Raw genomic sequence first — 51727 nt, forward strand, 5'->3', positions numbered from 1 at the left:
TTGGTTCTGCAGGTCCATTGCCTTGTGTAACTAGCACGTAGGATTTTTACATTCTCAATTGCTATGAAGTTCTGCTATCAACACCACCTCGTGACACCCGAAACGTCCTTTCTGGAACTCGAGGTTCCGTGCGTCTCGCCCGTGTCGGGGAACGGATCCTCTGGCGGAGATGCGAACTACGTCCGAGATCAATTCGAAACGACAGGGGGCGCCATGCACTCTAACAGCCGCACGCGTGGGGGGAAGGGGGCAGGAGTTGCCTTTGTCCCCCTGGTGGCCAAATATACGAGTTGGGGGGGGGTTGGCAACCACCATGAGATATTTTCCACAACAGTGTAAAAGAACAAACACGCATGTCGTGATAATGTGGTTAGGCAAGAGGAGCAGCGTGATACTGCCTCGGTGGGACCGTGCCAGACGAAGCAAATATTGGGACCCCACTTGACCGGTTGCCCCGCGCGTAGCCAACCGCGCTAATCGGCGGTGGGTGACTTATCACGAAAAAAAAAATCAGCTTTAAGGAAATGAGTTTTCAATCTAAAATCAGTTTCCCAATCGAACAAATGTGGATACTTTATTTTGAAGGTGCATATTATCTTCGAATCCACGTGTACCTCTCTGGCAATGCAATTCTAAGCAACTATCACTCCATGTCGCTTTGCACACTTTTCAGCGTTCCCGTTGTTTTAGTTAATGCTATATTTAAAATGACAAAAAAGAAGTGATTGAACGCGTGTCCACGTTCTTCTGCAAGAGTTCTCTGCGGAGGCGTAAGGTGCCAAACAGAGGGGCGGTTGAGCTCGAGACAACAATAACGTTCATGTTTCACGATCTGGATGCGTAGGCCTGTACACGGTTTCTTCCCAGAGACTAAAAATACCAAATGATAATCTAATTCTTTCAGAAAAAAACATTTTTACGAGGCGGCTGTGGGTGATTTTAATATATATTTACCCATCCGTGTGCCACGTTGACATTGGTAATTGCAAATAGTAATTTGTTTAAGGCGATTTATCCGTGCAGCCGAAGACTCGCGGAGTCTGTCCTAATTCGCCTGCAAATGGAGGGGTGGAGCGGTGGCGCAATGGTTAGCGCACTGAGCTGTGCGAGTGCGATCTGAAAAAAATATGTCGGCCCCTTATCAGTGCCTACCTTATTACAGACCAATTCAGATTGTATTGGTCACCCCGTGCCCTTATAAATCTCACCGTCCATCCTACAAAGTCTCATCACATGGGGCACACGCATTTTTGTTGTTGCCCGTACGGGCGTATGGACCTGAAAACTCAATTTCCCTGTACAAGAATACGAGGTAAACCGCATGCGTTGACAGCTACGTGAATAGTTGCGGTGCCCGTTCGGTTCACCAACCCGCACTGATCACAGTGGTGTGAAGTGTGGTCCAACGTGGCCGATACGGCAGCGAGAAGACGCCATCCATAATAACGAGCATGAGGACACAAAGCTTTCCAGAGTCTCATCAATAATTAAACCTGCAGGGGAACGCCTGTCATTTTTTGTGTAAAGATGATCCTGCATTATTGACGTTTGACGTGGTTTATATTTCTGACCAAAGCAGGAGATAATAAAAGGGCGATGCAGAAGACTTGAGTCACGAACCCACTTGCTGTACTGCCACTTGATTGCACCAGGCTTGCCTAGGAGGAATGGGAATGAGCTGTTGTGCGATTGTGTTGCCAATTGTTGTTCGGGCAGCACTCGTGTCAGGCCCAAAGAGATGGTCGTCACGGACAATACAGATTATGATGATGGCACGACACTTGGGCATCGCACCCTCCCTGTGTGCCAGATTGTGCAGGTGTTCATACATACGCCACGTATATGTGAACTTCTTTCGCACCGTACGTAGCCAACAAACTGAGCAAAACAAAAGCAGCCGCTCGTTGCAGACATCGTGCAATGACAGTAGAGTCAACCTACGGTGTGAGCCGACTAGTGGCCACGGGAGGTAATGACAGAGGAGTCGGCTTGCAGTGCGAGTGGACTGGTGGCTTCGGGGAATGATCGAGAATAGGAGCGTGGCCAGAGGACGGAAGAGGACGGTGGAGTCTGCTGGTAGAGCGAGCGGTCTCGAACCAGCGAGAAGGTTTCGGGAATGGGGGCGTGGCCTCGGACCACGGTGCTGTCGCAGTGGTGGTCTCCGCCTGTCCGAGTGTGAGCACGTGTCTCCTTAATAAAATAGACCATCTCAAGACAAGTGCGTCGAAGTCGTCTTTACACCTGCGTGGACACGGGGGAGGGGGGTGGACGTTGTGCGTCATTCTCTTCCCTCGAGCCTTGAATCGCGATGGGCGCGGCGTTCACGTGCGAGCGGATGCGGCCAGAGCACGAACTCGTCCGTTTGGGTTTGTTGTGGACGTCGGGATGGAGGAGGAGGAGGAGGAGGGAGGAGGCTATAAACAATTTGAAGCCGACCAGCAAAAAAAAGGCACTTCGGGTGCAGAAAAATGTGAAATTTGACCTCCATTATTATGCAACCGCGGCATTTTCGACGCCTCGTTCCGCTGAAAGTGGTCTTGTCGATACCGGTTGTTGATGGATGTGCTCCTGAAGTGTTTGGATCGCTTTGCGATTACTGTTGCCGCCTTGCTTTCCCCGACAGTGGCACAATCGTCGCGTGTGGGTTCTCATTATTCTTTTGTTCACCTCGACTCGTGCCAAGTTGGGCGCTTGCCTGTTTTTTTGTGCACGTTTGCAAATTGTCACTTTTAGTGGATGTGCCCTTGGAAGTGCGTTGTAGCGAGTTTCTTAACTTGTACGGTCTTGTAGTTCTCAATACTGTGATTCCATAATGAAACGCTCAAGGCATGTAAATCACGGAGATATCGATTCGAAGTGGCATAAATTGTTCAACTTGCATGCCCAAAACTATTGTTTAACGCGTAGGCTTTTGTGATCAATATTATCCATAATAGGTTTTTTTGGGGTTAGATCACGTAAATATAATTTTATATTTAATTTTATACTTACGTGTAAATATATTATATTTTATATTTACGCGATATAACCCAAAAATACCTCTGTGGATAAAACGACGTCTCTTGGTGAATGCATTGCACCCTGGTATTTAATTCGCGAAAACAATTAAGTCCTTCCGCATTTGTCATTCTCCATCCGTGCGATTCCAATTTTAGCACCCAAGTAAGAGTTGAATGTTTGTACAATTCATCCATTGTACCCACGTTTACTCTTTAGGCGTGATTTGAGCCAATGACGAATTGAAGGCCTCTCCCATGCCGTCGCCATTCCTCGTGGTTCCTGCATGCGACGCTGCAATCCATCTCCTGCTGTTTACCCTCTGGTGCCGGGTTATTTTAGTCGATAGCGATTGCTACCCATACTTAAGCTCACTTTGAACGGTCGATGCGTCCGCAGTTTATACCCCGGCGCGTGTTCCTTCACGTGTGCGTCCTGCACGCGTCTTTGCAGCGGTGTTCGTTTTCTCTGCGCGCATCTGGTGGTGCTGTGCACCGATTGAAACGTGGGTTTTTCCTCGCACAATACTTGCCCGAGAACAACAAACTAATTGGAAACTCAATTTTTTTTTTAAAAAGTAGCGTTTCATTCCTCCATGCCCGAGCATAACTTTATTTTACATCAAAATTTAAGCAAGTTGGACTTTGGTGCGCTTACTGAATCCCTTTATTTGGCCAAACGGGACACTTGGTGGTATCGGTCTTCTCATTCCCGATCCACGCGTTTGAAGTTTGGAGCTGAGCGAAAGAAACCGTGATGTTGGTGGAGGGGGGGGGGGCAATGTGTCGACGCGACCCCGGGGCGATTCACCTGTGTAACACACAAAGCGGCCGCCACGGTTGTAAACTCAAGGCGCGGCGGCTTGACATTAGAGGGGGTTAGGGGGGGTTGCGTGGTTTGCGCGCCTGCGGTCAACTTCCCCCCCCCAGACCTCTTCATGCCTGTCCACCTCGCCACTCGTTCGTCTTAACGCGAATGGCATTTACTTCCTAAAATGCTCACCTGCGGCGGAGGTCAATGCAGTCGTAAATTGACAAGTTTGTAACATTTACAAAGGTCACTTCGGCGCATCTGCAGTGTTCGCTTTCACGGTAAGACTACAGACGTATTCTACGCATTTGTTAATGCCGCACACATTGCTGTAACGCGCCTAAATTGCTCACACTGGTTCGTAACAGTCAACTAATGGCCCGACTACGCTGGTAATTCAGCGCTATATGGAGGCAGCGAGGGTTGGTGGATTGCCACAGAAATGTTGTGAAACTCCCGTCCCGTGCAGGGCGTCGAGGAGAGGTGCCATATCCTGGGCGCGCCAGACGGCAGTACAAGTGGACTAATCGCCACCTCTTTCCATCTGTATGTGGATATTATTACCCCCTCGCACAAGCCGCGAGATGTCTCCGGGTGCTCCGGTTTCCTCCCACTCATCAAGTGGCCGAAACGTCTCTTAAAATAAAAAGCCGTGCCCGAGGGCATACGGCGTCCTACGACTAAGTAAATTATTGGCAAATGTTGGATTTTGCCTCTATGTTGACGATAAAAGATACCCATGTCTCCATGACCCAACAAGGGGACAATGCCTCAAAGCTGATGCGTGTTGGCCGTTTCATTCAAATAATAGTTATGTCTCATTACTACTGGAATATATTATTCCAAACACATATTTTTCGACAAGCTGCTAAGTAAGAATAATGAATGAATTTGAGAAGAAAAAAATATATATATATCCCAGAGTAGTCCTGAGACAAGTTTAACGTGTCTAAAATGGAGTAATATATCGTTGATTTTAAATATTTACTGGTACCTAATTTGAGAAAATAATAATCAGTGAATACATTGCCTTTAGGCTTTCTCAAATTAGACCTCAGTCGGCATATGGGGGGGGGGGGGGGGGGGGAGGGATCATGCCGAAAGTATAATTACAGCTTTAAAACTGCGCCCTCATAATTATGGAATAAGTCTGCTTTTTAACAGCATCACCATCCACACGTGGGTGAAACATTTAGCTCGTCTGACTCGCTGGTATTTTAGACTTTACGAGCATTTAGTATCCAGAGGTGGATAAATTATATTATAAATCTTGCATTTTCCTTAAGAGGCGGGGGTCCTCTTAAACCCAATACAAATTGGTTAACAGGCTACACCTAAACAGCCCCCACACCCCACTCTCCTGCTTCGTGAGTACACTGATTGACGCATTTGTAAAGTGCCCGACATGCAACATCCGATATCGTGACCTCACCCCCTCTTGTAATGTCGTGCAACAGACGCGGCTGGGCAATTCCCCACTGGAGGGGGGGCCCTGCAAATGGTCGGAACCCGAAGCCCGCCATGTTGACGACTGCAGTGACCCTTGTGAAGACAAAATGGCGGACGCCCGTGAGGGCCTCCAATGCGAGTCATGGGCGGGGGGTCAAAAAACAACCAACGATGCGAACGACTCCAGATGATACGTAGTAAAAAAAAAAACGCGATGTCTAACAAGGCGTGTGTGGACAACGTTAGGCGCCGTGAAAAATACTGTCCAATGATTATGCATTCAACAGAAGGGTTTGTCACAACGTTTAATTTTTCTTTTTTATGGGATGCGGTCAGGCAATAATACCACTTGTATTATCGTCCTTGCTTTTTTTTGTAGCCTCAGGTGCGTCTTCCACGCCTACTGACAAACGCTTTCCAGCAGCGATCGTTGAAATAGAAATGCTTGGAAAACACTAAATCCAGTGAAGTTGCCTATTCATGAAACGCGAAAGTCTTACATTATGTAAAGCAATTATATATTGGTTGTAGGTTGTATAATCGATCATTTGAATTCATTTGTCAATTCAACGATTGAGGAAAAGCGATGACAAAGTGGTTCTCTAGCACTGCGTTCTGAACCTGTTCGCCGAGTTTGATTCCAGACCGCGGATGACATCAGTCGCGAGTGATATTTTAATTAGTCTGGCCACACCACTACCCTATACCAAACCCTACTAACCAAGACTGAAGTATGATTTAAAAAAACAACCCCCCTATTACAAGACATGGTGTGGAAATGCCTTCATCCAGTAGTTGGACGAGCGAGGGCTGTAAATCATCATGAACAATGCGATTGTGATATTTAAGTGAAAGTCACTTGCGCGATTGCTTTAGTATCCTAGGCCTTTGTAACCCACGTCCTTTGAAAAATAGATGTTTCATAGGCGCCAATGGGCTCTCACCTGCTCAAACATTGATGTTCCGACTTAATTTGAGACTTAAGTCACACCAAGTAACGTTTATTTCAAATGGTGTCGCGACTGGCAGTTAAAAAATCTGTTGGCACAGAGCGTGAATTCTTAATGCGTCCAACATTTACAACTGCAGTACGTTTCAAAGTTTGCTGATATATCTTTCAAGCCCGCTCTGATTTATATTTTCCGTCTCGTTTCGTTTTAAACCAAACTACTACGCTATAGTATTATAGTAGGTGGGTTCGCGTGAGAATATCTCTTTCTTTACCCGGATAAATAGGTGTCGTGTTTGCGACCACGTATATTCTTAGAATCCCCGCGGTAAGAAGACGCGATCTAAGACGTTGCTTTATACGTATATCTCGATTTGGTAACAGATGGGGAAATCTGGAAATGTCCAAGGGAACATTCCAGACAGAATATTCCTGGCAAAAGATGTGTATATTGTGCGTTTTGTTTACATTCGTGAGATGGAGCCCAGGTATGTATGGGTAAGCGTACTGTCCATTCATCGTTACTATCTATTAAACAAGTTCTCTCTGTCCCCCCCCCCCCGCCACTCGTCTCCCCTCCAAAACCGTGATTCGAAAGTCCATTCTCGGTCACGATTCCATTCTCGATTCGCGTGTGCCGTCTCGTTTGGTCATGTCAGTTTCGTCTGTGCTTGTCTATATCGGTTGTATTCTCCGTTGTTTTCGCTCTCGATTAAACGGTCTGTGCCGTTTGTAGGACAGCGTCGCCCCTGTTTACTGCCCGTGTCATTTGTGCACCGTCTCACTTGTGCCGTTCTCGTTTGTATTGAATCTGGCTAACTCCAGTGGCCAACATGCAACGCAAGCATAGCGGCTGCATACAACTTGTGTGGGTCACCAATAATGGATTTTTGCACGAACGAATCAATGGGTGGTTCTGATGCTGATCCTGATCCCGCGAGCGTGTGACAATCGGTTTTAAATCGACGTGATTGGTGACACGTTTCGAACGATTCAATGGGTGGTTCTGATTCTGACCCCGCGAGCTCCACAATCGGATTTAAATTGACACGATTCGTCTCCTGCCGTAACGACACAGCCATCATCCCCCATGCAATATAGTACAGTCTCCGACTCGTACTATTCACGCCATCTCCGGCCTCTAGTTTGTGTTGTATGAAGGGCAATTGCCCGAAACGTCGACTAATATATATTGTTTCTAAGGCCACAGTGTTATTGATTAAATTATAACTTTGTAGTTACCACGAGACTCCGCTAGATGGCGATATTGCTGCTCAAAGCGCGCAGACAGTCCTGCAGAGAATCCGTGAGGGCGTCATGCCTCCATCGGATCTTTTCCGGAAACGCTGCTGTTATTGAGCTGACTTAGAGTTGGGATTATAGGCGTAAGACGCTAACCGCTCGACTGCATGGCACGCCGATCTCCTTAATAATTATATCCGTTTTCCGATAATGCTATGAGCGAGTTTCATGTCTTTTTTTTGTTAAAAATTAAATGCATGCCCTCTCCCGCTGCAGTTCGATGTGGATGTGGCTGGGTGGCGATGTGATTGCCGGGGGGAGTGTTGCGACTGAAATTAAACATTGATGCCTCGGCGCGTCCGCCTGCTCGCTGTAGAACCTTCACGGTTCGATTCCAGCGGCCGTCCTGATTAATACCGCGAGGAGAATAGCAATCATACAAACAAACAAATACGCGACGTCCACCGGACAGCGGAGCTTCAACAGATGGGGTGACGCCGTGATGGCGCAATCATTTGCTAAATTAGCCACAAATGACTCGATTGTTAGATTTATTTATGAGTCGCGGTCATACCCCTCCCCACCTGCAAAACTTGGCAAGCGCCTCCTGAAAAAGAGCAACGAGACTCATTGAGCCACTTAATGGGTAAACAAGCGTCACAGATAATGATACGCGAAGTGAAAATAATAACGTAATAAAATGTTTATGTATTCGTTGCCTTTACTTTAATCGCCACGTGAGGTGGCAACGCGCCCGAACGTTCGTGGAAATGATTGACAGTTCAACACCCATCCTCCTGCGCTCTATCCTTAAAAAATTAATGTATATTCCGTGTACATATATATAGGGTGCAAATACGTAGGATTCATCTTCTTGGTGCGTTTGGTAAAGTCACGTAGAAGGGAAATAATAAAATAATAAAATAAAACATAATAAAATACAATTCTCACGACGTTTCGGCCACAACGCAAGCAGCCGTCCTCAGGTAAAGAACAGGTCTGTCGGAAAGACAGCGTCTTGTGGCCGAAACGTCGTGAGAATTGTATTTTATTATGTTTTCTTTTTATTATTTTAATATTTCCCTTCTACGTGACTTTACCGAAAGAACCAAGAAGATTAATCCCTGCAGTCACGAAAGCATTAAATCGAAATATACGTAGGATTATTATTATGGCTTGGCGTATATTGTACGCTGGTAGTATTGCATCGTGCATCAAAGGCCTAGGATCAAACCAGTTTGAACGCAAGCGTTCCCGGGAAATATCGAGGAGCGAAATTAATCCCTGGGAATATCTCATCTCAAGATATATTTCCTGCCCCCCCCCTACCCCCCACCAATTCCCCAGCCCCATCAGGCTGTGGGTTCGCTTACGGCTTAACGAAGGCCGCTCTAGCGCACTTTATGAAGCGTAAAATTGATCAACGGGGGGGGTGGGGAGCTCTGCTCTCGTTAATTATTGCACGTGCCCTGAGCGTGCGTGATTAATGTGTTTACATCAAGCTGCAAATAAATAGCGAATAATGATGAGCGAATGAGCTCGCGTTATGTGGGAACTGCGACGTAAATTAACCGTTACTGTGACGTGACAACAAAAAAATATCATCGTCGGGGTAATACGATAATAGCATAGAGATCATTATAATGATTATCGTCGTCGTTGTTGTTGTGATGAGTTCTGTCGTCATGTGGTAAGGTTGTGGAGAAAGGGGGGGGGGCTTCCGAATGGCCGTCTGGAACGATGCGCTGGCAAGCAACTGGGCAAGGGTTGTCTCCTGGAGAGAGAGAGAGACGCCAGTTGAGCAGAAATGTCCACCTGGATAAAAAAATCCATTATTAATCAAGGTAAACCCAGATGGATGTTCGCGGGGCAGACGCGTAGCTATGGGGAGGATTTCGTGACTGCAGGGATTCATCTTTTTGGTTCTTTCGGTAAAGTCACGTAGAAGGGATAAAATAAAATAATAAAAATAAAACATAATAAAATACAATTCTCACGACGTTTCGGCCACAAAACGCTGTCTTTCCGACAGACCTGTTCTTCACCTGAGGACGGCTGCTTGCGTTGTGGCCGAAACGTCGTGAGAATTGTATTTTATGATGTTTTATTTTTATTATTTTATTATTTCCCTTCTACGTGACTTTAATCGAAAGAACCAAGAAGATATGGGGAGGATGTGCACGCAATGCATTCATGACGGAGAAAAGTACAGCAGCTAATCATATGCTAGCTGGCCCGATATCCCTAACCCTAACGAACGACCCACCCGTCCGCGGGCACTCACCGACTCAAACCTCTTAACGAACTAATCCATCGGATGTTCTAACTCGGCCTCCACTCTAACCGTAGCCGCAGCTAGAGACAATCAGCCACTATCATCGCCACGACCGGTGTGCGCGTTGAACTTCTTTCGCACCGTACGTAGCCACCCGTGCTAATCGAAGGTTAGCTATAGTCGCCAGACGAAAGGGCGTAGTTGAGATACCTAATGATAATGCTTTAATTGTATATGGCGCCATTGATGCCAACAGCATCCCACAACGCTGTACATGAATTTTATGTAAAACTAAATAAATAAGGTCCACTGAGCTATCAGAACCGAATCCCATACACGCGGTTGGCTACGCGCGAAAGAGGCCCAACGCCCACATACACTCACACGAAGGCCGTACTTGCACAGACCAAATGCGATGTTATTATTGTTATTATTGAATGATAACAGCGATGCAATCCAGAGCACGCACAATATTTTCACGGACAATAAATGACCGTGAGCTCGAGACGACGCGGACGGTCTGGTCACGCGCAGGCCCGTACACAACAACAACAACAAGCACGACATACATCAATACAACTACTTTGCAAAGGTAAACGTTGCTTGAAACCCCGTTATCTTTTTGTTGTTTACTTCATTTGAGCTATTCGCGCGCTATATTTCGACTTGCAGCCTTAGATGGATCGATAAACCGCGCGCGTGCGTTTATCGATCATCGTTGCGAGTCTCCTCCCACGCGCTTTGGTGCCAGTAAGTAGCCTTCAAGATGAGCCCGAACCCAAACGCCAACGATCTGTGTCCATTGGTTTCCATTGACTCGTCACTTTTCGTTCGCTTCTCAGGCCTGGGTTTTAAATTGTAGCCTCGTTCGACATTGAGAGAGTGTCCTCGACAGCATGAAACTCATTGATAATTTTGCTTTAAAATTTAATTTTCATTCTCCTCCTTATTGATTAGTTGGATATTTGTTATGTATTCCTTTTTTAAATTGTGCATTCTTAAATTATTTAAGTCCTCGTCGTTAGAGCAATGAGTCAAGAAATGTTTAGGTCTGTGCTCGCTGGTTATCAAGGTGAACTAACTATTTAACCTAATTTTATTTTACCAGTTTCTCAGTCATTTTTAGAAGCGACCTGGTCATAGATGATAACTGAAACGAAGTCGCTTATCACGTGGAAATTTACATCAGCCAAATAATCTAAACGCATGTTTCCAAACGTGGAGGGGAAAAAAAAACGAAGGACCCGGAGAAAAATCCACATTACCACGGGCGATAAAGTCGCGCAAACTCCAAATATACAGCAGCAGGTGTTATGGTCGGGATCTAACCCACGACCTTCTGTATACCAGGCGAGGTAGTTCACATCTGTGATGTCCCGATGTCCTGGCGCAACCCCGCAGGCCCAGCCTGGCTGAGAAACTCCAAATCCTCCTCACGGCGCTTCTTCTCGATATCGCTTTAGGGCGGCGGATAATTTCCAACATTCTCCAACGTGATGATCATTGCTCCGTGTGATCAACATTGTAGGAATGTTGAGGGTCCCCTTAGCAGGCACCCCGTGCTGTAGGCGACTCAGAGAGACGTGGGGGTCGACGCAGTCGCTCAAATTCGCCCTGAATGCCGCCCGATTCCGTCGGATTTCGAAAGCTAAGCACAGGTTGAGCCTGGTTCAGTACTTGGTTTGAAAACTTCCCGTTGTCAATGAGAGTTTCATGAGGTGGTTGAGGAGACGAAAGCACAGTCAACGGATCCGAAGACTATCGAAAAAGTTCGAGGCTTTGTGAGTTCACCCTTTGCGAGCGTACGATGAAATTCCTCCTTTCGGGACTATACTTTCCTCCAACAAACTAAGCAAGTATCGTTTGAAAATAATAATGATTGTCGTTGTGCAGAATATAATACTTAAAATTGTATATAGCGTCATTCAAGCTAATGCCATCGCACAACGCTATGCATTAATTTTATATAAGGACCAAATCCCCCCAAAAAGCATGATAAATAATCACTCGACATGCCCACCCCTCGCTCCACCCACACATCCGTCTGCACACAAGCAATCGAATAACAATATTCTTACACAACCTATCTATCAGCCGCACGGCCCTGTGGGAACGCGTAACTTCAGCAGCGTGGCTCCGAGACAAGCAAACTGTCGACCGGCTTACGACGTCCCAGTGTCTCATCAGCAGAGTCGGGGCTGCCTGAATTTATTCGGACGAACTGCCAATCCTATACAGGGAAAAGGGCCAAATCTCTCCACGCAATGGGGGTGGGAGGGGGGGCATCTGTAACGCGAAACCATATAATGCACAACTCAAAATAATCATTAGCGCCGTTGTAAATACTATAAATCAAATAGATAGATATCCGTGTCCAAATAAAAGAAATACAAAATGAAATTAAAATGTTCATTGCGTGAGTCAAACACCCAGAAATATCAGGGCGCTACCGAAACAGTCGTGCAACTTGGATACGTTTTCATATGGGTAAAGCTATTATGATGATTATAATTATTACATTATTTTGTTTTCATATTACAGAATCGATTGAAGAAATGAGAGCCCCTGGGTTTTGTTTTTTATGCGAGATGTCAAGGAGGGAGCTGATTGGATCCGCGCGGAGGGTGCGGGCGGATGGGTGGGGCCAACCAACGTCAATTATCATCGACAGATATCGGCACAAAACAAGAGATAGATAGATTTATTATAGATAGATTTATTATAGATAGATTTATTATAGATACAAAAATGTATTTCAGCAAGAAAGACCCAATTAGCTGCTAGGGTCTATTTCAACCAAGGGCCCTGCACCGTATCACTTCCACGATCCGCATTACCTCCATGATAATAATTTTATTTTAAATCTCGTCATTTATGCTAATTACATCCCACAACGCTCTACATTAATTATATACAAGGGCCACATCATATTTCCAGCAAGCAACTACCAAGCAAATGAAAAGCCTCAGACAATAAACATTAATGAATAAACTGGTACCAAAACAAGAGAAAGCACAAACAAACACAAGGTGATCACAAGAGAGAAATTAGCCCATTAAGTCTCACCATCCCAGACCACATTCCCAACTTCTCACACTCGAGCCAGGAGACGCTCACAGGAGGCGGCAGTGGTGGAAAGTGGCCAAACAAATCTACGACTGACTGAGACCAATCGGTCAAATGTCCGAAATGGGATTTCCTAATTTTTCAGCGTATTTCCCGATGAATAACCAAAACAAAACGTATTGCAATGGTCAATTGTGTTTTATACCAATAACCAAAAAAGTGTGGCAACCGCTGTTACCGCCGCCGCTGTCCAACACACAAAGACGACAAAGATCCCTCGTACAGGTCAAGGACAGTGCATATCATTATCAGAGTTGTTTCTTTTTGTTTGCATTTGACTGCTTGTGTTGTGGTTATTGCAAACATGATCCCTTGTATAAAGGTGTCAGTTTTGTACCAGTTGAAAGGGTAAAAACCTATTACTACTATAGGTTAAACAGACATTCGGGGCAAGTGCTGTTGGCGAGCACCTAGAAAGACCGGCACAGTACACGAGCGGGTTGGTTGGCCAGCGCCACGCCCGACCGCCTTTGTCTTCCCAGTGACATTGTTTCCACCACGCACCAGGTACTCATTTGAGGCCGAGTCGACCTACACACTAAGGCAGTAATTATAATATATTCTGGGGGGACAAATCCCCCCCCCCCAATATTCAAATATGCTCAAAATACCCCCCAATATATTGCTATGAAAAAATAATTGCTATGCTATGTAAATAAAAACAACAATTTGCTAAACCTTGGCCACAATATCTGGACTTGTCTTCATATAAATCAATGCATAGATTGCTGTTCATATGATTGTGGTTATGGTCGTACTTAATGAATCCCTAATCTCTGCCATTACATACAATGAAACAAGAAATGGTAAAAAAAAGTTCAAACAGAGCAATGTAATACAATACACTATTAGACATTATTGCAAATAATAAATCAAAAGTCCATCCCATGTGTTAGTGATTTTTTAAATATTTTAAGGCAGGAAATGAGTTTTCAAATTTAGTTATGTTTCTGGGTTGGGACCCCCCAGACACCCTGGAAGATTTGGTCCCCCCCCCCAATGTTGACTCCATGGCTACGGCCTTGCTCCACACACACACTCACACGCACGCACACACGCACACACACACGCACGCGTACTGTATCTCCTCCACCAATCGCCCCTAGTGGTGGCGAACGGGAATGAGTGGAAGGAATGTGGCGATTCGCTTGTCGGTTTTTATTTACTGATTACAATATCTCACCGGGATAATCCCTTGAGATGGAACAGCTCGTTCGCAAGAATGTTCAAGGTTGTCATGTGACACATACACAGCAGACACCCGGTGACACGTGGACGAATATCTGACAACAATGCAGTCGACGCCGGTATGAAGCTTCTTGCTGGTTCTTTTTTGCAACGTTGTTTAGGCTGGCTCTGAGTAGGCATTGTTGGCGTAAGGCACTACCACTAGAGTACAAAGTATAGCCATCCAGACTGATCCGATATTATTGTACACCAATATTTTAATTTAATCCGACGAACATGTTTTGCAAATGTTACGAGGACAACATACGGCGATGATGTAGGATCCGGCGTTTCGAATCATTTAATGAATACCGTCTCGGACTGTTCCGGCTGTAATTAAGTGTCAAAAACCATGAACAATAGCTGCAAGACAGCGCGCATGAACGTCTCCCAGGCAATCGAACGCACAAATACAAAGCGAACATCGTCAGCATCATTATCATCACCAGCAGCCATGGTAAATCCACTGAAGGACGAAGCCCTGCCAAAATTGCCACCACCTCTTGATTCCGCGATGTAGTAATCTAACCGGTCACCTGCGCGCGGATAGATTTCATCGCTCTGTTTACAACCGGTAGACGACCTTTCTCGCACACATTCCGTCCCGTGGCTGTCACTCCGTTATCATTCCGGGCCATCGTTCCTCGTTACTTTTCTTCACAGTTCGGATGGTGTCCTTTTTAACCCACGCGTGTTCTCTGACCCGTACTTTTATTCCTCTGTGTAATGCCATGCCACGCGTCTACCGACGCTAATGTGCAAACTTGCAAAAAAATCGTACCGATGAAGGCTGTGGTGACCAACAGCCACGCCCGACCTCCTTGCCAAAGGGACTCATTTGAGGCCGAGTAGACGTAGGAGAGGCCCGTGAGTGGTTCCAGCATTCGCCACCGCTATTGGTGTTGAGCGGCAGCCACCCGAGTTGGATTCCCCGCTTAAGATACATAACGCGCGCGCGCACGCGCACACGCGCGCGCGCGCAGCAGTTGCAAATTCCGTTTCGCACGCTTGCATGACTTCCGCGCGGGGCGGGCATGCGCCGCGCGCGCCATATATCAGACGGCAAACGCGACGAATCGTACGGTCCCTCGACTCGACGTTGCACGTAAAGGCACTGTGGGGGAGGGGGAGGGAGCCGAGCGGGGGGGGGGGGTCGGTGGGGGGGGGGTATAAACGTTATTTTTAGGAGGGCACGCAGTGTTAGTCCCTTTTTTTTACAGCAGACGGGACCTGTTGAAGTTGAGTTCAGCGTGTTTTACGCGGTCTCCATAGGGCCACGCTTCTCAAAAGGCACGTGTGCTAAGGAAGCCGTGTGTCTCCCGTGCTGGCTTGCCCGCTCTCTTCTGCCTTAAACAATGCTGGGTTTGACAACATGTTTTTTTGGCCGGGGGAGGTGTGAATACACGTGTGCACGCGCGCGTGTGTGTTATGAAATGTTGTGGGGGTGGGTGGGTGGGGGGTTGTAGCGGTTAGGGCGCTACGCTACGAACCCGGTGAACAAAGTTCGATTCTTTCCCGCTCACGACAACCAACACCTGTGACGATTATCTGAACCGGTCCTGGGCTTCTCTTAGGTCGACTCTGCCTCAAATGAGTGCCAGGTGCGGTGTGTAAACACCGCCACTATGGAGACAAAGGCGGCCGGGCGTCGTGTTGACCACCCACCCTCTCGTGTGACTTGCAGGGTGTTTCTGGCTACCAACACTTGCCCCAATAGTCTGTTAAGGCTACACGGGGAATATTTGTCTTGCAATGAAATGTCAGGTTAGTGCCTTGTGGCTGTACGCGGTCTGTCACGATTAGCGTGATCGTTGTCGTCTTCTTCTTACGCGACAGATAATGTCACACAGACCCGAACCTCACCCACACACGTGCAATCGTCACCACTAAAGTAACACACACACGTATAAAATACACAATTCCACAAAAATTACAGACATTTGAGGCTGAGTCGAACTAGAGGAGGTTCCAATGCCGATACAGATACTCGTCACCGATGTTGGCTGTGGGTGGAGATTGAACTCGGGTGTCCGGGTTAGTAGCGCGGTGCGCTAACCACTGCACCGCCGCTCCCCACACAAAAAAAACATAACATACGCACACTCAAACATCATTACTCAAAAAATATGACACACTCCCAAACAAAAACACACAAATGTTACACACACTCAACCTTCATCACACAAATAACAGACGCAAATGTTGTAATAATTATAATGCCATCCATAATACAGGTTTTGCTGGGCTAGATCGCGTAAATATATTTGTAGCGAAAGCCTACGTGTTACATTCTAATGCGAGTCTACTTTCCACACCTACCACGCAACCTGGTAAAACCTCAGTGAGGCACCCATCCCAATCCTAAACGGGATCACCTCTTCTTAAGCATCCGAGATGGGGCGGTTATTGAGAGTGATTTTGGTCGCAGACAAAAATGCGAAACCGTACCATCGAACCGTATCACCACCACATCACAAAGGCTCACTCACCAAACCGTCGTCACCCGCATTATAAATTATTCACCACAGTCGCCGATGAATGATTGCATCTGAAATCGGGGGGGAGGGAGGGCGGGTGGTAATATCACTGCAACGCAAACAACGAAAGCGAGTTGATGTAAAAAAGCACACACACACATACAAGAACCCCTAACCAACACAATAATCACAATTCACTTACATCTCTGACAACCCAGACACTTTGCCTACGATGTAAAACGATAACGACAACGACCGCACGAAAGTTGCATCACATTCGCAGACGCACGCACACATTCACAACAACAACAACCGCCATTCTCGACTAAGTTGCGGTGACATCAGCACGGCGCTCGTGCCAGGCTATGTGCACACACACACACAACATCGGCCGCGTGACAATGCCACCACTGCCAGCCACAACCCAACAGACAACAATACCATCACCAAGGCCGTCTTTAGCCGTGTATGGCTCCGACTCGCGGTGCCTCGTCAAGGATATATACTGCGAGGGGGGGCGCGAATAAACGATGCAGGCGCAGCAGCGCTCGCCCACGACCGTTTCGCTTTTCCACCACAGCTCATTGTCAAGGATGGGGAACCGACCCCCCCCCACCACCACCACGGCGCGTCTCCGCCGTCATCTCCTCTTGCCTGCGTCTCTCTCGAGGGCTCCTCGAGCATCGCGGGCTCGCTCGACTTGCACACACCACACCCCCCTCCGCCGCCCCCGCATTAAAAGAATGAATGTTTACCATAAATCTGCATTTCCATTATCGGCCGGATTTACAGCCTTCATTACAAAGATAACGCGTGCGCGTTCAGAGGCGCGCCGTGCCCAGCAGCCGCGCGCAGTGCGCTGTGCGCGCGCGAGAGAGAGGGGGCGATCTGCGAGCGCGCAGATAGCCTTGCGCGTGCACACAGACACACACATGTGCGCGTACACACACGTATCTATATCGGTGTAGGAGGATGGTTGTGTAATGTGTGTGTATACCGGTGGTGGGGTCGAGCTCGAGGAAAATGTCACGAGGAGATGTTTTCGATGTTGTGTTAAAGGCTTTTGAACGAACGTGCGATGATCAGCTCACGCGAAGCCGCCGCTCATTTTTTTTGTTTTGCGGGGGCATGACCGCACGGGGAAGATCAAATTGCAGTCCGTGTGCTCGAATGCGTAGAATCCCCCCACCCCCGCCCCCCTTCAAGTGAAGCAAGTTCGATCGCGCATCGTTACGTTGAGAGAAATCGTCACACAACAGCACAGCGCGAGAGCCCCCTAAACACAAGCGCACGAACGAAGCCTTCTTCCGATTTAGCCTAAATAATAATCCCGAAAACATAACTTTGGTACCTTTCACATGAACCGGACGTTTCAATTGTGTTTCAAGATGACTCTACGCTTGTTGTTCCGTGAGCGCTTTTATAAATAATCATCCGACGATAAATTATGATGAATGCTACACGCCGAACGTGAGATCTCTTTTCGGGGTTGTTGTTTTTTAAGATGAAAAAAAAAACATAAACAGGGGCAGGCACATCGCTTTGGCATCACCTCCGCACGCTTACGCGCCATATTGATATATGGGAATTTCTGCTATCGATCACATGACCCGCCCAGTGGCCGGCTTGCCTGCTTGCAGATAAATTACGTGTCATCTCTAGGAGAACGCTCAACCTCCACCCCTCATCCCTCTCCCCCTCCGCCCCCAACAACCCCACACCCCTCGACCCAGCTCCCCTTTTCTCCTTCTCATCCACACCCCCCACCAGCATAACCACCACCTCCTCCTTCTCCACCCATCTCCTTTAATTCAGAATTCTGACCTCCGTACGAGCGACGTTCACGCCCTACCTCGCCGCAAAATGAAAACATCACCCGGGGGTCCCTGAGCAGTGTCGGTGTTGTGCACAGAGAGACATCACTCTCTCTTCCTCTCTCTCTTCCTCTCTCTCTCTCTCTTTATCTCTCTTTCACGCACGCGCGCGCGCGCTCTCTCGCGACATGGAGCTGGAGGAGAGGGGTTGCGGAGGAGGAAGTGGAGCAGCAGCAGCAGGAGGAGGAGGAGGTGGTGGTAGTGGCCACCACCACCACCACCACCACCAGGGCCTCTACCTCCCCGCCTGTCACGGCTACTGCGACCTGGGAGCGGTGCCTCCGTTCCTGCCCGCAGTTCACTACCCGTACCCCGCGCCGAGCGCGCTCCCTTCGGGCCGCGACGGGGGCCCTTTCAGAGCCTATGGACTCCAGGACGCAGCCATGAGACACTGGGACAACAGATTCTCCGGAGACAACGTCGCCATGATTCAACAGCACCACCACCAGCAGCAGCAGCACCAGCAGCATCAGCAGCAGCTGCAAGCGGCGCGATGTTCGGCGAGCGATGGGTTTGGAGTTCCCTCGAAGGGCGGCCGAGTGGGCGTCGAGGCGGCGGTGTTCGGCGCCATCGGAGCCGGGTTCGCCGCTTCGGTGTGCGGAGAACTCCCCTCCTCATCCTCTCCCTCCTCCTCCTCTACCGCCGGACTGCAGCTACAACAGCTACAGCAGCAGCAGCTACAACATCAGCAGCAGCAGCTGCAACAGCAGCAGCAGCAGAGACCCGCGCAGCTCGGGCGCAACGGTGTTCTACCGCAGGGCTTCGATCAGTTTTTCGAGTCGACGGCTTACGTTGGATACCACCACCACCATCATCACCATCAGCAGCAGCAGGAGCAACACGGCTCCGGCAGCTACGCCGCCACTGCGGGGGGGTCCCTACAGGGCCAGTCAGGGGGGGTGGCGACGGCGGCTGCGGCGGCTGGAGGAGGCGAGGGGGGGCAGGCGGCGCGGGCTGCCGAGCGCGAGGAGGGCGACAGCGGCGCCGAGTCCGGCGGCGGCGACGTCGGCAGCGGCGCGGCGTCCGCGGCGTCCGCGTCGCCGCTCGCCGCGCGGCCCAGCGAGCAGAAGGCGTGCGGCTCGGCGGGTACGGGGGGCAGGGGGGGGGGTCTGGTAGGGGGGGGGGGTCAGTGGCCTTCCAGCTGCAGCCCCCTCCTGCATGCCCGTGGAGGGGGGTCAGTGTGTGCGTGTCCATGCGCATACATGGACACGCACGCACACGCGCGCGCGCGCGCACACGCAGGGGTATATATACACACTGGGACACGTGCACGTACAGACACGTACAGAGACAAAGATGCCCCGCGTAGAGGGATGTGTAGGCTGTTGGGGCGAGTGTTGTTAGCGAGGAGCATCTATGAAGGCCGGCACGGCACACGATGGGGTGGGTGGCAGGCACCGCGCCCGACCGGCTTTGTCTCCCTAGTGGCGATGTTTACACACCGCACCAGGTAATTATTTGCAGCTGAGTCGACCTAGGGGATGCCCAGGACCCATTCAGATAATCGTCACTGGTGTTGGTGGGCCGTGCGCGAGCATCGAACTCGGGTCGCTGGGCTCGTAGTGCAGCGCGCTCATCGCTAACACTACCGCTCTCTTCCTGGCACACACACAGAGAGAGGGAGAGACTCCATCACGCACAAAACACACACAAGCGCACAAGCGCTAGCCCACAGGGACACTCGCACACACAAAGACTCCTTCCCTCCAGCACGTGTACAAGGAGGACCATCCCCCCTATACACACCACTTGCACGGGGACACGCCCATACTAATAACACCAAAACAGCCCCCTTCCATTCCTCGCATCATCATACAGACAACATCGTATGCACAGCCCCCACACACAGAACCTCTTACATGCAGAACATCACACCCCCCTCATAGTGCCCCCCCCCCCCCCCATATATAGAGGGAACCGTCATGCACACACATGCACCAACCCACCTCCCTACAAAAACAATAACACACACACACGTGTACCCCCATACACACATGTATCAACCAACCTCCATACACAACACACGTGTACTCCCATACACATACATCCATCAACCCACTTCCATACACAACAATAACACACACACACGTGTACCCACATACACACATGTATCAACCCACCTCTATACACAACACACGTGTACTCCCATACACACACACACATCAACCCACCTCCGTACACAAATAGGAATCCCAACAATAGCACACACACACACGTGCACCCCCAAATACACACTCATGCATCTACCCACCACCATACACAAATAGGAATCCCGACAAACACACACACACACGTGTACCCCCACATACACACACATAGAAACCTCATGAACACACATGTACACATAGAGCCCCTCTACAGATATGCTCATAAGGCCCCACCTACATGCATAGAGACCCCACTCGATATTCATTGGAACCCACAAACAAAACAAAGATCCCCGTATAGCCTTAACAGACTATTGGAAAGACACATACACACGTGTACCCCACCCCATTTCACATACGTACATAGGAAGCCCCCCCCCCCCCACACACACATAGGAAGCCCCGTACACACACCCGGAAAACACAAACACACGCACATTCAGACACCCAGAACACACACACAATCAGAGACCCCCAGCACACACACACACCTAGCACACACAAACTGTCACACCGAGCACACAAACACACACAGCGCCCCCCCCCCCCCCCAGAACACGTACACACACACACGGACACCCAGCACACATAATCTGGCACCCCGAGCAAACACACACACAGACCCTCAGCACACACCCACACACACACTGGAACACACACAATCTGGCAAACACACACACACAGACCCTCAGCACACACCCACACACACACTGGAACACACACAATCTGGCAAACACACACACACAGACCCTCAGCACAAACCCACACACACACTGGAACACACACAATCTGGCAAACACACACACACAGACCCTCAGCACACACCCACACACACACTGGAACACACACAATCTGGCAAACACACACACAGACCCTCAGCACACACCCACACAAACAGGGACCCTCAGCACACACCCACACACACACTGGAACACACACACAATCTGGCAAACACATACACAGACCCTCAGCACACACCCACACACACAGGGACCCCCATAAACATTCACACCGGGTTCACCCACCCGTCTCTTCCGGAACTGCACGACCTGCGTCATCCCACGTATACAACACACCTCGCCATGCGCGTTCTTGTCAACGTGTGTGTGTGTGCTATATACGCGTGCGTATGTGTTTGCATGTCAGTATATGTGTGTGTGTGACCTTCATGTGGGTGTGTGTGTGTCAGTCATCTCAGTCAGTCATCCCATGGCACCTGGGTCTGTCCCGTGACCTCCTGCCAGAGAGCCTTTCGACACTTCACGTGGTCTTAAAGTGCACGTAGCCTGGCACAAGCGCCTGGGGGACGTCACCGCCACTTAGTGGCGAATAGCCGTTGTTGTGGTTGTGGTGCTCTTCCTAGAGGTGGCTGGCTAACAGCACTTGCCCGCAACGGCGTGTCAAAGGCGATATTGGGGGGGGGAGGGAGTCTTTGTTGTGAACGTGGTTGCGAGAGTATTTCTTCCCAGTCTTCCCACTCCACGAGCCCATAAGCACCTGGGATCCGTCTCGTGACCGCCCTCCTGTCAGCGAGCCTTCGACACTTCACGTGGCCTCAAACGTGCACCTAGCCTGGCACAAGCGCCCTTGGTCACGTCACCGCCACTTGAGTCGGCGAACGGACCCGTTGTCACTTGCGCCTTAACCGCACACACGGAGAAAGCAATGCGCACGCATTGAGGTGCACTGTATGAACTGTAGGCAGTAGCGACGCCTATCCAGACATTGGCACATTTCCCGCATTTAAAAAAAAAAACCTACAGTATTTCATACACAAAGATAAAGATCCCCCTTACAGCCTTAACATACTTTTGTGGCAAGTGCTGTTAGCAAAAGTAGCACCGATTAAGGCCGGCACGGTGCACGGGGAGGTGGGTGGCCAGCACCAGGTTACTCACCGCAGCAGATTACTAATTTGCGGCTGAGTCGACCTAGCAGAGACCCAGGACCGGTTCAAGATATTCGTCAGCGGTGTTTGGTGGCGGTGAGCGGGAATCGATCTCGAATCGTCCGGTTCGTAGCGTAGCGCATCGCAAACCGCTACACTACCGCTCCACACATTTTCACACACACACACAGACACTCTCGCACTCACGGATATGGAAAAGGAAACATTTGGCCGCGTATCAGCAACGTGCGTTGTTGTACGGCGTCTTCTCTCGCCCGACTGTTTCGCACGCGTGCAAACCGCACGAGTACTACGCTTACATTGGTTAGCCTTTCCTTAACGACCATCTTGTACCAAAAAAAAACCCATATCCATCCTCTACGGCCGTGCACATTGCAGCGTTTAATGTGTGAGTGTGTGTTTTCTTTTCTTACTCCCGTCTACAGCTCCATGTGCCTTGCAGGGGATTTGAGACCCGGGTCTCTTGGGCTCCGATTCACGAATCCCGTTGCGCGTGTTATTGGCGAATGTTTATTTTGCGTGTGAGTGTGTGCCTGTGGGGAGCGGTAGTTGTAGCGGTTCGGGAGCTGCGCTACGAATCCGGCAACCCGAGTTCGATTCCCGCTCACGGCCACCAACACCAGTGACGATTATCTGAACCGGGCCTGGGCCTCCCCTAAGTCGGCTCAGCCTCAAATTAGTACCTGGTTACGATGTATAAATATCGCCACTACGGAGATAAAGGCAGCCGGGCGTGGTGCTGGCCAACCTCGCGTGCTGTGACGGCCTTCATAGGCGCTACTCGCTAACAGGACTTGCCCCACAAGTCTGTTAAGGCTATACGGGGGATCTTTGTCGTGTCTGGATTATTGGACAAATATGCGCCGCCAGTGTGTGTGTCGTCTTACATCACCAAAACAATTGTTGGATAGAGTATCAAATTCATGAAGGCGACGATGGGCCAAATCGATTTCAATCCTTGACGTAATCGGCCGATGAACGCAATTTTCTGTTTTGGGCCACGCGCCTGTCCCATTGTTCGGAACGGATGGCATCGCTCGACGCCGTCGTCAGGGGAATACATCTGACGACATGTAACGTGCGTGGGAATTGACGTTACATCTGGCGCGATGGGTTTTGACAAATCTGCTGAAGACGTGAATCCGGCTCGTAACTTTAGATTTTTTAAATTTCTGATATAAATTCGCGATGGCGGGGCTATTGGCATAGCCACCGTTGCAGGCGATGCGACTGTACCTTCACTCTGCTGATGAGACCCAGATGGTCGAAACCAGCACAAAGATTGCCTGCTTCACCGAATGTGGCTGTAAACCGTTGGTCCGGAAAGTCACTTAGGCCGATGGGCTTTCGAAAAAAACAAGTACAGTAAGTGTTATCCTTCGAGACTACATTTTTGTCTCTTTATTTAGGCGTGCATTTATTATTTTGTTGGCAATTGTCGAGCGTTGTTTGTTTGCTAGCTATTAATACATTACATGTTTAATTAACGTATTACTTTTCTCGAGCGTCGTCGATCGCGTGAATTGTCACTCACAATCGGCGATGAACCACGGGCAAGCTTGTGAAGTCAGCAGCCACGCGGCGAGCCGGCTCCAACGATTACTCCGAGCTCCGCAGTCCTCTATATATATATCTCAAGAGGTGTTCAGCCAATGTGATTGGTGGGACGAATCCGGAGCACCCCCCCAAAAAAAGCCCACGCGTGCAAGGGAGCAACGCGCTATTCCATACAGAAGGGACAGATAATATCACTTTGCTGTGCCGCATGCTTCTGGCATCTCAACGCCCGCGAGTGAAGGGAGTTGCACAACACTTCGTGTGATCCACCAATCCTTGATCACAGGCCCCGTGCTGAGCCGTCACTCTCCGACGCGTGGAGCGAATATTCACTGTTGTCTGTTTACTCCCAAACATCGGACCGAGCGTGGTCACGAGCAACGTTCTTTATTTAGCCATGGAAATGTCAGAGTCTTAGGACTCGTCTTCAGCATATTGTGATTGGAACCTTTCGGCCAATTAACGTATTCGTTTCGTAAATACGCGAGGTAGCCAGAGTAAACGGAGAATACCCCCATACTTATAAGGTGCTAAAACTATTCATCACTGATCGACATCGGCTTTGAATTCAACAAAGTAGTTGTTTTGATTAACGATGCACGGATTACGCTTAAAAGTGTCACGAAGCTATTCGCAAGAATTTCAAACTGCCCGGTTGTGTCATCCATGTTCTTCTTACGATAATGCAGCATTTGTTAAGTGCATCACTTTCGCATGCCTCCCCACTCACTTCGGGCATACTTAGAACGATTGAATCGACGAGTGAAACCGAAGTAACCATCCAAGCGACTCGGATTTGACGCTTCGCATGTCTCCGGCCTTACGAGAGACCGTTTTAGCGCCCACGTGGAGAGTCGCTTCGCTCCAATCCGGACCACGCGCGCCGGCGATGATTGATGGCGCTACACGGCCGAGCATCTGCGCGCGTGGGGGGGTGCGAATTTAGGGGGGGCACATGGGTCCGTGCGTGTGTGCATATGCGCCTGTGTGTGTGTGTATGTGTGTGCATGTGGGGGGGGGGGAGCGGTAGTGTAGCGGTTAGCGCGCTGCGCTATAAACCCAGCTTCTCGAGTTCGATTCTCGCTCACGGCCAACACCAGTGACGATTATTTTAACCAGTCATAGACGTCCCCTAGGTCGACCCAGCCTGAAATGAGCACCTGCTGCGGTGTGTAAATATCGCCACTCGGGAGATAAAGGCGGTCGCACGTGGTGCTGGCCACTCACCCCGTCGTGTGCCGTTCCGGCCTTCATAAGTGCTCGCTAACAACACTTGCCCCAACAGTCTGTTAAGGCTATACGGGGGATCTTGTCTATTTGTTTTCTTTCCCTTTCTGCGCACGTGTGTGTCGCAACAACAGCCGGTCGGAGCCCCCGGAAGAAGCGCTGCCCCTACACCAAGTTCCAGACGCGCGAGCTCGAGCGGGAGTTCTTCTTCAGCGTCTACATCAACAAGGAGAAGCGACTGCAGATCTCGCGCCTACTCAACCTCACCGACCGCCAGGTCAAGATCTGGTTCCAGAACAGGCGCATGAAAGAGAAGAAGCTGAACAGGGATCGAATGCAGTACTTCGCGGCCAACCCGCTGCTATGAAGGGCCGTCGTTGCTTGTCGGCGAATGTCTGTGTCTGTGCGTGTTGATGATGCGCCTGTGTGTCCGCGTGCACGTCAGTGTACGTGTCTCTGTTGTAAGCGGTTAGCGCTCTGCGCTAAGAACCCAGCGGCGAAGCGAGTTCGATTATTCCCGCTCATGGCAACCAACACCAGTGACAATTATCTGAACCGGTTCTGGGCCTCCCCTATGTCAACTCAGCCTCAAATGAGTAACCTGGTGCAGTGTGTAAACATCGCCACGGGAAGAGACAGAGGCGGTCGGGCGTGGTGCTGGCCACCCACCCCCTCGTGTGCTGTGCCGGCCTTGATAGGTCTTCGCTAACAGCACTTGCCAAATTAATCTGTTAAGGCGATACAGGGGATCTTTGTCTTGTGTTTGCTGCGTAGGTTTGTTGTGTTGTGAGGAGAGGTGGCGCAGTGGTTAGCGTACAGCGTTACGAAGCCGACGACCTGGGTTTCCATTTCCGCCCGGCCACGGCTAACATCATTGGCGAGTATCGTCTCCGCTCGGCATTAAATTAGTTGTCCCTACTGCGGCGTGTGAAAACATGAAGCACTGCGATAGCAGGAAGGAAAGTACGCCAGGTGTGGTAGCGATGATGATGGCAGTCTCTCCACGGCTAGAGCGGGGATGTGTTGTGTGTGTGTGTACGTGTGTACATGTGTACATGTGTGAGCGGTGGTGTAGCGGTTAGGGCGCTGCACCACGAACCTGGCAACTCGAGTTCAATTCCCGCTCACGGCCAACACCAGTGACGATTATTTGAATCGGTCCTGGGCCTCCTCTAGGTCGACTCAGCCTCAAATGAGTACCTGGTGTGGTGTGTGAACATCGCCACTGGGGAGACAAAGGCGGTCGGGCGTGGTGCTGGCCAGCCACCCCTTTAGTGTGTCGTGCCGGCCTTCATAGGTGCTCGCTAACAGCACTTGCCCCAACAGTCTGTTACAGGCTATACGGACGATCTTTGTCTTTGTGCACACAGGTTACGACACGTTACAGTTCACAAGTGTGTTCGCTGCTGATGATCATGATGATACGGGTGGTGACGAGAGCCACAAGTGCAAGACGGATGATGATGATGATGACGATAATAATTTTATGATGGTGATGATGTATAAAGTTTATATGTCATATATAAAGGTAATAATGTATTATCTTTATATAGAGATTTAATAATAATACTGTATAGACTTATATGAATATAGCCTATGAAACAATACAGCTGGCCTATTTGGTTTGAGTGCGGTGAAGATTGACTTGGGGTTTTTTTTCCCTTCTATTTACAAGAAGCAAGTCGTTTTTATCTTTTTGTACACGCGTGTTCAATTAACTATTACATAAATTATTGCAAGATGCTGTACGCGACTGATGAAAGTGCGGGTTTATTTGCGACGTGTGTAGGTAGTTAGGTGGTCACCTGTCTCGATACCAAAACGAATGAATATTCGAATGATTACAGACGCGTTGCACTCTGTTCACGTTGTGTACCCACGCGTTGACTGGAGCGGTGTTTGTTTAGCTGTGATTAAAGCCATATACGAGTGTATAAATATATAAATATATCTCCGTTTGTACAAGATAAATGCGAAAATGCAATTCACACGCACAGTGTAACAACAACAACAACGACGATCACAACAATAACAACAACAATATGGGTTACGTTGCGCGTGCGTTCGTGTTATGACGTCATATTTGAGTTTACGTTGCACGCGGTCGATGCCCGATTTCTAAGTTGTTTGGTGAATGCCAATTTTGGTTTTTATTTAGCCGGGTGGGGGTGGGGGGGGGGTCAGATTATTAAAAAAATATTTTTTTCTGGTGGTCGTAAAACTTTGCCGAAGCTTTCTCCATCGCCGACAAAGTACGGGAGGCAAATCGACAATTTGAAGGTGGAGTGTTGCCAATATCGAGGCGTTATGCAGATTGCTGTTGCATGGAACAGTCGCGCGGTGTGTCTGTGTGCGTTGTTGTAAGTTATTATATTGTCCATAACCCGTCACGTGGCTGTACAATGTGTGTGTGCGCGCGCGTGTGTGGTTCTCGTTTTTAGTGGGCATGCTGCGATGCTTCGTGTTTTATTATAATTAACACTACTCCTACAATTGTTATTGTTATCATTGGTATCAATATAATTACGCGCACAGTAAAGTTTATATATATTAAAGTCTTCCTTATATAAATACGATAATCCTCTACCCATTTAATTGCTGGTGAATTTGGGGGGGGGGGACAAAAACAAGTCCATATGTACACGATAATATATATTAAACAAAGAAAACCCAACTGTGCATTCACACGCAGAGAGAGAGAGAGAGACACGTGACACAGTCACGTGACACAGTCACGTGTGTGTACGCTGCCCAGTTGCGAGCGGTGTGACGACACAATGGCGGCTCCCTGAAACCGAGTGTAACTCGAACACACACTCAACACATTTGTCAATAACAACCCCGTGTCGCCTTTAAAAACAACATAAGCGACGTTTCGGGCAATGCCCCTTGTTCATTGCCATTTTACCAGAAAACGGACGCCTATTAAATATATATTTCCCAATTTTTAAGGCCAAAATGCTCTTATTGACGAATATGTTTAGTTTTGCACCAACTATCTACTGGAAATCTGTGAAAACGAGCTTTATAGCTCATCGGATTCCTCCATTATGAATAAATATTCGGATTCTGATGAAGGCAGTAGTAGCAGCAGCACCAAAACAAATATCTGTTCAATCGCGGGCGCCTCATTGTGGCCATCGGAAAACGATGATGATGATAATTCTTGACTGTAAATGCTAATATGTCAGCTCTCTAGCATCTTGGTGGCGTGAGTGCGGGGTTGGTGCGGGGGGGGGGCGCAGGGGGGGGAGGGGTAGTGGTGGAGGGCGGTTATGAAACTCACAAACCATGCCAATTCCGGTGCAAGGGACCTTCTCTTAATCACCGACAATTACCGGGAGAGCTTTATACATTCGAGTGCATGAGAGTGTGTATGTTGCGTGTTTGTGTGTGTGTGTATGGGGGAGCGTAGCGGGTTAGTCGCGCTGCGCTACGAACCCGGCGAACCGAGTTCGATGATTCTCGCTCACGGTCAACACCGGTGACGATTAACTGAATCGGTCCCGGACCTCCGCTAGGTCGACTCAGCCTCAAATGAGTTAACCTGGCACGGTGTGTGAACATCGCCACTGGGGATACAAAGGCGTGGTGCTGGCCAACCGACCGCTCGTGTGCCGTGCTGACCTTTATAGGTGCTCGCTAACAGCACTTGCCCTACAAAGTATTTTCGGGCTAGAATGGGAATCTTTGCCGTTGTATGTATGTGTGTATACGGTATATATATACAATATATATATATATATATCAATCGTATACACTATACATAGAACGAGGGGCTGGTCATCTTAAATTTAAAGAATGATAATGTAGAATTTTCTCTCCATCAAAGGCTTTGACACGAGGCACATTTTGCAATCTAGACAACCGTAAGAGTATAGGCGAGCGTATAAAACCGAATAGGGGTCATACAAACTCAACACGTTGGTCAATAGCGCTGCCCTAAAGAGGAACGCGTGTATGTGTATGAAAATACGTTTTTGGAAATGGTCCTTCTTCATAGGACCTATGAAAAAGCAACTATGAAGAAGGCAAATTGCCATAAACGTCACTCATTTTAGACTCACAATATATATATACTCACAATATAAATATCCTCTTTCGGGCAGTGTTAACGACGGATATGTTGAGTTCTTTATTAGCTGGGGTTGTACACTTGGCTCTAACACAATATCACAAAGTAAATGTTTTTGCGGGTTTTAAATGTGAACTAGAAAGTGTTTAAAAACATTAGCTTAAACAATATATATAATTACAAACATCACGATGTGGAAAAATTTGACCGCCCACTCACGTTGTGTGTGCGTGCAATGCACGTAGAGTAACCACATGTACACGTGTGTGTGTGTGTGCGTTGCACGTAAAACAACTACATATATACGTGTGTGTGAGCACAATGTACTTCAAGCAACGACATGTACACGTGTGTTTGCAATGCAAGTATAGCAACCACGTGAATACGTGTGCGTGTAATGCACGTATAGGAACCACATGCACACGTGTGTGTATGTGTGTGCAATGTACTTAAAGCAACTACATGTGTTCGTGTATTTGCGTACAATGCACGTATAGCTACCACGTGTATACGTGTGTGTGTGTATACGTGTGCAGGAGTGTGGTTTGGAATGCATTTAACTCCTGCCGAAGGGCACATTCAGAAGTATCTTTTTTTTACAAACTTCGAAAGTTTATAAACGATCTTTTAGTGTGTGTCTGTTCACGCTGCATATGCTATGATGTGTTTGCCATTCCTGCACCAAACGACACGGAAGAGGAGCGTCTAATACCAGTCACACCAACACCCACTGTGAAACACAAAGGTAAAAACTACTTTTATAGAACGCGGTTAGCAGCTCAGAGAGTGTGGACGTGATGTTGCTCCAATAACTATCTGGTTTTGTTTTCTTTTACGGTGGGGGGGGGGGAGGGGGTGCTTTTAATAAACGACGGCACATTCAAATACATCAGCAAAAATAAGAATCCTGTTTGGAATTTGTCTTACACGTTGTATTTAAATAAACAGCAAAAAAAGGAAGTGTTTTACGTGATTTTATTTTTACACTATTTAACGCCGATCATGTCTGTATCCTATACACTGGAAATTCTAAATGTTTGACTTGCCAACTGAACTGTAAATAAAGGTCGGTAATCTTGATTTGAAGCTTTCGTGACTACAGGAGTCCATACACTTTGGATTTTTCGGTAAAGTCACGTAGGTATATAAAGGTCGGTAAGTATCACCCCTACGTTTTAAAATTCATATTTTCGATTGTAGAATCCTATTAAATGAAGCAAACACTATTATAGACTGCGTAAATCACAAATAAAACATTTAAACGGACGGTTAACTAAGTTGCCTCTTTGACAGGTCAGGTCAGGTAAGTCGATTGATGCGAGGTCGCTTTCACAAGTATAGGACATGGACATATTAACGCAAAACATTTACAAGAAAACATGCAAGCGGAAAAGTTTTTCTGCAATCTCCACAACAACAGAGCTGATACCCAGCAACAATAAGTCGCATTGTGCATACACGCAAAACAATAAATAAACCTCGACTCTTAATTAAAAAACACCCTTTCATACACACCACAATCTTAACACGATGTAACAGAACATACGTCTGTTACATTTATATTTACTATAATTATATATGCTATTTTAATTGTTGGCGAATGTAAGTCAAGACGATCAGTGTGTATGTATATAATGTATAGAGCCTATGTACATAGGCCACGCGTGACACACGTGCATATACAACCTTATGAAATGGACTAATAATTGAAATAGTTGAATGATTAATTCATGACAAAGCCTTCTTGCGCAGTGACCCGGTCGAGAGTGTGAGGCACGTGGAGGCCTAGCCATTCAGGCCTGAAGCCTCACGCAGTAGGCCCATGGCTGCATGCTCACAGTGTGTGCTGGCAATATTGTATGGAGCCCCTCGCTTATTCATGAAGTTAGACCTGCAGTGACCGATGTATTGAACGATGACGATCATCATCGTCGTCAGCCATGAACTGTCTACTGCTGGATGAAGGCCTTCACAATCCCTGCACCGGTCTGGCGACGCAATAACCTTAGCTAGCCATCATTTCGTCTCTCTCAGGTGAGGTCCTCCCGGGCGCGTTCCCTCCTTTGGCTGTCACTCCGATGTTCGTCTCGGCCGTGGGTCACCACCACCTTCCTTCGAAGCCTCCGACGTCTCCTACCCAGGGGCCCACCGACGCACGCGTCGTATTCTCATCATAACAGTCGATGCGATGTCTCCAACCCTAGGTGTTCATGTGCGTACGGTACGTCGAACTTCTTTTGCGCCATACGTGGCCAACCGCTCGCGAATCGGAGGTGCGGGCAGGACAACAATCTAGACAGACACACACACAAAGATACAGCAACGTAACCCAGTGTGCTACAAGAGAACGTTTTAAATCGATGTATATAATACCTGCTATTAAATACAGGATGAAAAGAAACACGGGCATTGTTTAATAAAATATAACAAAAACAAGTGCAGACAGCATGGCATAAAGGTGCCTACGTGGAATTAGAACGAGATGCACAAATTGGAAAACGTACATCGTAATTAACATTGAATTTATGCCAATATTCTGATATCCACCGCACTTGTGTATAGAAAAATAACTCCTTATAGACAATGCTAATCACACAGCAGTACACCACAACTTGAATCGGCAACGCTCCTAAATGCGAAGTGACTCAAGACGCGGTACAATTGCGTGAATCATGGGCATGGAAGTTTGAAAAGAAAAAGATAATTTGCGTGGATAAAGTTCGAGGTGAGAGGCCTCGGGCCAGAGAGGAAATACATGACAGGTAAGAGTTATAATTAAGGCACGAGAAGCATGGGGAGATAGATGCTCGAGATTGCAGCGAGGCAGACAAGAGGAGGGAGGCATTGATCATGGAGCAACCGCGTCAACCACGCAAGAGACGTGGCATCGTTTGTGAATGAAGGTGGATTGGGCGGCACACGTCACTGTAGGGTGACGATAGCAGATGGCAGCGTGGCGGCCCAAATGAGGAACGCTCCAGTGACAACGACGACCAGCCACGAGATCAACCAGATGCGCAAGAGCGAGCATCTCGGGACCACGAGGGAAGGTGAGGGCAGAGGGATATCTTCATCCAACGGTGGACATCCCATGCGACTGTGCAACATTGACGAAGATTTGTCGCGATCAAGTTTAAGAACTCAAAAAGGACTGCAGCATAGTCTCATTTGCAAGAGCTACCTGAGGGTGTTATTCCGCCAGTAAGGGTGGTGGTGGGGGGGGGGGGGGGGTGATTGCTATGTATAATCCCAATTTACTAATTTATGGGTAATTTTAGAACTTGGCGAAATGTTAACCCTGATGCCAGCACGCGATGATCTACTCTCTCTCTCTGTCTAAACGACGCCGGGAGATTTTACGGTCCACTGTGAAGCGGACACTGTTCCAGGTAAATACACCCGCATGCGATTATCACCAGGGCGTCCTGATTATTACTAACCGCGGAATTAGATCCGTCCGCGTCTTGCGACAGCGGCGAAAAAAAGCTCTTCCGCAAGGTCGCGTCACCGCACGAGTCATAGGCAGGGGAGATGACTCGTTCGTCGAACACGAGGGTTACAAGAAACCTAGGTGCATCGGAAGCTGCATGACAATAACAGCCTTCCGTTAAGACGCACACTCCATATCCCTTGCGACGTGCGCTCTTATCAATCTGTTTAACGAAACGGCTTTGACCAGTGCGTTGCTTTAAAGATAGATGCTTGTTGGTAGCTTATAATCTGGAGCATCTTGAATAGTACATTGCCTAAACGTGTTCTTTGTATTTTTTTGGTCCCCCCGAAAGCGGGCTCAGTCAAATCGGTCGCACCAAATGCGTGCATTTACCCCCGTGGATAGATAAAGAAGGGCTCATGTGACCTGTGCAGTCTTACCAAGACAAATATCCCCTGATGTTCACACCGCACCAAGTAGAGATTTTTTAGGCTGAGTCTACTCACACTACCACTAAGACAAAGGACCCCCCCCTATAGCGTGAACAGACTGTTGGGGCAAGTGCTGTTAGCGAGCACCTAATAAGGTCAACACGGCACACGAGGGGGTGGGTGGCCAGTACCACGCCCAGTCGCCTTTGTTTCCCTAGTGGCGATGTTTACACACTGCACAAGGTACTACTTTGAGGCTGAGTCGACCTAGGGGAGGTCCATGACCGGTTCAGATAATCGTCACGTGGTGTTGGCCGTGAACGGGAATCGTCGAACTCGGTCGCCGGGTTCATAGCGTGGCGTGAAACCGCTACACGACAGCTCCCCAAACGCACCACGGCACACGCGCGCACAGGACGATGCATACAACTCCGTCAGTGTAAAGTTCACTTCGTTCACACTAATTTACATTGAAAGTCAAGATTTAAAAAAATACATACATGATAGAAAACACTCCAAAAAATGCAATAGGACCAATTAATGATGTTCAACACGACTTGGATTTGCCATCTGCTGGCGAGTTGGTCCGTACACCGTCGAGAAACTTTCAATATTTGCACTCACGCTTCTCAAAACGCGAGTGTGGTCACGGAAACGTTCCGCGGGTTTTCCTTTGTCGCGATTATAAAGGCAGTCATTTGACAGAGACAATAGCGCACCTGTACGTACATAGACAAACACACGGGCGTATAGACAGACAAAGATAACAGCCCCACTATAACCCATAAAGACGTTAGGGGCAAGTGCTCTTAGCGAGCAACTATTAAGACTGAGACGGGCACACGGGGTGGTGGTGACACGGGGGGGGGGGGGGGGGGGGTTGTGTGGTAATAACATCGCCCGGTGGCTTTTATCACTCTCAAATGCTGCTCTTTACACACCATGCGAGAGCATGCATTCGAGGCTCAGCCGACATAAGGGAGGTAAATCATCGTTTTCGTTGTTGTTGTTGTGAAATCATTTGCCAATGATGTTAGCCGTGGCCGGGATTCTTACCGTGGTGGGCGGTTTCAGGAGCGAAGTGGGCCAGCCACTGCAGCTCCACCACATGCAAGTGACGGGCGCTATCGTGGCCAGCTGGCTCGAGGACTCGACACGCACACGCACACACTGAATACAATAATAACAACAACAACAACAACGCGACGTGCATTCCGTATTTTCTTGTAAACAACAAACTGGGTCTACGTTCCATATGAGTATAGTATACAGCGCACGGTTGAAAACAACCTTACATTTTTCATAGCAAATTGGCAGTTCCCAAAACCTCGCCTATTCTCAGCATGTTTTTGTTCTTCTCAGTGCAGTGGTATTGACGAATTGGTTGAGTTGCTGCTTTTGTTATTTGTGCTTGTGCGCCACTGCCAATGCAGTATCACAAACGCCTTTTGTTTGTTCAATGCTATAGGCGACGGTGGAAGTCGTTAACACGTCCTGCAGTGTGGTTTAAATTGCCCTGCTTGGCGTGTTCTCATGTAGGCTGTTCTCCGTACCGCACGCGGTGAGTCATGCTCGATAATGATCTGCTTTCCCGTAAGCGATGACTCGGGCTGCTGGAGTGTGTGGCTCCGAACGTACGTGCATTCATCCACGTGGAAGGGAGAGCAAAGAAAGCGACGATCACAACAACGAAGAGAGAGGGCCGCACGGATAAAAAGAGAAGCAATTCGGCACGGTGGTGAATCTGACAGTCATCTCTGTCGACCCCCATAACGCCTGGGTCTGTCCCGTGACCTGCTGCCGTGCCGCGAGCCATCGACACTTTACGTGGCCTAGCATGACCCAAGGTGCACCTATCCTGGCACAAGTGTTGTGGTCACGTCACCCCCATTTCGTGGCGAACGGCGGTTGTTCTTGTTGTTGCTGTTGGAGGGCGGTGGTTCGCACTGTCGCGCAATTCCTAGGACCTGCTCGATTTCCAGGCCAAGGACGACATCAGTGGCAAGTGGTATTTGACCCTGTAGCAGGCCTCCGCTACATCGACTCAGCCAGAAATCAGTATCTGCTGCAGACCGTAAAACGGAAGGATGGAGGAGACAAAGGCGGCCGGGCGTGGTTCTTGCCACATAACCTCTTCGCGTTCCCGTGACGGCTTCAAAATGCGCTCGCTAACAGCACCCGCTCCTATACGTTCTGCACGTCGTAAATTTGTTCAAAATGTGTGTATGTGTACCGCACACATTTTGATTGGGAAGAACGCGTCATCGGCATCAAAATTTACTCATGCTCATCAATATAAAATGTTTTTAAAAATATGATAGGCGACGTTTCAGGCAATGACCCTTCCGAATAGCAGCGATAGATTATCTCTCGTCTTAAGATAAATGTTATTGACGAATGTGTTGGGGGTTTTGTCGCTGTATAATGTGTGCTGATTGCACCGATGCCAACAACGCGCTATCACTTTTTTTTCATTTCCATCGTTATCAATTGTCACTAACGAGCCGACGCCAGCAGCCAACCCACACCACCATCACCACAACCACAAAGCACAGGGTTTGCTCCTTCGCAGAACGCTCTTGTGTCCTGCGTCTGTGTGCGTGTGCGTGCGTGCTGGCGTGGGGGGTGCGGCGTGGTCGTCGCCGTCTAGACGGTGCCATAAAGCGAGAGGGCCCCGCTCTGGTGCCATTTCCGAATGGCTTTTGTTGTTTCGGGAGAGACTTGCAAGTGGAGTTAGAGACGCGCCTCGCCTCGCCCCGCAGTCGTTCCGAGCCGCTGCACTCACGCACACTTCGTGCGGGGGGGCGGTGGGGGGCCAGTGGTGGGGGTGGGGTCCGCGGGGGGGGGCGGGCGGCGGTGGGGGGGGGGCGGCCCCCACTCGCACCTCGCCCAGGTGAGAGGAACTCACGCGCCAGCGACCGCGGAGCTCGCGAGAACGACAGGTACAGTAAATATTCGCGCAAAAAAAACAAAACGAACAAACGAACGATGCCAACTCCTCCGCGTCGCGCCTCGTGAACGATCGGAGCAGAGCGCGAACGTGGCCTGGGCCACGCGGTCGCTCCGCGAGTCGTTCTCTTTTGCTCTCGTCCGCACGCGACTCTAAAATATTCCTCCTTGCGGCCCCTGCCCATCACGAGCCGATGACGCGCGGAGGGGTGGCGGTGACCCCCGGCGCGGATCGCGACTCGCGCGCCTTCACCGTGCGCGCTCCGACGAAGCGCGCACGGTGCAGGCGGCTGCGTTGGGGACCACGGGGGGCCCGGTCACCGTGCTGCGTGAGTTGTTGTTGTTGTCTCTGTGTAAGTTGTTGGTGAGTCTGCTGTGTGTTGTTGTTGTTGTGTATCCTGTGTATTGTTGTTGGTGTGTCTGCTGTGTGTTGTTGTGTATCTGTGTGTTGTTGCTGTGTCTCTGTGTGTTGTTGTGTATCGGTGTGTTGTGTATCTGTGTGTTGTTGTTATTGTGTCTATGTGTGAGTTGTTGTTGTCTCTGTGTGAGTTGGTGTGTCTCCCGTGTGAATTGTTGTTGTTGTTGTGTCTCTGTGAGTTGTTGTTGTGTCTCTGTGAGTTGTTGCCGTGTCTGTGTATTGTTGTGTCTATGTGAGTTGTTGTTGTGTCCCCCGTGTGAATTGTTGTTTTTGTGTGTTGTTGTGTCTCCTGTGTGAGTTGTTATTGTTGTTGTTGTTGTGTCTCTGTGTGAGTTGTTGTTGTGTCTCTGTGTGTTGTTGTTGTGTCTCTGTGTGAGTTGTTGTTGTGTCTCTGTGAGTTGTTGTTGTGTCTCTGTGAGTTGTTGCCGTGTCTGTGTGTTGTTGTGTCTCTGTGAGTTGTTGCCGTGTCTGTGTGTTGTTGTGTCTATGTGCGTTGTTGTTGTTGTGTCTCTGTGTGAGTTGTTATTGTGTCTATGTGCGTTGTTGTTGTGTCTCTGTGTGTTGTTGTTGTTGTTGTTGTGTCTCTGTGTGTTGTTGTTGTGTCTATGTGTGTTGTTGTTGTGTCTATGTGAGTTGTTGTGTCTCTGTGTGAGTTGTTATTGTGTCTATGTGCGTTGTTGTTGTGTCTCTGCGTGAGTTGTTGTTGTTGTTGTGTCTCTGTGTGTTGTTGTTGTGTCTATGTGAGTTGTTGTGTCTCTGTATGAGTTGTTATTGTGTCTATGTGCGTTGTTGTTGTGTCTCTGTGTGAGTTGTTGTTGTTGTGTCTCTGTGTGTTGTTGTCGTGTCTATGTGAGTTGTTGTTGTGTCTCTGTGTGAGTTGTTGTTGTATCTATGTGAGTTGTTGTTGTGTCTATGTGAGTTGTTGTGTCTCTGTGTGAGTTGTTGTTGTGTCTATGTGCGTTGTTGTTGTGTCTCTGTGTGAGTTGTTGTTGTGTCTATGTGCGTTGTTGTTGTGTCTCTGTGTGAGTTGTTGTTGTGTCTCTGTGTGTTGTTGTTGTGTCTCTGTGAGTTGTTGTGTCTCTGTGTGAGTTGTTGTTATGTCTATGTGCGTTGTTGTTGTGTCTCTGTGAGTTGTTGTGTCTCTGTGTGTTGTTGTGCTTCTGTGTGTTGTGTCTCTGTGTGTTGTTGTGCTTCTGTGTGTTGTGTCTCTGTGTGTTGTTGTTGTGTCTCTGTGAGTTGTTGTGTCTCTGTGTGTTGTTGTGCTTCTGTGTGTTGTGTCTCTGTGTGTTGTTGTTGTGTCTCTGTGAGTTGTTGTGTCTCTGTGTGTTGTTGTGCTTCTGTGTGTTGTGTCTCTGTGTGTTGTTGTTGTGTCTCTGTGAGTTGTTGTGTCCCTGTGTGTTGTTGTGCTTCTGTGTGTTGTTGTTGTTGTGTCTCTGTGAGTTGTTATGTCTCTGTGTGTTGTTGTTGTGTCTCTCTGTGGGTTGTTGTTGTGCTTCTGTGTGTTGTGTCTCTGTGAGTTGTTGTGTCTCTGTGTGAGTTGTTGTTATTGTGTCTCTGTGTGTTGTTGTGTCTCTGCGAGTTGTTGACGTGTCTCTGTGTTGCTTGATGATCGTTGCGCGCGAGCCAAAACGCAAAGGGAACGAACGCGCAAAGACAATTCACGTTCGGCCTTCTTCTTCCATGCCCCTTGCTGTGCGTGTGTCTTTGTCGGGGCGACGCGAGACGTCTGGTTCGGCTACCGGAGTCCGTGGCCAAGTCGTGTGGCATTGATCTACCGGTCCCTGGCACTTCAGCGGCCAGCACAGAATGTCCGTCTTGCTCACTTTGTCTCTTCACAGCATATGCTATCTATATATATATATCCTGTACATGCGTACGCACATATGCCCGAGATGGTGTTTAGACTTTTGTGTGTACAACTTATTGACGTGTACCCCAGTCAAGCACACGGCCTCCGTGGTGTTATCACCTAATCTCAGTACACGGATGCTGTCGTACAATGCATCGTATGAAGTCAATTTGCGTGTACGTGAATTCGTGTGCGTGTGCGCGGTTCTATTCGTAGCTGTGTACACCATCGGCGATGTGTGTCTTGATATCGCATTGAGAGCCCCTAGGTTGACTGAGCCTAAAAACAAATCGAATACCTGGCAGATTTCGGAGACAACGGCTGCTACGCCGCAGCCTTTGAACGGCCAAGACCGACACTCGTGTTGACATTAACGGGGGACCCGCGAGCAACATTGCACAGAGCCGTCGCGTAACAACGCTCAGTGTGAGTGTGCAAATCTATAGCACTCAACGTCGGGATGTATGAGGGTGTTGACCGGCCCTCGTGTTAACATCGCCGTCTGTCCATTGCAGATACGAGGAGATGCGCAGAGGATTTAGCGGTGGAACTTTCACGAAGGTGAGAAACATTCGAATAAAGATACTTTGTTTAATACTCACCCAGTTTAAATGAAGCGAGTTTTCGTGATGGAAAATATTTTTCCTTGTTGAATCCATCGAGCAAATCGGCTTCCCCAAACCAACGTTTCAAAGTGGGGTTTTCATCTCGACGAGAGTGCCGGTCTCGGTTCAATTTGGCTGAGTTTCAAAATCCAGCAGGGTGTGGCCTGCGTGGCCTGCTGTTTGTTTCTCACAATCTGCCGAGACGGCATATTCACTCAAGATCAAGATCATTGCTCATCGCGCGGCCAATGCCGTCGAGGCAATTCAAGCCACGCCGTCGCTTCCTTCCATCGGCTGAGATCTGACAGTCGTTGTGAAAGTCGACATCCAAGGACCGCTCTCTTTACGGTCGTAACCCACCGCCATCGTGATCAGGGCCTTGCCCTTGGCTCGCACTCGACACGGCCTTCGAGGGTAGCCGCTCTCAGTGTCACCGGTAGCGTAACTAGTGTGGGGTCAGTCAGGGGTGCCTTCACCACCCCCCCCGCCCCCGGTGGGCAAAGCTACGAGTTGGGCCCCCCTTGACAACCACCGTGAGACACGTTTTCAAAAGTGTAATAGAACGACGAACTTATTTAAAAAGCGGGTTTTTAAAATGCGTTTTTTTCTTCTTCATGGAAATGCTTTCGTTTGCCTACCATGTTTTATTTTAATTCAAATCAGCTATTGGGGACGCATCTTATACCACCTATTGCCGCACCCCCTGAGCAGATAATGTAGCTACAGTACGCCACTGAGTCTCACCGTTAGCGTCATCTGGCTTCAGGTCTTGCGTGCCATTCCGATGCCCGTCTGGGCAACCTCCCCCTCCTCCACCTATCCTGCACCACGTGTCTCGCACATCGCAACCTTCTTCTCGTCCTGCACACGTGTCTCACACATCGCAAACCTTCTTCTCGTCCTGATTTCATCCACGCAACAGAGCTTCATATGAGGCACGCTCTAGTCAAACCGCCCAGGCTGCTTACCCTTGTTTCATCATTCACTGCGTGTGCGTGCAATGTTACTCTTAGAGATCAGAAGTGAGTAGTTGATACGTGAATCCAAGCGCCGGTCGCCTCCGTCCAACACCACCACAACCGCCACCACCACAATCGCCACCACCACAATCGCCACCACCACAACCGCCACCACCACAATCGCCACCACCACAATCGCCACCACCACAACCGCCACCACCACAACCGCCGCCACCACAATCGCCACCACCACAATCGCCACCACCACAACCGCCACCACCACAATTGCCACCACAACCGCCACCACCACAACCGCCGCCACCACAATCGCCACCACCACAACCGCCACCACCACAACCGCCACCACCATAAACGCCACCACCACAAACGCCACCACCACAACCGCCACCACCACAAACGCCACCACCACAACCGCCACCACCACAACCGCCACCACCACAATCGCCACCACCACAAACGCCACCACCACAACCGCCACCACCACAACCGCCACCACCACAACCACCACCACCACAAACGCCACCACCACAACCGCCACCACCACAAACGCCACCACCACAATCGCCACCACCACAACCGCCACCACCACAACCGCCACCACCACAATCGCCACCACCACAACCGCCACCACCACAACCACCACCACCACAAACGCCACCACCACAACCGCCACCACCACAAACGCCACCACCACAATCGCCACCACCACAACCGCCACCACCACAACCGCCACCACCACAATCGCCACCACCACAATCGCCACCACCACAAACGCCACCACCACAACAGCCACCACCACAATCGCCACCACCACAAACGCCACCACCACAATCGCCACCACCACAAACGCCACCACCACAACCGCCACCACCACAATCGCCACCACCACAATCGCCACCACCACAAACGCCACCACCACAAACGCCACCACCACAACCGCCACCACCACAATCGCCACCACCACAAACGCCACCACCACAATCGCCACCACCACAAACGCCACCACCACAATCGCCACCACCACAATCGCCACCACCACAACCGCCACCACCACAATCGCCACCACCACAATCGCCACCACCGCAATCGCCACCACCACAACCGCCACCACCACAATCGCCACCACCACAATCGCCACCACCACAACCGCCACCATCACAACCGCCACCACCACAATCGCCACCACCACAATCGCCACCACCACAATCGCCACCACCACAATCGCCACCACCACAATCGCCACCACCACAATCGCCACCACCACAATCGCCACCACCACAATCGCCACCACCACAACCGCCACCACCACAACCGCCACCACCACAATCGCCACCACCACAATCGCCACCACCGCAATCGCCACCACCACAACCGCCACCACCGCCGCACGCGCGGCGCCTCGCCGGAATTGAACTTCAATCTTGATTTGAAGCTTTCGTGACTGCAGGAATCCATACACTTGGTTCTTTCGGTAAAGTCACGTAGGTAGAAAAAATCATAGATCACGACGTTTCGATCGCAACACAAGCAACCGTCATCAGGTGTGAAACAACCACAGCAGGAGGACTGCTGACGTAGGAATTGAACTTGTTCGCTCCCAAAGGTCTCGCCCTTTGACCCCCGCAACGTCACTTGCCTGGGAACCCCGAATCCATCTCCCGAGGTCCCCCCCCACCCGCCCGCCCGCTCCTACCATCTCCCCCTTCAATCTCTCCCCCCTCGCTCCCACCAACTCCCCCTTCAATCCGTCTATCCCCCCACCCGCTTCCACCAACTCCCTCTTCAACCCCGCACCAACCAACCTCATCTCTACCCACGGCCCCTCCTCCCTTCAACCTCCAACCCTGAGTCCCGGACTCATCTCCCTACGGACTCATCTCCCTACGGACTCATCTCCCTATGGACTCATCTCCCTACGGACTCATCTCCCTACGGACTCATCTCCCTATGGACTCATCTCCCTACGGATTCATCTTCCTATGGACTCATCTCCCTACGGACTCATCTCCCTAAGGACTCATCTCCCTACGGACTCATCTCCCTACGGACTCATCTCCCTATGGACTCATCTCCCTACGGATTCATCTTCCTATGGACTCATCTCCCTACGGACTCATCTCCCTATGGACTCATCTCCCTACGGATTCATCTTCCTATGGACTCATCTCCCTATGGACTGATCTCCCTACGGACTCATCTCCCTACGGACTCATCTCCCTATGGACTCATCTCCCTATGGATTAATTTCCCTACGGATTCATCTCCCTACGGACTCATCTCCCTATGGACTCATCTCCCTACGGATTCATCTCCCTACGGACTCATCTCCCTATGGACTCATCTCCCTACGGATTCATCTCCCTATGGACTCATCTCCCTATGGACTCATCTCCCTACGGACTCATATCCCTATGGACTCATCTCCCTATGGACTCATCTCCCTACGGATTCATCTCCCTATGGACTCATCTCCTTAGGGACTCATCTCCCTATGGACTCATCTCACTACGGACTCATCTCTCTACGGACTCATCTCCCTATGGACTCATTTCCTTAGGGACTCATCTCCCTAAGGAACTCGCGGTTTAATGTGAATGGACACGTGACCTCTAAGCGGTGAATGGAACGCGACTCAAATCTCCACGCACGGTGCCCGAGTGAGTGCCTTGCATGGGGTGCATGCGCGCGAGTTTCTATCATAGTGTCAACCCACTCAGTGTACAAAACAACGAAACAACAAAACAGGCTTATCGGACGTGCTCATTGACAATGCTTGAAATTATGCAAATGTTTAAGACGAAGTAGGATAACGTTTCGGGCGATGTCTCTCCTCCAGAGCGGGCAGTGGAGCGGAGTTGAACAAGGCGCGTCATTATCGGATGGATGCCCATTGAGTGAAATTGGAACGTTTTTCGTCACAGGGGTGACCGTACCAACTAATCGAGCCACTAAACTGCAGTTTTCTATGCCCAGCATTGGAAGTCCATTTTACAACATTGGCCAATAAAAAAAAAACACGAATTTACTCTTAAGTCATTACATCCTTGGAAAGGCTGTTTGTTGCTGGCAGCGTGGCGTTGTGCGCCCGTGTTCCAGGGCCGTGATAACGAAACAGCAACAACAACACAGGACGTGTACGTATCCTACGCATTCGCAGATACGTTGCACATTGTGCCTCCGTCTCATTTCAAGATGTTATCATGCGTCATTCTCGTCCTGTTACTGAATAAGAGATGGTGTACAATTCCTGGTGTACAATAATGAAAGTAATTAAGTATAGTGATAACAATCATCTGCCTGCATATGCAAACACTCATGAATTGGTGGAAAACATCTATACTATGCAGGGGACCGCAGACCTTGGGCAATTGTCAATTGTCCAAGGTCCGTGGTTCCTCCTGGCGACTCAGAGCGAATACTGGTGCTTTATTATATATTCTACCGTATCTCTTGTCAATGATTAAACGAGTCAGTTTGTCTTTGAAAAAACTTGAAACGAAAAAATCCACGAAAATTCCATCGTTCGCAAAGTTCATCATTTGCCCGAGAACACGCAATGTGTCATTTAACGTTAATCAAACGTGACGTCGCGTACGCAAACCCTGCAACTATATTGCTCGCTACGACAATGAATCATATCTAAACGCTAGTTTGATGTAATTAATCGCCTCTTCATTAATTTGCCTTCAGCGCCGCGTCCTAATGCTCGCGATGTCATAGCGCCAGTGTGAGCCTAATGAACGTACGTTTCGGTCTGTTAAATTATCAGACCTTTATTAATAACCAAGGTATGATCGTGCGCCAGTTGCGATGGATAGAGAACTGTTTTTTTTTGATAATCACAGGGAAATAGCAACCTGCCAGGTTTTGTCTTGGCTTGTTTTATATTACACGGCGTACAAAAAAACATTATTATTCGTCGATATGAATTGTAACAAAAAATGTGTACTTTATTTAAAAGCCTTGCGACATAGGCCGATGCAGTACAGTACACACATCCACCACCCCACGTATGTTATATATATATATAACGTGTGTATATATATAGACTGTTGTGGCGGGGTGCTGTGAGCGAGGAAGCGATTTCGCGCACGAGACACCTCGGGTTTGGCCAGAGCCAGGCACGGACCTCTTTGTTTACACGAGTGCTGAATGCCGCCAACACCACAACCACCACCAACACCACCAACACCACCACCACTAACACCACCATCAACACCATCACCACTAACACCATCACCAACACCACCACCATCAACACCATCACCACCATCAACACCATCAACACCACCACCATCAACACCATCATCACCACCACCAACACTAACACCACCACCATCACCACCAACACCACCACCATCACCACCACCATCACCAACACCACCATCACCAACACCACCACCACCAACACCATCACCACCACCAACACCACCATCAATACCACCATCACCACCACCAACACCACCAACATCACCAACACCATCACTACCACCGCCAACACCACCATCAACACCACCAACACCACCGCCATCACCACCAACAGCACCGCCATCACCACCACCATCACCGCCGCCAACACCACCAACACCACCATCAACACCACCACCATCACCACCAACAGCACCGCCATCGCCGCTACCATCACCGCCGCCAACACCACCGCCATCATCATCGCCACCAACACCACCACCACCAACACCACCATCAACACCCCACCACCACCACCAATACCACCAACACCACCGCCACCACCACCACAGCCACCACCACCGCCATCACCACCACCACCGCCACCACCACCGCCACCACCACCACCGTCACCACCACCATCACCACCACCATCACCACCACCACCATCGCCACCACCATCACCAACACCACCGCCATCACCACCACCGCCAACACCACCACCAACACCACCATCACCACCAACACCACCAACACCACCACCATCACCACCACCGCCGCGTTCGAGGCTAGTTCAAGACTGCGTCGTGGACGCGAGCCGCAGCCCAAGGGCAGCTTCACGCTCGCCTCTCGCCGTGAAACTCGCAGAATCCACCCACAGACCGAGCCCACACGGAGGCGGGTGCTGTTAGCGAGCACCTATTAAGGGCTACACAGACGCACAGATAAAGACACACAGCCCCCCTCCCCCCGTATGGCTTTTACAGAGTGTCGGGGCAAACGCTGTTATCGTGGGGGGGGGGGGGGGGAATTTTCGAATTCAGAACGGCACGCGAGTGGGGGGAGGTGGTGCGGTCAGTAGTGTACCACGCCCGGCCACCTTTGTCTCTCCAGTCCCGCATTTTACGCACCGCAACATTCACCGATGTAAATCGGAGTCGTCCTAATGGAGGCCCAGACGGCAAATTTATATATTTTTTACAACCGCCGCCATTCACCACTGAACTGGCGGAGACGTTACCACAACTGCTTGAACCAGGCTAGGTTGCACTTGAAGGCGACGTGAAGTGTCGAAGGCTCGCTGACAGGAGGTTACGGGAGAGACTCAGGTGCTATGCATGGGTTAGCTGCCTGAGATGGCTGACAGATGTACCACCACGCGTGCGCGCCTCCTGTGCTGACGTGCTTCGTCTTTATCCGCCCGGCGCTCCGCTCGTTGTTGTGAGCGTCGCTCCTCCGCCGTCCGTTGTTGTTGGAGGACGACTGCCTCCAACTTTGCCCGGTCGCGTCCTTCACGAGCCTCCTCCTCCTCCATACAAAGAGCACGTCGTGTACACACACACACAATGTACACGCGAACGCACAGGCGAGTGCAAAATCGAGAGCGCTCCTAAGTGCACGTGCTCACATAAGAACGAGAAAAAACAGCGTTGGGGAGATATATTGCGATATAAATAATTAAATGGCGTGTTTCACTGATTTATTTAAAGTTAAATGGGCTTATAAAGCGGTGCTGAGATCGGGGTGGGGTGGGGGAGAGATTTCGCTTCGCAAGACGTTCCTCGCTTGAATTACACTCTGTGATATGAGTTCGCGGCTCACCCCATGGAATAGGAACTCACACACCCGCCACTCTCTTCGTGCGTGCCCGCGTCTGCATGTTCGAGTTTAATTTCTCTCCTCTGTGCAGAGAGGGTGAGCGCTCTTCTCTCTCTGTCGAACACACCTCACAGAGGTGCCGAGTTCGGCCAAGCGACGACTATATTTGAGCCAGTCCCCGGCCTCCCCTAGGTCGACTCAGCCTTATATGAGTGCCTGGCGCGATGTGTAGATATCGCCACATTGGGAGTCGGCACCATCATAGGTGCTCGCTAACGGCACTTGCCCCGAGAGTCTGGTAAAGGCCATTCGGCGGACCTTTGTCTCTACTTTGAAGGTCACATTTCTGAAACATCGTATATGAAAGATATTGTATAATAATGTCTGCCCTTTCAGAGAAGTGTTATTGACCAAATGTGTCTCGTGTCCTTGTTTGTGCTTATACGACAACTAAAACAGTGGTTCGGCCAGACAAAGTCGAAGAAATGTAACCAAAGAATTTGACGACGCTGTGTGTGTTGAATGTGTTCGTCCTTCCCCCGCACCTCCCGATTAGTACTGTCGGCTACGTACGGTGCGAAAGAAATGCAACATTCTATATACACAACTACGCTGGCAGTGGTGCACAAGCACAGTTAACAATTACAAAACAAACTGGTCACGCTCGTCAAGAAACACAACTCAACGCACCCGTCAACAATATGTAGATCGTTCTTTGAAGGCGGTGTTGTTGACGATTGTGTTGAGGGTTGTTTTCTTTAATGTCACGTAAGACGCTGCGTAGATTTACACAAACATGCAGTCACTGAGCATCGCTGTGAAAAATGCTCATGAAGAAAGAAATAACGCCACCTTTGAATATTTGTCTCTCCACGTAAAAATATTAAATTTATATTTTTGTACCCAACCCATCGGCATTCGCGACCGGAAGTGCTTCTCATCAGCAGAATTGGTTCAATACGAAGCAAAACTCTGGACCGGTTTCAGCAGTCAGTGTCTCATCAACAGTCACGTTTTGCCGATTACCACGCCATCATCAGCACGTCATCCCCAACACAGTATCAGCACCAGGCCATCACCACGACATCAGCACACCATCATTACCACACCACCACCACGACATCACCACACCATCATTACCACATCACCACCACGACCACGCCATCGCCACGCCATCACCACGACCACGGCATCACAACGGCATCATCAACACCATCATCACCACACCACGCCTTCACCACACCATCATTACCACACCACGACCACGACATCACCACACCATCATTACTACACCACCACCAAGATCACGCCATTGCCACGCCATCACCACGACCACCACCATCACCACCACCATCATCACCACACCACTACCACAGCATCACCACACCATCATCACCATACCACTACCACGCCATCGCCACGCCATCACCACGACATCACAACGCCATCACCACACCATCATCACTATACCACTACCACGCCGTCACCACACCATCATCACGCCGAGGTTGTTGTTTTTTGCCCATCACCGAGATTCAAGCGAAACCGAGACCGCGTCTCTTTACCGACCTTGGCGTTGCCTCTTGGCGTTGTGTTTGGCGAGCGGCGAAGCGTGCAAGGCAAAGCTGGTGTTGGCCTCGTTGTTCGGATGCGCATTAAAGAAGATAAATAAATAACTGGTCATCATCTATTAAATAAATAAATAACCGTCGCTAGTAACGTCCCCACGACATAACGAGACTGGGATTGGTGGCCGTCGCCTGAATAGAAAGGCAATTACGAGTGTTGAAATTTCGACGTTTCGATGATGGGGACAAGTACATCCGGAGCGCAATCCATAAATACTTATGAATATTAACCCATACTATTGATTGCGTTGTACATCTGTAACACCATCGATAGTACATTTAATTATGGTGAGCTCAAGCACACTGTTGATAGCCAAGTCTCATAATGTGTGCGTTCTGAATTAGGGCTATTGCCCGAAACATTTGCCTATAATATAATTCACAAGGAAATGCGAACGACGAGAGTTGGTGAGTGTTTTTGTGTGTGTTTTTGTGTTTTTTGTTTTGTGTGTTACGTGAACCACTGCAAACGCAGTTACATAACGGCCCACTGATACGTGAGTTTGCGTGTAAGTCAAAAGTGTAGCGACGCTTCGACCACTTTATGTCGGCTTTAGCGTCATACTCCACAGAGTAGCCAATTACTTTGGTGCACGATGGAACGAGATTCAAGTATTTGTGAGTCTGTAGCACGAGGCTTCCTAAAGCAAAGTAATGTGAAACTTTCATATTGTCCCTGCGCTCTGAGTGAACACAATGGATATCCGAGCCGTTATTTTCGTACGGTTAAAATGTTAACTGCGGTATTTAGTTTTGAATTAAAGCTTTCGTGACTGCAGGGATTCATATTCTTGGTTCTTTCGGTAAAGTCACGTAGAAGGGAAATAATACAATAATAAAAATATAAAACAATTATAGTTTTCTATTTTTATTATTTCATTATTTGTTTTATATTTTCATTATTTTATTATTTGGTTGATTTTTTATTTTATTATTCCCCTTCTACGTGACTTTACCGAAAGAACCAAGAATATGCGGTATTTAGTTTTCAAGATTATTATTTTTTCATTTCCAACAATATACTCGACTCATGTACTTAATACATGTTTATTTATGAGCGCCGACGTTTCAGCTCTCGAACCCTTTAGCGGACATTATTATTAAGATCATTATGATCTGCATCCGTCACTGAGTAACGGTGGTCAAATTTTACGCGTTAATCATAAAAGACACGTGGGTGTAGTGGTTTTTTTGTTGTCGTAAAATAATCAATTTATCCGTAGAAATTATAACAGTTGTACGTACGTCGAGCTATATGCGTGCAACACCTCTATACACTCTTAAAGAACACCGCATGCTTTCAAAGAATATTTCTAAAATGATTAGCGACGTTTCGGGCAATGGCCCTTCACTGCACATAACAAATATAGGTGTACTGTTTGAAACGTCGCTAATTATATATATATACTTTAAAGCCGTGACAGTGCTGTTGACAACGTCTTGAGTGTTCTATCGGTTTGCTTTTATGGACCACTCCCCACGCAGTGTCACCAACTAACTTGTTTAATACAAATAATGTATTCTACGTATTTATTTATTCTGCTCTACTGGCGTACAGTAGACAATCTCCGACATCGTGGTGATCATGTCATCACAACGTGTACATGTTAAATGTAAATCGTCATCCCATATGGAATCGAACAAAGTCGTGTATATATGAGACACAGCCAGCGATAATAAAAATATAACCACTAGTAAATATTACCGCCAATTATTTCAAACAATTGAGACGTTACGGTCTGTGCAGCGCTGCGAATGCCATGCCGCACCTCCGATTAGCACGGTTGGTTACGTACGGTGCGAAAGAAGTTCAACGTGCATCCAATGCATGCCCTCTCTAACGAGTAGGCTGGCTTTCTCCGGGCACCCCAGTTCCCTGCCAAACGACACCGAACTCCAACTGCAACACAGCAAGACCTTCCTGAAACATGACCTCGAGACTCGGTGAGGATGTTCTTTATTAGTAGCCTCGTCAATATCCGCTCAGTGGTAGTTCGCTTATTTCTCTTCTGCTGCCTCCATGGTCTGGAATTAGCGTTTCCCCAGGCGCTCGTGCCGTCGAGTCGCTGCCCCTGTTCAAGTCCAGACTCAGGACATTCCATGTTTTCCCCTCTGCCTATGGATGACCGCGAGTCCCCATCCATGCCTCTCTTCTAGAGCTACTACCATGGCCATCGCTCATCTGTGAACTCCAGGGGTTGAGTCCTCCGCCCATGTTGAAGATTCGGCACTGACTGATTCGTCTCATCCATGCTGCGTTCAACCACCGCCACACTACAGGTCGCAACAATACGCTCACTCACTCATGCACTCACCCACTCACGATCTCACCACACTGCAGGTCACAGCAGTACGTTCACTCACTCATGCACTCACCCACTCACGATCTCACCACACTGCAGCTCACAGCAGTACACTCACTCACTCATGCACTCACCCACTCACGATCTCACCACACTGCAGGTCGCAACAATACGCTCACTCACTCATGCACTCACCCACTCACGATCTCACCACACTGCAGCTCACAGCAGTACACTCACTCACTCATGCACTCACCCACTCACGATCTCACCACACTGCAGCTCACAGCAGTACACTCACTCACTCATGCACTCACCCACTCACGATCTCACCACACTGCAGCTCACAGCAGTACACTCACTCACTCATGCACTCACCCACTCACGATCTCACCACACTGCAGCTCACAGCAGTACACTCACTCACTCATGCACTCACCCACTCACGATCTCACCACACTGCAGGTCACAACACTTCTTCTCTCTCTCTGATTCTCCCTCGCATTGCTCCACTGTGGGATTCCCTCTCCTGTCGTATCTTTCTAAAATGAGTTCGAACAAAAAACTTTGATCAAGAAACGTGTTCACTCCGACATCTATCACACCTTACACAATGCTGCCTGTTGCTATCCGCTTGGTGCTTTGAGCCTGCCTGTACTCAGCAAAACGCGATTTGTTCATTTTTAAAACCCACTCATGTATGTATGTACAAAACACATTCAAATCCGATTGCATTTACATTCTATATATCCATATATAGTCTTCAACGCCACAATATATTCGTTTTATTAACATTGACAACAGTGCACTGTAATGTTTTCCACCATCACGAGTTCGATTCCCGCTCACGGCCAACGCCAGTGACGATTAACCGAACAGGCCTCCTATAGGTCGACTCAGCCTCAAATAATTACATGGTGTTGTGTGCTAACATCGCCCCTGTGGAGACAAAGGCGGCCGGGCGTGGTGTTAGCCACCCACCCCCTCGCGTGCCGTATCGGCCGTCATAGGTGTTACTCGCTAACAGTACTTGCTCCAAAAGTCTGTCAAGGCTTGTGGGCATCTTTGTCTTCGGTATCGACGATGGTTCCGTTAAATACAAACTTGTTTTGAAGCTTTCGGGACTGCCGGGATTACTCTTTGGTCCTGTCGGTAAAGTCACGTAGAAAGAAAATAAATTAAATAATATTATTTAATTCATTTTCTTTCTACTTGACTTTACCGAAAGGACCACAGAGTATGATAATTGGTTTTTTACCCTTTTATCTGGCAACAAAACTGTTTGCATAGACCACAATACCTGCAGTCATAATGCAAACAAAACACATAACTCTGATAATGTATGCACTGTCCTTGAAGTTGATTAATCCACACCTGAGACAGCTTTCCTTAGAGCCTAGTCTCACATGGTGTTGAACCAGATGGCATCAAAAGGCAAATGAGGTTCCAATGGGGACCAAAGAGTAATTCCCTTAAATACCTTTCACCACACTTCCACCACCACCACCGCCGCCACCACCACCCCCACCGCTCCCCGGGAATCCTGCCAACCCGCTCACGGCACGAGCAGCCGGTGATCGAGGGCGTGCGTTGCGCAATCGTTTCTCTTGCCGGGCATTTAAATTCGCGAACTTCACACAACGCCAGACGAACCGGGCCATCGGCACGGCTCGAGATGCGAGCGACCTTGGCACTCACCCCACACCGCGTGACCCCCTGATAACAACGTTCGCGTAAAACCAGGGACCACCGCTCTCTCTCTATCTCTATCATGACCCTGACAT

General features: G+C 49.1%; 1 protein-coding gene across 1 annotated transcript; it reads left to right on the top strand.

Moving 5' to 3' along the window:
• The first annotated feature begins 15770 nt into the window (after positions 1–15770).
• Positions 15771–27421, top strand: LOC133344523 (homeobox protein Hox-A11b-like). Its single transcript, XM_061554498.1, has 3 exons — positions 15771–16109; positions 18561–19512; positions 25401–27421. Exons 1-3 carry the CDS (start codon positions 16047–16049, stop codon positions 25631–25633), a joined length of 1248 nt encoding a protein of 415 aa, XP_061410482.1. The 5' UTR covers positions 15771–16046; the 3' UTR covers positions 25634–27421.
• The last annotated feature ends 24306 nt before the right edge of the window (positions 27422–51727 follow it).

Source organism: Lethenteron reissneri, chromosome 20 (assembly GCF_015708825.2).
Source record: "Lethenteron reissneri isolate LAM-NWPU_2019-01 chromosome 20, ASM1570882v1, whole genome shotgun sequence".
NCBI lineage: Eukaryota > Metazoa > Chordata > Hyperoartia > Petromyzontiformes > Petromyzontidae > Lethenteron > Lethenteron reissneri.

What these genes read in the sequence shown, in the direction of transcription:
- LOC133344523 (XM_061554498.1), top strand. Translation starts at nt 16,047, where the DNA reads ATGCCGATACAGATACTCGTCACCGATGTTGGCTGTGGGTGGAGATTG. An exon ending in GATTGAACTCGGGTGTCCGG is followed by an intron (nt 16,110 to 18,560) that starts GTTAGTAGCGCG and finishes CGCGACATGGAG; the next exon opens with CTGGAGGAGAGGGGTTGCGG. An exon ending in GAAGGCGTGCGGCTCGGCGG is followed by an intron (nt 19,513 to 25,400) that starts GTACGGGGGGCA and finishes TCGCAACAACAG; the next exon opens with CCGGTCGGAGCCCCCGGAAG.